Source organism: Benincasa hispida, chromosome 2, assembly GCF_027475165.1.
Source record: "Benincasa hispida cultivar pf3 chromosome 2, pf3_genome.v1.1, whole genome shotgun sequence".
NCBI classification, from domain to species: Eukaryota; Viridiplantae; Streptophyta; class Magnoliopsida; order Cucurbitales; family Cucurbitaceae; genus Benincasa; species Benincasa hispida.
In genome coordinates, this window is record NC_143479.1 from 65,172,563 (window position 1) to 65,237,408 (window position 64,846).

Sequence of the window (64,846 nt, forward strand, 5' to 3'; positions counted from 1 at the left end):
GACCTCTAAGCGCATTATTGGAGGCGAACCGGCCCTATGTTTTTAACGAAGACTACACTGACGCGTTCAAAACCTTGAAGTATGCGTTGATAACAGCCCCAATGTTAATAGCACCAGGCTGGACGCAACGTTTCATTCTTATGTGTGACGCGAGTAATGTCGCAGTGGGAACTATGTTAGTGTAGAAGAGGGGAAACTTGATACATCCAATCTCCTACGCGTCCAAAACATTAAACGACTCTCAGGAACACTATACAACTACTGAGAAAGAGATGTTGGCTGTAGTATTCGGTATTGAAAAATTTTGCTCTTACTTAGTTGGTGCATCAACCACCATATACACCGAGAACTCAGCCATCAAGTTCCTGGTGAGCAAGAAGGAAGCAAAGCCGAGACTGATAAGATGGGTTCTACTACTATAGGAATTTGACATTGACATCCAAGACAGAAAGGGAACAGAAAATCAGGTGGCTGACCACCTGTCCAGGCTTGAAAATCAAGAAATGCAAGTCCAGGAAAACGACATCAAGGACGCATTCCCTGATGAGAATCTGTTTAGAATTGAAGGTAGGGAACCTTGGTATGCTGATATAGTTAATTACTTGACCACCAAGCAGTTCCCTAAAAACTTCAATTCCCAGCAGAAGAAACGGCTAGTCCATGACAGTAAGTTTTATTTCTGGGACGAACCGTTTCTATACAAACAAGGCCCAGACTCTATACTACATCGATGCATCTCAAGGGAGGAGACACAACACATCCTGGCCGAGTGTCATAATTCTCCTTATGGTGGGCATTTTGGTGGGCAAAGGACCACGGCGAAAGTCCTTCAATGCGGTTACTTTTGGCCCACCCTTTTTAAGGACGTACGAGAGTTTGTTCAAAATTGTGACCTCTGCCAACGCACAGGGAATTTTTCTTCAAGGAACGCAATGCTCTTGAATAATATTCTTGAGTGGAGTTGTTTGATGTCTGGGGCATAGATTTTATGGGCCCGTTCCCTTTGTCTTGTGGTCAGCAATATATCCTATTGGCTGTAGACTATGTATCTAAGTGGGTAGAGGCAGTTGCCTGTTCCAGAAATGACGCGTCTACTGTATCTAAATTTCTTATCAAGAATATTTTCACATGCTATGGAATGCCGAAAACTCTAATAAGTGATGAAGGTACGCATTTTATCAATCGCATCGTCTCAAAATTTCTTGCAAAATATAATGTCAGGCACAAGATTGCTACCGCTTACCACCCTCAGACAAACGGTCAGGTAGAAATTTCAAATCGAGAAATCAAATCAATTCTGGAAAAAGTCGTCAGCACAACACGGAAAGATTGGACGCAGAGGCTGGATGAAGCACTCTGGGCCTACAGGACTGCATACAAAACACCTATAGGTATGTCTCCTTACTCACTTGTATTTCGTAAAGCATGTCATCTTCCTGTAGAGTTGGAGCATAAGGCATTTTGGGCAGTAAAGAAGTTGAATATGAATCCGGATGCGGCGGGCGTTCAACGCAAGCTTCAGCTCAACGAGCTCGAAGAATGGCGAATGAACGCATATGAAAACAAGAAGATCTACAAGGAAAAGACAAAGCGTTGGCACGACCAACGCATCAGCAAGAAGGTACTTGTTGTTGGTCAGAAAGTTTTATTGTTCAACTCACGCTTGCGTCTGTTTCCAGAAAAATTGAAATCCAGATGGTCTGGGCCCTTCATAATTAAAACGATCTTTCCCTACGGTACCGTGGAATTAATGCAAGAAGATGGCACTGATGCACTCAAGGTAAACGGCCAAAGGGTTAAGCTGTACTTTGAAGATGAAGTGGAACACCAAAAGTCATCTCTTGCACTACGCGAGACAAGTTGAAGCCCGCGTCGAGGCATCTCTACAGTTGTAATGCCACACCTTCCAGGGACGCCTCTCTCAACCTTATTCTTTTGCATTTTGTATTTTAAGTTATGTTTGAATTTGTTAGTTTAGTTATTTGAAGGTTTTAAGTTAATTGTTTTGCCTTTACAAAATTTGGAAATTTGATTGTTTTTCTTTTAGAAAAGTTGTGTATAAATTAAAACTGAAACATTGGTCGCGTTAGACACAAGTCCAATGCAGGGGGCAGTTGAAGGCATGCGTCTCGAAAACACAAAACACTCGAGTGTTTTGGCTAAACAAGGCGCCACCTGACGTCAGCCACAATCATCCTCTCCCCCTACAAAAACCTCACTTGAACCAAACCATTTCTTCTTCTCCTTCACCGCGCCTACGAACCTCCATTTCTTCAGAAATCCTAGAACCTCAGATCCACCAAACCTCCATTTTTCCTCTCTCACTCAACATCTTTGGTGAACAGTGTCTTCCGGCTCAGATTCTCAGAACCAAAGCTACAGCCTAGGCAATGATTCGCTGATAAGTTCCTTCTCTTCCTCTTCATTTTCGAGTTCACCACCACCTAGCCCTAGGAAATCAACCTCTGGCCCTTCCCAATTGAAAGCCTCTTACGGCAGAGCTACCTCTGCTCAGCGTCTGGCCACCTCTACACCTCCTTCCACCTTCATGAAAGCTTTGGCCAAGAGCTCCAAGAAACCTGTAAACCCTCCGGCCAAAACTTCTTTTCCTAGGGCTAAAACCCTACAAAAACCCAAGTCTGCCCCTAAACCAAGGGTAAAGACACCAGCCAAGACTAAGACGCATCTGTCATTTATGGCCACGTCCAAACCTTATACCAAGCTTGCCCCACCACCATTTATCCTGAACATAACCTTGGTGGTTGCAACGCATGAACCCCTTCCTTCCTATGCCCATGCCGCACCATCTTCAGTGGTGTGTCCACCTCCCCCTCTATCCATTGAACCCTTAGCCACAATTTACCTGATTGATTCAGACACGTCTAACCAGCCATCACCTTCACCCATCCTAATATCCTCTCCGGGGACGCCTCACACCCTTGTGGGCACCCCGCTATTCACTCCACCTATCCCAGCCTCTGACAGTCCTGCGTCAGAGCATAACCTTGAAGACTTGGCAAAGTTAGCAAGAAGTGATGAAGAGGAAGTATTTGGAGCTATTCTAGCATCGCTCAACCAAGAGCAAGAAGCAACTCAAGTGTTGCGTTCAGATCCACCAAATGCATCACTCGAGTTGGATGAAACAGAAAGATATGCAGTGATGCTAGAAGAAGAGATGGAAAATGAAGAAAGGGAAGAGAATGAAAGAAGAGAAGAAGAAAGTAGAGAAAGGAGAGTTGGCCCCGACGCGTCGCAACTACGCCCATCTGATGCGAATGAAGGGACTATAAAATCAAAGAGAGTATCAAGGAAGAGAAGGTTGATACTGGAGGAAGAAGAAGAAGAAGAAGAAGAAGAAGTTGCACCCGGACCTGAGGATGCAACGCGTAAAAAAGGGCACAACGCGTTGGAAAATGAATTGGAAGATTATGCGCCCGCGAGACAAGGGCGAAGGAAAACCAATCTCCAAAAGGAGTTGGAGAATGAGTTAAGAGAGTTGGCTAAAGAGGCAAGAGAACACACGGCAGAGAAACGTGAGGTAACAAAGGCGTTACCTAAGAGAACCATGGGAAGGAAGCGACAGTTTAGTGACATATTAGTAGGGAAAGGCTTCTTCCCTGAATGCCACCCATTGCCAGTCTATATCACGGAAACCATCAATGCACTAGGGTGGAATCAATTCTGCATTGGGCACGATCGCATCTGGACCAACCTTGTCCACTCGTTCTATAACAGCGAATTCGACATGGAAAAGAACACCGCCTTCGTGGAAGGGGTGTTAGTGCGCTTCTCAGCAGACAAGATAAATGAAGTGTTCAACTTGAGTAGTAATCCTGATACAGAAGGAAACCACATCTTAGAGCAACCGACGCCTGATCAATTGGAAGATGCGTTGAAGACAATGGCCAAACCTGGAAGTAAATGGCAGACACGAAGGAATGGATCAAAGATGCTTGCTTCCAGGAATCTGAACCCAGACACTAACATGTGGTATTATTTAATCAAACACAGCATCATGCCTACAACGCATGATGAAACGTTATCCAGAGAATGCATCCTGGCCACTTACTGCATAATGCGATGCATCCCGTTGGATATTGGGAGGATTATATGGGACCAGATCAAGGCCATCAAGAACAAGCCTCGAGGGCAACTATATTTTCCGTGGCTGATTTGCGCGGTTATGCGAACACTGGGGCATCCCTCTGGGGGATGAATATGAAGAAGTCAATGGTCTAATAGACATAAAGGCAGTAAGGCGTCTCCTTCGAGGATCACAGCATCAACCAGCCTTACCTGCCAAAGAAGTGGCATGTAGACGTCGACCAACAAAACACACCCCCAAGAAAAGACGTGTCATGACAGTTGAACACAACGATGAAGCTTCAGAGAATGAAGAATGTGAAGATGAGCCAGAAGCTTTGGCTGAAGAAGTGCAACTTGCACTTGAACTTTTCCATGACTCACCAATAGCCCAGCCAAAAGGGGGTCCTGAGTAGACGCATCAAGAACCCATATTCATAGATCAGGACCTCCCTCACTCCATTCTTTCGCCCCAACAAAGTCCAATCCAAAATTTTGTGCCACCTCCAGTGATCTTTGAGCTAACTGGGTTAGGGTCCAGTAACGCAGTCTCATTTGAAGACCCAGTTGGACGAAAAGAACCAGTACCCCAATGCAGTATAGACTTGGAGGAGTTGAAAACATTCATCAGTGATCAACTCCGACCGTTGGCCGCATCAATTGAAGATCTTCAACAACAAAACCGGGTATTAAGGGATTACTTGAGGCAACAGACAAGATGCATGCAAGACTAATTTGTCTACACAATGCAGTATATTAATCAGGTCTTGGTAGGTATGTTTGCCTTGCCTTCGTTACCAGCCCATCTCAGAAATCCCTTGCACTTCATGGACGAGAACCCCGAAGAAGAATGCAGAGATGATGTGCCAGCACCGTAGAACCTTGGGGTGTTGGGTTAAAATTATTTTGTAATTTTGGTTTAATTGACCTTTTGCATCTTTTTGCTGTGTTTATGCAATCTATGTTAAAATATGGAAAAAAAAATGAATGAGAAGTTATTATCACTTTGATCCTTGCATTTGTCCTTAGGATACTTTATTTTTGTTCTTTGATTGTTTTCAAGTCTTGTGCTTAACCTCACCTCAATGATATCAACTATATGAACTCATAAGCATAAGATAGGCATTAGGAAAATAGACAAGGCTTGAACTTCTCTTAAAAAGATTAAGTTTACTTTCTAACGCATGCAAGCTTGAAGTCTTACACTTCTTTCAATTTATCAAAGCCTTTTAAAACTGTTTCTCTTTTAGCAATAACGATATAGCTCATCTCCAAATTTAGGGATGAAGGAAATCCGAGCGTAGACGCGTCAATCTATACATCATAAAGAAAAAGGGAAACAAAATAAGAAGAATTTTGAACGCAGCTCCTCTGTCATTACTTCAAAAGAAAGAAATTTCAAATGACATGAGCTTAATTGGAACAGGCACTTAGCCGTAGTTGGATGCCCGCATGACACCCGTGGGGGTAAGCCAAAACGAAGTTAAGTATCCTAGACCAACGCATCCCATAAAACTCCTCTATCTAGTCTTAAAAAAAAAAAAAACTGTACTTTGAAAAAGGAATGAATATTAGATATGAGTTTAGTTGTAAAGGGTTCTCACCCGTAGTTGGATGCTTGCATGACACCCGTGGGGGCAAGCCAAAACGAAAGTGAGATACCTGGAGCAACGCATGGGTAAACAAGTACACAATCGTTTTCTTTTTATCCAGCATCTATTTTTTTTCAAAAGAAATAGCACCTAACGCATTGCTGGTTTAGAAAAGATTGAAATGTTTTGAGAAATGAAAGGAGTTACGATGAGAAGCCTATCACATCGGAAACTAGATATTAGTCCTTTTAAGAAAAGCATCAATCTATGTTATATTTTCTCAACTCTTATTTCAGCTTTGAGACTAATATGATGAGAGGTGAAATTTTCACATCTAAGGCAGAGGAGATAGCAAAGAATTATTTTAGAATGCTTGAGGACAAGCATTGTTCAAATTTGGGGATGGTTGATAACTTGTAAAAATACAGCTTATCTTTGCTCTTAAGTTAGAACAATTAGGATTTTTAATAATAAACTCTCCTCATTTTTAATAGAAACGCATGGATTTACTTAAACATTAGCAATTTCATGTTAAAGAAGTTTATCACTAAAAATCGCGGTGCTAACGCACTACTTTGCAGGATTTCAACGCAAGAACTGACAATAACGCATTAGACAAATGCCGCAGGAAATGTGCTAAAGGCATGCGTCGGAGGAAATTCAACGCATGGAAGATTCATTGCTCCAGGCTGATTGTGTCACATCACCACTTGCAAGCATGGGCTCCTGCAATAGGCGGCATCTGAAAAGCTTCCAACAGCAGGCGCCGTCTGAAAAGATTCCAGAGGTTAGGTAGCCAACCAGGACATGGAGTTTAATGTTGACCAGGGCATGGACTTAAATGCAGCCCATCCTTCAAGTGGACGAGACCAACACCTATAAATACTTGAAGACCCTTCAGAATTAGGAGTTTGGAGAATGAGAAGCTCCATACTTTCTGTAAATTTGTAGACTTAGTTTTAGTTTGTACAAGCCGTGCCGAGGTGTAAGACGATCGAAGGAGCTGAGAACCACCACCACCATCGGCCAGGGAGTGGAGAAAGTTATTCTTGAGAAAGATACTTTGTCCTCGACTCTTTAAAGTGATTGCACACAACAAGATTGAGCCAAAGAACTACAAGAGATTGTATTCTTTGGCTTGACTCAGTTTCTCTCTTAATATCATTTCCATTTCATTTTGATTGAATATAGTTCTTTGTAAAGACTCGTTGATCCTTTATAAAATTCATATATTTGATCATCACTTTTGCTATTGTTTATCTTCTGTTTATGTTGAAAGCATTAGTACTTCATGCATAATTCTGTACCAACGCCTAAACCAACTTGACAACTTGGTGAAAGCTTCTTTACTTAGTTGATCGAAAGAATAGCTAAGCCGCATTAAGTAGAACGCCTAGTACAGCTAGAGATAGACTTACTAGTGTTTCTTGCATTCTAAGTTAGACGCATGCACCCTAGAGATAGGCTTGTATGTTAGTCGCATTGAAAAGTGATAAATGATGTCTAACGCATGAACAGAAAGATAAGCAACCCATCCCATTTCATCCACATTACATCAATTGTGTGCAATTATCTTTAACCGGCGCGTCCACCTACTTAAATTCCATTTTCACATGATCCTTCATTTTCCACTCAACTCTTTTGTATTATCTTGCACAGGCATAGCATGTTAGTGTAAATAATTCATCTCTCACATTCATTTAGGAAAAACCTCCTACTGCAAGTACAACGCATGATCTGTGTTAGTGAAATTGAATCCCTGTGATCGACCTTGGACTTGCCAGGAACCTAGATTAGATTTATACTTGGGTTTAATCTAGGAAAACTTGAACGTTATTATAAGGGGTTGTGTGCCTTCTATGCATAATACTAACGCCCCAACGCGTTGCATTCATTTAAATGCATCAAGGCAGAACACAACACTTAGACTTTATTCTTCCAACCTTTTTCACTTTATACAGTTCGAAAGCATTGATAGAAAGCGAACAAGTTTTTGGCACCGTTGCCGGGGAATCAGCAACGAGAACTAACTAGAAATTTTGTTTGTATTTGTTGTAGGGACACTTCAATTAAGGGAAGTATTATAAGCTACGTCTAGGCTTGTGAACATGTATGAACAGGGAGAACACTCTTGAGTTCAGATATGACCCCGTGATTGAACGGACCTTCTGGCGTAGGAATCGATCCAACCGTCGTTGAAGGTTGAGGCAACAGTTACTCAGACAACAAGAAAGGGAAAGAGCAATGGCGGAAGAACAACAAAATCAGCAATTAGCTCAGCAATTGGCTCACGCTGCACAGAACCCAATCTTGATGGCAAACAACAACACGCGTCCTATGTGAGAATACGTGTCCCCTATGCTATATGATTTCTCTCCATGAATCATATATCCGACGCTTGATGGAACTAGGTTTGAAATGAAATATGTTATGCTTCAAAATGCTCCAGAGTGCTAGGCAATTTGGGGGTAGTCGTGGCAAAGATCCTCATGCCCATATGAAGCATTTCCTAGAAACATGCAATTCCTTTGTGATTCCTGGAATCACACCAGAGGCAATCAGACTCTCCTTGTTTCCCTATTCTTTGTGAGATGACGCGAAACAATGGGTGAGTTCATTAGAGCCTGGGGAAATCACCACATGGGAAAAGTTGGTGGAAAAGTTTATGCGAAAATACTTCCCACCTACCACCAACGCGAAGAGGCGTCGGAAAATCTTGAACTTTGAACAGGAAGACACCGAGACCTTGAGCGCTGCATGGGAGCGTTTCAAGGGCTTGGTCAAGATCTGCCCGAACCACAAACTACCATTGACTATTCATATGGAGACGTTTTATGGCGAACTAAATAGGGCGTCACAGATGGCAGTAGACGCAGCAGCAGTCGGAGGACTGATGGACAAATCCTATACTGAAGCTAAAGAAATATTAGACCGCATTGCCAAACATAACATGGAGTGGGTAGATGACACCTATGATGGAAGAAATGACTGGAGAAGAAGATCTCAGAACACTAACTCTGTTGATGCCAACGCTATAGCCATGCTCTCCGCTTAAGTGGCTACCATGACCAGCCTTCTATAGAACATAACGCTAAGTAACCCAACAAACCAACAGAAGGTGAATCAAGTGGATGCGTTTGGGCAACCCATAATAACCTGTGTAGGATGCGGAGATTTTGCAATCATCAATTAAAATACATTTAGTTGAATTTGTAGAAGATTCTTAAGAAAATCTAGTTGATGCTATCTTCTTGCTGTCAAAACAGTTTTCTTGTGTGTTAAAGAAGTTTGATAGGAAATAAGGATCCTACTCCCCAAGAATTGCTAAGACTGGCAACAACTTAGGATAAAATATTAAAAGAACTCAACGATCAGAGAAGGACTCTAACAAATTGGGAGGTAACAACATAAATAAAGGTTAACAGTTTCAGTGTTGAGAGTGTGAAAGATTTAGCCACTATTAGTCAAAATGTCCAACATTTATGAAGCGACAAAATAAGAGCAATGTTATGACATTTCAGAAGTTTGATGATAGTAGTGATCCAGAAAAAGATGTCAAGACCTTTATCAGTTGCATTTCATTTGATAGTTTGGAAAATAAAATGCCTATAGATGAACTTGATGTTGTAAGTGGAGATGATGACTCTCATGACTCATCTATTGCAACTTCCTATCGTGATCTTTACAAGCAGATGTGGGAGGATGCTAAGGCTCTTGATGTTCAAAAGGTAACGATAAAGACCCTTTATGTTGACAATGCCCGACTTATGACTATTATTTATGACTTGAAGTGTGAACTCAACAAAGTTAAAGCTGAGAAAGAATCCATGTGCAAATCGGTAGGATGTTAAATTTGGAAACTGATTGTCTAGAACGAATTCTTTCTGAAGGTAAACCTTCCAGAGATGTTCATAGCATTGGATTCTCTAGTTCTAGTTCTGATAGTTAAGGACAAAGTTTAGATAAAGGAAATAGAAATTTGTGTTTGTCGAAGAGCAAGTGTAAACCCCGAACACTATTTTCCCAACTTAAGTATGTTCACTAATATGTTAGGTATGTTAAGAGGAATTAATGTTATGTTTGTAGAGAAAGGCATGAAGATGATTAAAGAAGAAAGGAAAAATCTTGAGTATTGAGAAATGACGTTTTAGGTGGTAAGGTGTTCGCTTTAGCAAGTAGAAATTTGGCTAACTGTAGAAGCCAAGTGTAGTCTTGCGATGAAGATTGTAAAACATGGGCGCATGAAGCATGTGGTGTGCGACAGCCAAGGTTGTGGAAGTTGAGGGTGCTGGGATTGGTGTCCTAATTCTCCCGGTGGTCTCGTAGTTTGTAAATTTTTTGTATACATTATTATTATTAAAATAAATGTTATTTTATTTAGCATTTAGCGACAACAATCCCCGTGTTCGACCTCGGATCATTCTGAGAAACTTGCGTTGGAATTATACTTGGTTTCAGCACAAGGAAACTTGTGACACGCACTACTTCATCACATACTACGAGCATATCACTATCAATGCATACACTTAGAACATAGTATCGCATATTATCTTTATCACAAAGCACTTGAGCGCATATAGAGCACTTTTATTCATTCATTAGCGCAATAGTTGGGGACATGAACTTGCATTACATTCATATTCATCATTGTCCATAAAGATAAAGATTAATAATTTTTTTATTCGTTACAAGTTTATGGCAACATGAGCTTGTATGATTCATCCATCAGTAGTGTGCATAAGCGATACAAAACATACACAGCATAACAAAAACATACATATTCATATCCGCACAATGATCTAGGACTGCCGGAAGAAATCTCCATAGGTTAAAATTAATATGAACATGATTCATATTAAAACTATAGGTTAAAATTAATATTCGAAAATAAATCCCAGGGAGTTAATTTCACGATGGTGGAGATAATTCCCTAACATTTCTCTCATATGACCATCAAATAAAGTTTTTTTAGGACGAGTTCAATACGTGAAAAAGTTTGAAAAATCTCTTCGATCTTAATTTTCCTCCTTTAACAATTCTCCTAAAAAGAAAAATTATCCCTTCATTAAAATTATCAAAGCAATCCCACATACACTTCTTTGATTCTCACCTAGAGAATAGCAAGGAAGACTTCATTGGTGGTGTCCAAGTTTCACTATTAATCGTTGTTGTGTTCATGGGAGAAATACTTTGTTCGTGATTTCATCGAAAGAGGAATTCATGAAGACTATTTTGGCTTCAAGGGTAAGTTTTCTCCTACCCTTTTTCCTCTTTGTAATTCGTTGAAAGCATGCTTAGTTTTCTAAATGTTTATCATTGTCTGTAAATTCTTTGTTTCAAGTTTTTCCAAAATAAAATTCTTAGACAGAAGACGATCACTCGTTTTCGCTGCGGGAGTTCCATTCCTTCAAGGAGATCAAAAGATATTTTGCTTGAGATAAGTAGTACCCATTAAATAGAGACGAGACCTCAAGTTCAAGAAAATAACTGAATGGTCCCAAGTCTTTCATTTCAAAGTGTTTGCTAAGATAATGTTATGGATCAAATATAGCTTGAGGATCACCACCTATAATATTCAAGTCATCGACATATGAAAGAAGAAGAACAATACTCGAGAAGCTTGTTTTAATCCATATAGGGCACGATGAATGAGCCATACTTTCTGATGTGGAGGGGAAATGTCGGGTGGAGGATTCATATCGACCTCCTCAGATGAAGTGTCATTCAGAAAAATATTTTTGACATCCATCTGCAAAAGTGGCATTGTTTGACAGCTGCTACAGCAAGAAGACTATGAGAACAGATGTCATTTAAGCAACTAGAGCAAACGTCTTCCCACAGTCAACCCCATATTTCTAAGAATAACCCTTTGCCACAAGACATGCTTTATAATGCTCAATAGATCCATCAACGCGAGTTTTGATTTTATAAATTCACTTACAGCCTATAGGTCTTTTTTCATGAGGCAGATCAACATAATCCTAAGTATGGGTCTTTTCTAAAATCTGGAGCTCTTCATCCATTGTTTACTGCCAAAAGAGGGTCAGTATGGCTTCATGATAAGACGAAGGTTCAACTAGAGACATAATAGTGGAAAAGCAATGGAAGTATTTTAGATGATAGGGAGGTTCTCTTACCCCGGATGAATAGGGTTAGATTCAGGATCAATGATGGAGGCAGGTGATGGATTAAGGAGTGCAAAGATAGGAGAAAATTGAGTAAGCTCAAAAGGCAGGTAGTGGGTGAAGCTCAAAAATAGGTATAGGATCACACGTAGGAAATAAACCAATGATGACGGGTAGAAATGCACGTTATTACAACGCAAATAAGTAAAACAATGAGGGAATGCGACGGTAAAAATATATAAAATCATGTCCAAAAGCGTTAAACTGAGAAAATTGTGATCGCATGCGCCCATTGCATAAAAGTAGCTAATTTACTTATTTTGTGCAGGAAAAATGCGTTGACGCAAGTAAAATTGTGATCCAAGGAATTAGGCGTCCGCGCGTATTCAAAGATTGCGATCACAAAGTCATGCGATCGTATCCGATCGCGAGAAGTTGCTCAAGAAGGTGGCCACATAAGGACGGCGCATCAAGGTGAAAGCATAATAAATCATATGGGACGGAAAGTTGATGACTGGTGCGTTATTTTATGTGATGAATTTATGGAATGAGATGCGGTGATGGAAATGCATTGAGCAACAAGTTTTCTCAATGGAATCCAAGTATAAACCCCACTGAGTTTCCTGGTAAGTCCAGGGTCAAACTCAGGGACTTGGAAAAACGATATGCGGTGGTAATTTCTCAGAAAACTTTGCGGTAACCAAGAAATCAAATAAGTGTTTTGGTTTGTTATTTGTGGTAATAAAATAAACAAATGCGACGGATTTGAGAAAAGGTTGATTATGCGGTAGATACACTGAGTATGCGGAGGAACGGGTTGAGAAGGTGTTTAGCTAGTGTTTCCTGGGAATGCGTCAGACTATGCGATCATGCTACTCTCATGCAATAGCAAATCATTTTCCAATGCAAACACAGTGCTCCTAAGTCTAGGACGCATGTGTTAAGTGCAACAACGTGCATAGAGCTTATTCCTAAGTCTCTCCTCTTTTCCTATGCGATGATGCAAGATGCATACAAGGACAAGTTGACTGCACCCAATCATATCCTATCTCTAGGATGCATGTGATGCGTTAATAGCAAACAGTGCTTATTCCTAAGATCCTATCTCCTGATTATGTGTTCTAATCTGACTCTCCCGAGCCTAGATTCTAACCTGACTTTTCTGAGCCTAGATCCTGTTGAGTACCCTCCCATGTATCTCTAATGGACGAATGAAGCATACATAATACAAGATAATCGCATAGAGTGAATATCCCCAGTTAAGCTAGCTAAGTACTTCTCAACCCATTCAACAGATTTAGCTACTCATGCATGATAAACAGAGAGTGAATAGATATAAAGAAGTAAATTCCATTTCTATAGATAAGTTTGAGTACAAAATGACAATGGAAGTTAAGGATAGAGAGCATGGTAGCAATCCCTTGCTTCCCAAGGCCTTTACACTGTCAACTCTATTCTATTCAAAAGATATTCCTGCTTCCACAGAAGTTGGCCCTCTCTTTGATCTTGAAGCTTTTGGCACTCTCCCAAGTTCACCGGAACGATCTATCGGCACAATCTTGCTTCTCTCGCTTCTGCCTTAAAATAAAAGAAAATCTAAGAACAAGGCTAAACTATCTAAGGGAAAATTCTCTAACTCTCCGAACTCGCTGAACTAGCTGAACCCCTTTTCTGAAGGTTTCCTTCGGTATTTATAGAGCTTCGAGGTGAAAGGCGGCTTCTCTTTTATGATTGCACAGATGGGATGGCTTTAATTCTTTGATTGATGCGCCGAATATTTGTCACCAAAAAACTGAGTGTACTTGTTATCGTTAGCGACTTGTCAACTTAATTCAGATTTGACCGTCATCAGCTTTATGTCCCATTGTGATTAATTATGCTTTTCATCCAGATGTGCCCACCAAGTTGCGTCGGCTCTATGAGGCAATCCTTCTTGAGCATATGTTTTCGAGCACAAATCACCGCAAAGCCCTACGGTAACGCTGCGCTCGACCGTTGATTTCTTGTGATCGCACTTTCCTCCTTGCGTCAACGCATATTCTACATAAAAATACAAAAGTTAACTGATTCTATGCGATGGACACATGCGACCGCACTGTCATGAACTTAATGCTTTTTGGATGCAATCTAACATATTTCATCAATGCAAACCTTCATTGTTTAATAACTTAGCACAGTAATAACGTGCATTTCTGCCCGTTATCAATGATGGTCAAATCCAAATTTGTTGACAAGCTGTTAAAGACACACTGTAGCAAGTACACTCAACTTTCGGTGACCATTAATCGGCGCATCAGAGCAGGAGATTTAATGACCGCCCATCATTGCAATCATTAGAAAGAAAAGTTTCTTCACCTTGAGCTCTATAACTATCGAAGGCCACCATAGTTAACAAGGGATTGTCATATACAAAATAGAGATCATATACAAGATAGAGAGTCGTTAGTCTGTTCATAGTCATACTTACACTTAGAAGACGAAGACGAGCCAAGAGAAGAAGACGCCGAGAGATCATTCTTGGACAACTCAAAAGACTGTCGGGAAGCACTACAAAAGGAGAGAGGGCCAACACTTGCGAAATTAAGGATATTCATCTGGGTAGAGTGGAGTGAAAAGATAGTGTAAAAGGCCACAGGAAGCAAGACATTGCTACTGGGCTTCTTATCTCTACATTCTATTGCTATTCTGTATTCTGCATTTAATTTATAGACAATGGAAATCTCATTTCAACTTACGTTCAATCTCTCCATACTTCACATGAGTAGCTAAATTTCCGAATGGGTTGAGAAGTACTTAGCTAGCATTACCTAAGATTTACACTTTATGCGATCATCTTGTCTTATGTATGCGTCATTCACCCTTTAGAGATACTTGAGAGAGTAGTCTAAAGAAAGAATCTAGACTTGAGAGAGTCAGATTAGAATCTAGGCTTGAGAGAGTCAGATTAGAACCGCATAAGCAAGAGATAGAAACTTAGACATATGTTTTGTTTGTTATCACGCATCGCATGCACCCTAGAAATAGGATATGATAGTATGCGATCACCTTGTGTATGTGTGCATCATTCATCATCGCATAGACAAGAATAGAGGCTTAGACATAAGTCCTATTGACATTTTTCGTATACATCGCATGCGTCCTAGAAATAGGAATTATGGTATTTGCATTGAGAGATGACATGTTGTTGTTTGTGTGTAGCATGATCACATAACTTGAACGTAATCTTAGGAAGTGTTAGCTAAACCCCTTCTCAACCCGTTCATCACATACTCATTGAAATTCTCGATTTCATCAACTCTTTATTTAGACTCTGTCACATAGGAAATATACTTAAACAAAACACCATCCAACTTATTTGTTTTCGCTACCACAAGAGAATAAAAAATTAGCTGTCGCATATTAACTCAGTAGTCCTTGTGTTCGACCTTGGACTTACCAGAAAACCTATGAGGCATATACATGGGTCTTATTAGGAAAACTTGCATGTGCAACACATAACACATCACCAAAACTCCACATCATAATCGCATCACATTTAAAACGTATCAAGTTTCTGGCACCGTTGCCGGGGACTGCGGCAGTACATATTGCGCTAACAGTAAGCCTTTTGATTTTCTTTGCAACTTTCGACCTCTGTTCACTGTCAATCCTTCAGTAAAGGAAGAAGCAGGTGTCGCATGAGTGAAGGACACGTTCCTGAGCCCAACTATGACCCAGAGATCGAAAGAACATTTCGAAGAAGACAGAGATAACCGCCGACAACAACAAGAGAGAAATCCTAGAATGGCGGAACAACCGGAAGAAAGGGTCGCAAACGCGAACAACATCATGGAAAACCCCATTCTCCTAGCAAACAACCACAATAGACCCATCTAGGACTATGCCTCGCCTAACCTCTACGATTTCTCCCCAAGAATCATGAGGTCAGCTTTGGAAGGATCGAGGTTTGAGATGAAGCTAGTTATGTTACAGACGATTAAGACAGCCAGACAGTTTGGTGGAAGGCATGGCGAGGACTGATAACGGGCAGAAATGCACGTTATTACAGTGCTAAGTTATAAAACAATGCAGGATTACGATGATAAAAATATACAATATTGCATCTAAAAGCACTAAGTTCACAACATTGCAATTGCATGCACCCACCGCATTAAAATGGCTAACTTATGTATTTTATGCAGGAAAATGCGTTGACGCAAGGCAGAAATGCGATCTGAAGAAATTAACATCCGAACGCATAAGAGATTGCGACCGCAAGGCTATGCAATCGTTTGTGTTCGCGAAAATCTGCTCAAGAAGGTGGCCGCATAGAGCTGGCGCATCAAGGTGGGCGCATTTGGGTGAAAGTTTAATAAATCACGATGGGACAGAAAGCTGATGACGGTATTCCAAATTAAGTTGATAAGTCGTTAATGACCTAATAATAACTTGTAGAAATACAAGTTATTTATACTATTTTATTTAGATATTGCACCAAAAGAAAGGAAAGTGTGTCAATTGTATAGAAATTAGCTAAAAATGCGAGAATTATAAATTGTCATCAATACACCTACTGACACCATTGCGATGGTAGAAAAGAATATTTCAGTTTTTTTTTCCAGGAAATCAAGTCACCGCATGCGTTCATGGCTCAAAGATAAAACGACAATGCATCTACGTCGCATTGTGCCCATCAGTCAGGAATGAATAGACGATCAACGCAATGACGGTGCATGCGACAATCAATCAAGAGCTAAGCGATCAATGCAATCTCAATCGCATGCGGTAATAAAAAATAACATTGCATGCGGGCAAACGATCGAAGATGTGAAGAGCAACGCAATTGCGGAGGATTCTGACGCGTGTACAGCTGACCGTTGTGCATTTCTAACGGGATTGATTGTATAACAGAAGGAATATTCACTCCACCATTTTAGGAACTACCTTAACAATAAAGTGAGGACCACAAGTCAGAGAGTCAAAGCTTAGCCTATAAATAGCTCCGGCCATTCCACTAAAAAATGATGCTTGAATATAGAGAAAAGTGTATATACTGATATGAGGGAGAGACTGGTTGAGCGACTAATCAGAGTAGATCTGGGAAGAATTAAGAGACAAGGCCGAGAGGTGAGTCTCCAGGCAAAGAATCCTTTCGATCCTCGCCGTCGAAGCTCACCTCTATCAGACGAGTAAGCCTGAGAGGGAAGCTCTTCTATTCATCCATTCCACATGTCGGCAAGCAAAACCATCGTCCAGATCTGTCTCAAGACGTTGACACTCTTCTGTATTTGTTTCTATCTCTTTTCATCACTTTTACTCATCTTCTTAATCTCTATCATTCACACCATGTATCAGACGCTTAATCGTAGTATTAAATGTTACAATTAATAAGATTATGTATCAGACGCTTTATCAGACGCAACTTTAGTTTATCTGCAAAATTTTGATTTACCGCAATTTACTTTCCTGTATAAACACATAATCTTATTAATTGTAAAAAACCGATCGCATATATCAAGAATGTGACACATTAACGACAACAATCCCTGTGTTCGACCTTGGATTACTCTAAGAAACTCGCGTTGGAATTATACTTGGTTTCAACACAAGGAAACTTGTGACAGCGCATTATTCCATAGCATACTACAAGCATATAGTTAACAACGCATATATCTAGAAGTAGTATAGCATAAAATGTGCATGAGCAACAACACAGCATAAGATTACATTTTGCGTTACAAGTTTATGGCAACATGAGCTTGTAGCACATCATCATGCATGCACATTACACACGCACCAAATCCCAAGTCATCATCTACTATAGCAAGTACACTCAACTTTTCGGTGACAATTATTCGGTGCATCAGACAGAGAATTATTTCCATCCCATCAGTGCAATCTAAGAGAGAAAAATCTTTTCACCCTGAAGCTCTATAAATATCGAAGGCCACCATCAATGAAGGAGTTCGTTCAGTTTTACAGAATTCACCCTATAGATAGAAGTTAGCCTTGTTCATAGTTTTTCGTTTACTTAGAAGGCGGAAGTGAGTAAAGTGAGATTACACTGAGAGATCATCCCAGTGAACTCGAAAGAGTGCCAGGAGCATCGAAATCAGAGAGAGGGCCAACTCTTCCGGAAGCCAGAACATCTTTTGGAGCAAAATAGAGATAACACAGTGTAAAAGCCTTGGGAAGCAAGGAATTGCTACCAGGCTCTCTACCCTTATTTTCCATTGTCATTTTGTACTCTGAACCTATTTATAAAATGGAAATTGCATCTTTATATATGTCCACTCTTTTTACATTACGCATGAGTAGCTAAATCTTTCGAATGGGTTGAGAAGCACTTAGCTAGCATAACCTGGGATCTTCATTCTATGCAATCATCTTGTATTATGTATGCGTCATTCGTCCATTAGAGATACTCGGGAGGGTAGTTTAAGGAAAGAATCTAGGCTTGGAAATGTCATATTAGAATCTAGGTTCGGGAGAGTTAGATTAGAACCGCATAATCAAGAGATAGAAGCTTAGGAATAAGTTTTGTTTGCTATTAACGCATCGCATGCATCCTAGAGATAGGACATGATTGTATGTGGTCGCCTTGTCCTTGTATGCATCGTCATCGCATAGGCAAGAAGTAGAGACTTAGGAATAAGTTCTATAGTCATTATCGCATTCATCGCATGCGTCCTAAAATTAGGAGCTAACGCATTTGCATTGGAAAATGATTTGATATCGCATGAGTGTAGCATGATCGCATAGCTTGAACGCATTCTCGGGAAACGCTAGCTAAAGACCTTCTCAACCTGTTCCTCTGCATACTTAGTGCATCTGTCACATAATTACTCTTTTCTCAAATCCGCCGCATACTTTTTATAACTTAAACAACAAACCAACCAAACCATTGATTTAATTGTTACCGCAAAGTGATCTAAAATTACCATCGCATATTGTCTTCCTTAGTCCCTATGTTCGACCCTAGGCTTACCAAGAAACTTAGTAGGATTTCTACTTGGGTCTTACTAAGAAAACTTGCATGCTCAACGCATATTCCACCATCGCATACCACTCCATTATTTCATCGCATAAAATAACGCATCAAGTTTGTGGCGCTGTTGTCGGGGACTTCGGCAATACATTGTGCTAACGGTAATTTTTTTTATTTCTTTACAGCTTTCAATCTCTAGCGAATTACAACCCATAGATTGAAAGAACGTTCCGAGGAAAATTGAGAGACAGCTGCCAACAACAACAAGAAGAGAAAAATAACATGGCGGAATAACCAAGAAATGGAGCACCAAATGAAAATAATGTCATGCCGAATCCCATCCTATTGGCAAACGACCGCAATAGGCCCATTCGGGACTATGCGTCATCCAACCTCTATGATTTCTCCCCAAGAATCATGAGGAGCGCTCTTGACGGATCAAGATTCGAAATAAAACCGGTGATGCTGCAGATGATCCAAACTGCCGGACAGTTTGGTGGTAGGCGTGGCAAAGATCCTCACGCCCACCTCCGGAGTTTCATCAAGATCTGCAACACTTTTGTGTTCCCTAACATCTCCTTTAATGGCCCCGGCATTCCCCTACGTCCCCTGCGACCTGGCTATGTCATCCTCCCTTCCCTATGCATCCTAGGAAAATTCCCAAGAGGTCACCCAACATAAGATTGTTCCAAGCTAAACACGCTTAACTTCTGAGTTCTTATGATTGAGCCACCAAAAAGGAAGGTGCACCTTGTTGGTATAGGTAGTAACTTTCAATTCTTATGGCCCCGGCATTCCTCTAAATCCCCTGCGCCCTAGCTATGTCATCCTCCCTTCTTCCTCCCTTGCCTTGAATGCTTTAGAAGTGAAAGTTGTCCCCATAAACCAACACGGGTCCTTTCAGCATGCTTTTTCCTCACTCACATGCATCCTAGGAAAATTCCCAGGAGGTCACCCAACATAGGATTGTTCCAAGCTAAGCACGTTTAACTTTAGAGTTCTTATGATTGAGCCATCAAAAAGAAAGGTGCATCTTGTTGGTATAGATAGTAACTTTCAATTCTTTTAAGCCTTTCTTAGCCATACTTTCATGTCCTTACGAATCGCTCAGCGACGCTTGGGCGAGGTTTAAAAGCCTTAAGAGATTGACCGCATAACGGCTTACCAGAATTCTTACAAATAGAGATTTTCTACCACGGATTAAACCCTGCATCGCAGATGGCTGCCAATGCGGCAGCAGCTGGAGGTCTACTAAATAAAACTTATGATGAGGCCAAGAATATCCTTGATCACATTTCTAAAAATCATGAAGACTGGGGAGAAAGTGATCAAAGATTGAGAATCAAGGACAGCGACGCGAGTAACGGGGCCATCACATCTCTTCATAGTCAAATGACTGCCATGATGAACTTGATACAGGGAATCGCAATCAATATCCCAGCTATGCATAGTGGGCAAGTGAATGCAATCAACCAAATGACTGCAAGTTGTGCTACTTGTGGTGAAGGACATCCAATGGTGGAATGCCCGCGAAACCCACAGTCAGTCTATTTTGTGAAGAATAATCCATTTTCTAACACGTACAACCCTGGGTGGAGAAACCACCCCAACTTCGCGTGGAAAATCAACAGCATCGGTGGTGCAAAAAGAAGGGCCACTAGGATTTTTCCCTTGAACCAACGGTCAAACGCATAATCAAGCCAACAATTCACAGGCAGCACAATCTTCCTCTTTGGAGAGTTTGTTGAAGCAATATATTGAAAAGAACGAAATAGTGCTTCAAAACCAAGCGACGTCTATCCGCAACATGGAAATTCAGATAGGCCAGATTGCAGGCAAACTCAAGAATAGACCGCAAGGGGTCCTGCCAAGTTCAAAGGAACTCCCACGCAACCTAGGGGGTACGGGTAAAGAGCAATTTCAAGTTGTGACGTTGCAGAGCGGAAAGACTGTGGCAGGGGAGAAGAAGAAGCTTAGTCGGACTGCTCCAATTGCACTGGAACCAGAGAATTTGTTGACTCAAGGAGAAACAGAAGAAAAAAAGGTGATGGAACCAAAAATTGCGTCCACCTTGGAGCCGAAAGAACAGCGGACCGTAAGAATACACCTGCCACTATTCCCCCTCAGAGACTCAAAAAGAAGAAAAACGATGAGGTACAGTATCAACGCTTCATGAATATGTTAAAATAGTTGAATATTAATATTCCGTTCACTGAAGCAATTGAGGAGATGCTTGCATATGCGAAGTTTCTAAAGGATATGGTGACAAAGAAGAGAGGCACTTGTAAGTTTGCAATGGTGGCTTTGACGTAGAGTTCAAAATATATAATCCCACCGAAAATGTGCGACCTTCGGAGTTTCACCATACCTTGCTCTATTGGAGGATTATACATCGCTCAAGCGCTATGCGATCTCGGGCCAGCATCAACTTAATGCCCCTATCAATTTTCAAGCAGCTGAATGTGGGGCAACTTGCGCCCACGACGGTGACTCTCCAATTAGTGGATAGATTTCTTGTGCATCCAGAAAGGAAGGTGAAGGATGTTCTAGTTACAATCGACAAATTTATATTATCAGCAGACTTCATCATCCTGGACTACGAAGCAGACAAGGATATGCCCATCATTCTGAGGCGACCATGTTTATCCACCGGTCGTGCCTAGATTGATGTGTACAAAGGAGAGATCACGCTGAGCTTGAATGGATAGAAGCTTAGGTTTGACATTATTCGAGCCATGAAATATCCTGATGAAGAAGACAATGAATCCGACAATGAACCAAGTCTGAGTGAAGAAGAAAAGTCTGAAGATGAAAATGAAGATGAGGATGCGATCGCATCCAATATAGCATGCAATGCAATCACAGAAAAGACAACCAAAGAAGATGAGATGATCGCATCCCAAGAAGACAAGTCGGCGGTGAATGAAGAAAGAAAAACAACAAAAACATCCTTGGAACAACCACCAACAATAGAGCTAAAGACCCTTTCTAACCAGCTGAAATATGTGTTTCTGGGGCAGAATGAAAAGCTACCTATAATCATTTCCTCTGCACTTAATGAAGACCAAGAAAATGCACTGCTGAGCATTCTGAGAAAGCATGTAAAAGCAATTGGCTGGACGCTCGCAGACATTAGAGGAATCAGCCCCGCATACTGCATGCATAGGATTCGTCTTGAAGAGAATCACAAAGGATCGATCGAACATCAGCACAGACTCAATCATGCGATGAAGGAGGTCGTAAAGAAGAAGATAATCTAGTGGTTAGATGCGGGTATCATCTATCCAATAGCCGACAGCACGTGGGTCAGCCCCGTGTAATGTGTACCGAAGAAAGGTGGGATGACGGTAGTCCCTAATGCAAATAACAAACTGATACTACAAATGACAATCACGGGATGGCGGATTTGCATGGACTACCATAAATTAAATGCGACAACAAAGAAGGATCATTTCCCTTTACCTTTTATCGACCAAATGCTAGATCGTCTAGCTGGAAATGATTTCTACTGCTTCTTGGATGGATATGCTAGCTATAACCAGATTATGATTGCTCCTGAAGATCAAGAAAAAACCACATTCACCTGTCGGTATGGAACATTTGCGTTTTGACGCATGCCATTCTTCCTCTACAATGCGCCGAGCACTTTCCAAATGTGTATGATGGCCATCTTTTTTTAATATCTCAAAGACTCAGTAGAAATATTCATGGACGACTTCTCTATGTATGGGCAAACATACGAAGTCTGTCTTAACAACCTAGAGAAGATATTGAAAAGATGTGAAGAGACGAACCTCATGCTTAATTGGGAAAAATGTTATTTCATGGTGAAGGAAGGCATTGTGCTTGGGCACAAGGTCTCCAAGGATGGGTTGGAGGTGGAAAAGGCAAAAATTGAGGCGATTGAAAAGCTCCCACCTCCAGCGAGTGCAAAGGCTGTCAGGAGCTTCTTGGGACATGCTGGATTTTATAGACGTTTTGTCAAAGACTTTTCAAAGATTGCACAACCACTGAGTGCGTTGATGGAGGCAGATTGAAAGTTTAACTTCGATGACTAATGCCTCAACGCATTCATGATTTTGAAGAACACGTTAACAACCACACCTGTGTTGATCGCACCAGACTGGACACAGCCCTTTGAATTAATGTGTGACACAAGCGGTTATGCAATGGGAGTAATGCTGGCACAAAAGAGAAAAACAATACTACATCCCATCGCATATGCGAGAAAAACCTTGAATCCTGCTCAAACAAACTACGACACCACAGAAAAAGAATTGATTATGGTGATATTTGCGTTGGAGAAATTCAGAGCTTATTTGCTAAGAACTAAAGCACTCATCCACACAGACCACTCGACAATAAAATATTTGATGACAGAAAGATGCGAAGCCGATGATTAGATGGGTTCTCCTCCTCCAGGAATTCAATATGGAAATCATTGATCGCAAGGGGATGGAGAACTAGGTTGCGGACCACGGGTAATATTTCATGGAAACATGTGATGCCCATGTCTGGGTATTGACTTCATGGGACCATTTCCACCATCGAATGGTCACAAATATATTCTGTTAGCCGTTGACTACGTTTCTAAGTGGGTAGAAGCGGTAGCATGTGTCGCAAGCGATGCGGCGGTAGTCTCCAAATTCCTAAAGAAAAATATTTTCACTCGTTTTGGAACTCCACGTGCCATAATAAGTGATGAAGGCTCCCACTTCGTCAATCACATAGCCAACAACTTGCTGCTCAAATATAATATCCTCCATAAAGTGGCCACCGCATACCATCCACATACAAATGATCAGGCTGAAGTGTCCAACCGAGAAATCAAGCTGATATTGGAGAAGGTGGTAAAGCCTTCACGAAAAGATTGGGCATCAAAGTTGGACGATGCACTATGGGCATACAGAACCGCCTATAAGACACCTATAGGCATGTCTCTGCATGCGTTGGTGTTTGGTAAAGTATGTCATTTACCACTTGAGCTGGATCACAAAGCGCTATGGGTGGTGAAAAAGCTTAACTTCGACTTAAAGGCAGCAAGGGAAGCAAGGAAACTCCAATTGGTCGAGCTTGATGAGTGGAGAACGCAAGCTTATGAGAATGCCAAAATTTATAAAGAACGAGCAAAACGTTGGCATGACAAACAGCTATGCGGAAAGAATCTTCACATCGGACAAAAAGTCTTACTTTTCAATTCGCGACTACGTCTCTTTCCCGGAAAATTAAAGTCACGCTGGTCTGGACCCTTTATAATCAAAGAAATATTCTCGCATGGTGTGGTTGAACTGATTAATGAGGAAGGGACCCGCACATTCAAGGTTAATGGGCAAAGAGTCAAGACATATTGCGGGAGTGATTTTCATAGAGAAAAGACCTCTATAGACCTGAGAAATCTGGAATGAAGAAAAATCGAGTGGCCCCTACATTGGCATGCAACAGAAAATCATCAGGGGCACAAATCTTTTGGAATATCCTTTTCTTACCAATGATTAATGAACTCTCACTACTCATCTTTCTTTTATCGTATTTTTATCTTTATATAAAAAAAAATCGGCACCGCAATCGTGTTGAACGATTGTGGTAAACGATTTTGCTAACTCTATCTGTTATTTGACCCTCTCATTGTTTTCTTTGCAAACGATCAAGGTGAACGATTGCGAAGGCGCTACACGAAAGACGCAACTAGCTCATTCCACCACTGCAATCAAAAGAGAGCAGTTCGCCGCAAAGAAGGATGCGTTCACAAATAATGCGGGCGATCGCGCAAATTTGGGGGTTGTATCTTTCCTTGACTTTATTTATGCCAACTTTTTCACTATCGCATCGCATTTTAAATTTGATCATTTTCACATCGCATCCTCTTTGGTCGGCACAATCATTTAACATTGATTAACTTAGTAAGCCACCGCATTATTTCTCTTTGTTAGTAAGTCACCGCATTATTTCTCTTTGCCAATTATGATTTCAATGATGAAACGCATGCCTCTATTTTTTCATATATGCTAGAGTCCACTTAATTTTAGGACAGTCATCTCATGAAATATTTCTAGAAGTTAGTGGTCTGCTAGCTTTCTTTCAAACTGACTTTTTATGAAACTTCCTAAGAGCATCGCATGACTTCTTTCAATCTTTCCGCAATGGGGACATTGCTACGTTTTAAATTTGAGGGTGCGGTATTCATTTTCAACTTTTCTATTTTTAGATTAAAAAAAAAAATCATAATGTTGCGATTGGATCCTACTTGTAGTTGGATGTCCGCATGACACACGTGGGGGCAAGCCAAAACGAAGGCTAAGCACTTGGATCAGCGCAAGGTCAAAGAAAGAAAATATATGTGTGTGTGTGTGTGTGTGTGTGTCTGTATGTGTGTGTGTCTAAAATACGCAAGGATAAAAATCATTTGAAAACACTCAAGTTGGAAATGTTTTTATGAAATAAATCATGCGATGCCCTGGAATCTAGTAAAGTCTTTTTGAAGTTTAAACTTGCGGTCCCTAAATTTTAGAAATATTTTAAGAAGCCTGGATAAAAATTAAGAAGATTTTGGTACATGGATTTGAATAAGGCATCCTTGAGAAATCTAGGAAAGAGAAGGCGGTCGACTTTCTAAAGGAAATCTTTAGCTTATGCTTGAGGACAAGCATTGTTTAAATTTTGGGGTGTCATAACGGACAGAAATGCACGTTATTATAGCGCTAAGTTATAAAACAACGCAGGATGGCGATGGTAAAAATATACAATATTGCGTCCAAAAGCACTAAGTTCACAACATTGCGATCACATGTGTCCATCACATTAAAATAGCTAACTTATGTATTTTATGCAGGAAACTGCGTTGACGCAAGGAGGAAATGCGATCCGAAGAAATTAATGTCCGAACGCATAAGAGATTGCGACCGCAAGGCTATGCGATCGTTTGCGTTCGCGAAAATCTACTAAAAAAAGGTGGCCACATAGAGCCGGCGCATCAAGGTGGGCGCATCTGGATGAAAGCTTAATAAATCGCGATGGGACAGAAAGTTGATGACGGTTGATTCCGAATTAAGTTGACAAGCCATTAATGAGCTACTGTACCAAGTGCACTCAACTTTTCAGTCACAATTATTCGACGCATCAGACAGAGAATTAATGTCATCCCATCAGTGCAATCATAAAAAAGAAGAAGCTTTTCACCTTGAAGCTCTATAAATACCGAAGGCCACCTTTAGTGAAGGAGTTCGTTCAGTTTTACAGAATTCACCCTATAGATAGAAGTTAGCCTAGTTCATAGTTCTTCATTTACTTATAAGGCGGAAGCGAGTAAAGGGAGATTACACCGAGAGATCGTCCCGGTGAACTCAGAAGAGTGTCAGGAGCGTTGAAATCAGAGATAAGGCCAACTCTTCCGGAAGCAAGAACATCTTTTAGGGAAAAATAGAGATAACACAGTGTAAAAGCCTTGGGAAGCAAGGAATTGCTACCAGGCTCTCTACCCTTATTTTCCATTGTCATTTTGTACTCTGAACCTATTTATAAAATGGAAATTGCATCTTTATATCTGTCCACTCTTTTTACATTACGCATGAGTAGCTAAATCTTTCGAATGGGTTGAGAAGCACTTAGCTAGCATAACCTGGGATCTTCATTCTATGCAAACATCTTGTATTATGTATGCGTCATTCGTCCATTAGAGATACTCGGGAGGGTAGTCTAAGGATAGAATCTAGGCTTGGAAATTTCATATTAGAATCTAGGCTCGGGAAAGTCAGATTAGAACCGCATAATCAAGAGATAGAAGCTTAGGAATAAGTTCTGTTTGCTATTAACGCATCGCATGCATCCTAGAGATAGGACATGATTGTATGTGGTCGCCTTGTCCTTGTATGCATCGTCATCGCATAGGCAAGAAGTAGAGACTTAGGAATAAGTTCTATAGACATTATCGCATTCATCGCATGCGTCCTAAAATTAAGAGCTTAATAACTTGTAGAAATACAAGTTATTTATACTCTTTTATTTAGATATTGCGAAAAAAAAGAGAGGAAAGTTACTCGATGGTATAGAAATTGGCTAAGAATGCGAGAATTATAAATCGTCATCAATACACCCACTAACACCATTGTAATGCTAGAATAGAGTGTTTCAATTTCTGTTTTGCAGGAAATCAGTCACCGCATGCGTTAATGGCTCAAAGATAAAAGAAACAATGCATCTACATCGCATTTCGCCCATCAGTCAAGAATGAAGAGATGATCAATGCAATGACGGCGCATGCGACAATCGATCAAGAGCTTAGCGATCAACGCAAATTCAACCGTATACGATAATAAAAAATAACACCGTATGCAGTGATCGATAGAAGATGTAAAGAGAAACGCATTTGTGGAGGATTCGGACAAATGTACAGCATTCAGTAGTGCATTTCTGACGGATGATTGCGTAACAGAAGGAATATTCACTCCACCATTTCAAGAACTACCTTAACCATAGAGTGGGGACCACAATGCAAAGAGTCAAGCTTCGTCTATAAATAGCTTCTGCAATTTCATTGAAAGATATACTTGAATACATAGAGACGTGTATATACTGATCTGAGAGAGAGACTGGTCTGAAGCGATTTCCATAGTAGATCCGGGATAATCAAGAGACAAGGTTGAGAGGTGAGTCTCCGGGCAAGGAATCCTTCCAATCTCCGCTGTTGAAGCTCTATACGAAGGTCACTTCTATCAGAAGAGCAAGCCTGAGAGGGAAGCTCTCTTCTCCATTACTTCCACATGCCGGTAAGAAAAACCTCCGTCCAGGATCTGTGTAAAGACGTTGACACTTTTCTGTATTTGTTTCTAATCTCTTTTTCATCATCTGTATTCATCTTCTTAATCTTTCATTCACACCATGTATCGAATGCTTAATTTTAGTATTAAATGTTATGGTCATTTCCATTGTCATCTCTCTATCTATTTCCATTCATCCATAATCCATTTTCTCCATGATGTTTTCCTAATTCCCTAGGTAAATAGCAAGAATTAAGCAAGTAAATTAATTTGTGTTAAGGAAATGATTAAGTTTAGCTAAAGCATGCTCGATGGCATCTTCACCTTAGAGAGCAGAAGTGAAGATGTTATTCCGCCTATTGAGAGAGGGTTGGAAGAATGCGTTAACTAAAGTGAGAAGTACTTCCAGAGATGGAAGCAACCTTGTGTTCATCACGTTCATCCCTGTTTCACCATAGAGATATGGGAACGCGGCCGATCACTGAGAGGTGTACGCCAAGGGAAAGCGGAACCTTAGTTGCATCTTTAATGCAATTAACAAACTTGCGTTGTTTTTACTATTTATTCTTTCTCTTTCTGATTCATCCATAAAGACTTGCCATTGCATACAACGATCCTTTATATAACTTCACAGTCAGTCTCGAACTCAGTATCATGTATCATGTATCTTATATCTTGTATCATATTAGTTAGGATTTTACTTTCAACGCAACTTTATCTTATCAACGCAACTTTATTTTCATCGCACTTTAGATTCCTGTATAAACCAATTCTTTATTAATTGTAAAAACCAGTCACATGTATCACAAAAGTAACGCATTAACGAAAACAATCCCTGTGTTCGACCTCGAATTATCCTGAGAAACTTGCGTTGGAATTATACTTGGTTTCAAAGCAAGGAAACTTGTGACACACATTACTCTATCACATACTACAAGCCTATCATTAACAACGCATATTTAGAAGTAGTGTGCATAAGCGATAACACAGCATGACATTCCATTCCTATGTCATCGAGTTTATGGCAACATGAGCTTGCATGATTCATTCATTCACATTCACATTTGTTCACATGCTGTAAGACGATAAATCCCCGTGTCAAGTTTATGGCACCGTTTTCGGGGATTGGTAATGGTTAGTGTTGAGTACTTTTGTGGTATTTTGCAAGACAGATCTCTTTGTACTGTCTGTTTCACGCGAAGAGCAGACTGACGGTTTATGAGTACTGGAACTGATCTAGAATTCGAAGCTGACCCAGAGATCGAGCGTACATTTCGCACAAGGGCATGCCAGAACAGAGCGAGGTGAAAGAGAGCCAACATGGCAGAAAACAATAATAACAATGAGGCACCCGAAGTAAATCTAGGGGTAAACCGGCCAGCGCAAGATCCCATTTTTCTTGCTGCTGACCGCAATATCCGAATGAGGAACTACGCGGCACCTAATCTGTATGAATTCTCACCTGGAATTTCACGTTTGATAGTTGAGGAGAATGCACGTTTCAAAATTAAACCGGTCATGCTCCAAATGATTCAAAATACGAGGCAGTTCGGTGGTCTACAAAATGAGAACCCACATGCCCATCTGACCAGTTTTTTCGAGATGTGCAGTAACTTCTCCATTCCTGGTGTTACCCCAGAATGTATCAAACTTTACCTCTTCTCATACACCTTGAGGGATGAGGCTAAGAGGTAGGCTCATTCATTGGAGCCAAAAGAAATAACTTCCTAGGATCAGTTGGTAGAACGGTTTATGAAGAAGTTCTTCCCTCCAGCAGTCAACGCAAGAAGACGAAAGAATGTGTTGAACTTTGATCAGATGGATAACGAGACCCTAAGCACTGCCTGGGTGTGATTCAGAAGGCTGGTGAAGAATTGTCATCGAGATACCGATTGCATTCTAATGGAAACGATTTATAACGGCTTGAACAGATCAACACAAGCTGTTGCTGATGCCTCCGCTGCAGAAGGATTTATGGATAAAACATACACTAAAGCCAAGTTCATCCTTGACCGCATCTCGCGGAATATGGATGACTGGGTAGACGACGGGTACGGAGGAAGAGGCTCTGAGAGAAGAATAAATGATAATGCCATTGTACCAGCGGACACAATGACAACTTTGGCCGTACAGATGGCCACGGTGACCTCTCTTCTACAATCCAATACGCCGGCACAAGTGGCCACAATAAGTTGCGTCCAATGTGGAGGGGACCATGCGGTGGAAATGTGCCCATCAAACCTGCAACAAGTTTGTGCTATCCAGAATAATTCGTACAACAATACTTATAATCCTGGTTGGAGGAATCATCCTAACTTCGGTTGGGGAGGAAATCATAACCAAGGTGGGTCGAGTAACCATCAGAACAGTAACTACGGGAATCGAGGAAACCCTCCACCTTTTCACCAAAACTAGAATCAAGGTCATCAGAGACTACCACAACACTAACCATCCTCCTCAAACACCTCTGGAAATTCATTGGAGTCCCTGCTCAAGCAATATATTGAGAAAAACGATGTTGTAATGCAGTCGCAGGCATCTTCAATCAGAAAGTTGGAGGTCAAAGTTGGGCAACTGGCAGCCGAACTACGCAATAGAACACCTAGAACGCTGCCAAGAAATTTCGAAGCCCCAGGATCTCACAGGAAGGAGCAATGTCCTTGACGACATTGTGCAGGTAAGCTTGACCGCCTGTGGAGGTGTGGATTGCGTTTTTCATGGGAAAGTGTCTTCTGGTCCATATCTCTAAATTCTAAGTTTAAATGCTTTCTTAATTACCTCCTTTATTGCTTTATGAATCTTGTTATTTAATGCTTCCTTAGATTTTCTTTTATGAAATTATCTCTCATTTAATTCACTTGCATTAATTTCTGTGCTCTCTTTAATTTCATTACTTTTCTGTATTAAATGTGCTATTCTTCAATTTTGGTGAATAATTGTTTAATAAGAAGAGAATTATTACCGCAAAGTCCTTTGTGGCTTGCATTGATGAAAAAAATAAATAAATAATAATAACAATCAACATCCGATATGCATTGCGATGATGGGTGCATCTTGTGCTAACAAGAAACACTTTGCATTCATCCTACCCAAATACATTGCGTTGAGGGGTGTGTTGTGTTCGTATGTATTTTTTGCCCGTCCTTAGCAAAAACGCACTATGTTGAGGTAGTGTTGCGTCAGTAGAAATACAATGCGCCCGTCCTTCAAAAATGCGTTGAGCCGGGGGTGTGTTGCGTTGATACATGCATTCTTGCCCCTCCTCTGCAAAGATGCATTTGTGTTAATGGAAGCGTGGTGTTAATTTTTAATCATGCACCCGTTTGAATCAAATACAAAAGATAATTTAATTCATTATTTTTCTATGTATAGAAGCTAATTCTTTATTCTTTGTACATGCTACAATTTTGTATTGCGTTATTTGTAATTCTTTGTATACTTGGTTAATTTTTAATACAATTGAGTAACAATTCTTTCCGTATTCATTAGCCTCTCCTTTCTCATCTTTTTTCAATGCGATATTCGTTATCTTTTATTTTGCGTTATTTATTGCGCTGCCATGATGACTTATATGCATACACTTAGTAACATTTCCCACACTTCGTATTTTCTGACTAACACTCAGTTAATTCGTAGTAATAGCACTGCTTTACCTTTTATCCTTCTAAATTCTGCTCAAACCTTCTTGTTAACATTTTGACTAAGTGTTTGTCTATTCTGTCCAAATAACGTAATGAGAACCTTGCACATCTCTAAATTTGGGGGTGGGGAGAGTCTGAGCAGATGCGATCAAATGGATGCAGTCATTAGAAAAAATGCATTCATTATCATTAAAAAAAAATTTGAAAATAAAAGAAAATAAAAAATTTTCATACAAAATTCCAATGTCAACACAAGGAAATTTCAAAACAATCCCAACCTGATAAGAGTTAGTTGTGAAAGGAACCTGCTCGTAGTTGGATGTTCGAATGACACCCATGGGAGCAAGCCAAAACGAAGGTGGGTTTCCAAGAACGACGCAATATGAAAAGAAAAAAAATGAGAGAAAAAATAAAAGAATATAAGAGACAACTCCTCTAACCTGCAAAAGTTATACTTAGATGAAAATCAAGAGTTGAAGTTGAAATTGGCACACAACCGTAGTTGGATGTTTGCATGACACCCGTGGGAACAAGCCAAAACGAAGGGTGTAACCATAATCAACAGTCTCTAATAAAATAATGCAACCTGACCATTGCATTCAAGACGCATCAAGTTGTTTTTGCAAGAAGAGGTAAACAATCTTTTTAAAACTAGAAGGGAATTTTTTAGTAGAGATTTGTTGTATAGAAGAATAAAGTAGGGTTATGTTATTAATTGTCAAGGATAGAAAGAAATTGCGTTGTTAAGTAATGTTGCCTAAGTAGAGCATTCGGAGCAACCAATCGACACAAAATTTAGGACAAGAATTGAACAATATTTCCTTAGTAGAAAATATGCTTGAGGACAAGCATATATCTAAATTTGGAGGTGTGATAACTTGTAGAAATACAAGTTATTTATACTATTTTATTTAGATATTGCAGCAAAAAGAGAGGAAAGTTACGTCGTAAGAAATGCGAGAATTATAAATTGTCATCAATACACCCACTAACACCATTGCAGTGGTAGAATAGAGTGTTTCAATTTCTATTTTGCAGGAAATCAGTCACCCATGCGTTAATGGCTCAAAGATAAAAGAAACAACGCATCTATGTCGCATTGCGCCCATCAGTCAGGAATGAAGAGATGATCAACGCACTGATGGCGCATACGATAATCGATCAAGAACTTAGCGATCAATGCAAATTCAACCGCATACGGTAATAAAAAATAACACCGCATGCGGCGATCGATCGAAGATGTAAAGAGCAACACATTTGCAAAGGATTCAGACAAATGTACAGCTTTCAGTTATGCATTTTTTATGGATGATTGCATAATAGAAGAAATATTCACTCCACCATTTCAGGAACTACCTTAACCATAGAATGGGGACCACAATGAAAAAAGTCAAGCTTCGCCTATAAATAGCTTTTACAATTTCATTGAAAGATATACTTGAATACATAGAGACGTGTATATACTGATCTAAGAGAGAGACTGGTCTGAAGCAATTTCCATAGTAGATCCAGGATAATCAAGTGACAAGGTCGAGAGGTGAGTCTCCGGGCAAGGAATCCTTCCAATCCCCACCGTTGAAGCTCTATACGAAGGTCACTTCTATCAGAAGAGTAAGCCTGAGAGGGAAGCTCTCTTCTCCATTACTTCCACACACCGGCAAGCAAAACCTCCGTCCAGGATCTGTGTAAAGACGTTGACACTTTTCTGTATTTGTTTCTAATCTCTTTTTCATCATCTGTATTCATCTTCTTAATCTTTCATTCACACCATGTATCGAATGCTTAATTTTAGTATTAAATGTTATGATCACTTCCATTATCATCTCTCTGTCTATTTCCGTTCATCCATAATCCATTTTCTCCATGATGTTTTCCCAATTCCCTAGGTAAATAGCAAGAATTAAGTAAGTATATTAATTTGTGTTAAGGAAATGATTAAGTTTAGCTAAAGCATGCTCAACGGCATCTTCACTTGTGAGAGCAGATGTGAAGATGTTATTCCACCTATCGAGAGATGGTTGGAAGAATGCGTTAACTAAAGTGAGAAGTACTTCCAGAGATGGAAGCAACCTTGCATTCATCACGTTCATCCCTGTTTCACCATAGAGATATGGGAACGTGGCCGATCACTGAGAGGTGTACGCCAAGGGAAAGCAGAACCTTGGTTGCATCTTTAACGCAATTAACAAACTTGCGTTGTTTTTACTATTTATTCTTTCTCTTTCAGATTCATCCATAAAGACTTGCCATCACATACCACAATCCTTTGTATAACTTCACAGTTAGTCTCGAACTCAGTATCGAGTATCATGTATCTTGTATCTTGTATCATATTAGTTAGGATTTTATTTTCAACGCAACTTTATCTTATCAACGCATATTTTCATCGCACTTTAGATTCCTGTATAAAACAATTCTTTATTAATTGTAAAAACCGATCGCATGTATCACAAAAGTAACGCATTAACGAAAACAATCCCTATGTTCGACCTCGGATTATTCTGAGAAACTTGCATTGGAATTATACTTGGTTTCAGCGCAAGGAAACTTGTGACACGCATTACTTTATCACATACTACAACCCTATCATTAACAACGAATATTTAGAAGTAGTGTGCATAAGCGATAACACAACATGACATTCCATCTATATTCCATTCCTATGTCATCAAGTTTATGGCAACATGAGCTTGCATGATTCATTCATTCACTTTCACATTTGTTCACATGCTGCAAGACGATAAATCCCCGTGTCAGAGCTATCGTATTTGCATTGGAAAATGATTTGCTATCGCATGAGTGTAGCATGATTGCATAGCTTGAACGCATTCTCGGGAAATTCTAGCTAAAGACCTTCTCAACCTATTCCTCCACATACTCAGTGCATCTGTCGCATAATTACTCCTTTATGAAATCCACCGCATACTTTTTATTCCTTAAACAACAAACGAACCAACCAATTGAATTGATTGTTACCGCAAAGTGATCTAAAATTACTATCGCATATTGTCTTCCTTAATCCTTGTGTTCAACCCTGGGCTTACCAGCTAACTCAGTAGGATTTATACTTGGGTCTTACTGAGAAAACTTGCATGCTCAATGCATATTCCACCATCACATACCACTCCATTATTTCATCGCTGATGATGGGAAATTAGAAGTCAATTTTACTCGACAACCAACTTCCCTTGGACGCGGTATGTGATGCATGTTCCTAAGATATGCGTTGATAGTCATGCGTCGATGGTCATGCGTTGGAATGAAAATGTGTTAATCGAATGTATGCGATGACCATGCGTCCTGCCACAAGTTTTCTTACATTCACACAAAGTATAACATGAACGCAAGTTTCTTGGGTAATCTGAGGTCGAACACAGGGACTTGTAACTATATGTTTGCGGTGATGTGCATGCGGAGGTTTAAATAAAAGAATGGAGGGGATATTGCTACGTTAATCCTACTCCTACTCCTATCTAACAGACAGCGCAATGAGAATATGCATGAAAGGTAGAGATGCGACAAATCTTGACATGAAATAAATGAATGGGAAAATGGATAAAATGTGGAGATGTTTCCATTGCAACCCTTAAGAGTGACCGTAAGGTTACTCAGCGTCAGACTGTGCGATCATGTTACAACCACACACAGTAAGTCATTTTCCAATGGAAATGCAGTGCCCCTAATTCTAGGACGCATGTGTTGAATTCAAAGTGTCCATAAAGCTTATTCCTAAGTCTCTAATCTTGTCCTATGTGATGATGCAGAATGCATGAAAGAAAGGTGACTGCATTCAATTGTATCCTATCTCTAGAATGCATACGATGCGTTAATAACAAATAGTGCTCACTCCTAAGCATCTATCTCTTGTATTATGTGTTCTAATCTGGCTCTCTCAAGCCTAGATTCTGACCTGACCTTCCCAAGCCTAGATCTTGTCCTTAGACTACCCTCCCGAGTATCCCTAATGGACGAATGAAGAATACATAATGCAAGACAATCGCATAAACTTCGTTGACCTACGGTTGTTACTATCCCTAGTGAACAACGCATACCTTGCTTAATGCGTCCAACCACTTACCCTCCCGGGCAGTTGATTGTTGCTGACTTCACTCATAGACAAGTAATGTGTTAGCCTATAGACAGGTGTTGCAGTAGCTTTATACTAAGCAAATAAGATTACTCACATACTCGCGCAACGCATACCTCTCGGTAGTTTGCTACATGCTTCATATCCCTAATCCACATGACTAAGTATGCAATACCCAAGCAATCCCACTAAGTGTTGCAATGAAAGTAAGATGCTAAGTAAGAAGATGGAAATGGAGTCGAGGAATAGAGAAATGCATTGAAAACAGATTGTATTGATTTCTTAATTCCAAAATGTTATACAATACAATATGAGAAAAGAAAGGAAAAGCGATGACCGGCTGGAAGAAAAGATTTGCTTCCAGTGGATGTGCGTCAAGGCTGCCGGTGCTGCCATGGATGGGCAGAGGAGCTGACTCTCTCGAGATCTAACTCCGGCCGAAGGCTCCGGTCGTCACTCGGAATGGATGAAGGAGGTGAAGAACTCTCAACTGTCTTCTCACGCGTTTGTCTGGATCGCAAGGATTCGCCATAGGCGAACCTTAGACGAAAACCCTAGATGAAATGAATTTCAGCTCATCGGCTTCTATTTATAGAGCTTGGATCGCTGACAACATTAATTGGGCTGCTCTGAGTCTGACGTTTGGCGTGTTAGTCCTTTTCTGAACCTCTGCCACTAATGGCGTGGTAGGTGAAATGTCAACATCAGCTTTGGATTTTCTCGAGGTAGATGCTTTGATGCGTTCATTCCACCTACCTTGCATCGATCCCAATAGAATGCGTTGTCCCGTAGCTGCAATCATTCAATGGCCGCATTCACTTAACACCGCAATTCTACATGATGACCGCAATCGCTTGACGAGCGTAACTCCCATGCGATGGACGCATATGGCCGATTACCGCAACATCCATCATTGATCGATGCGTTTGCCTTGTGATGGAGTGTTTCTCCACATGCGGTCATCTATGCGATGGTCCGGTTTCCGCGTTTGAGTTCATTTCCTGCATTGGCTACAAAAATAGAACATTGAACGCATAATTAACGCAAAATAATGAGTTAGCTCATATTCGACATGCTGATCAACGCAAGCTCATATTCTTGTGTATTGCTATGATGATCGACGCATATTCTACCTAACAACCTTCATAATTCTTAGTAAAAGGCCTAAGATGTCATGCATTTCTGCATGTCATCAATCGCATAAAATAAAGCATAAAGTTTTTGGCGTTGTTGTCAGGGACTTCGACAATACATTGTGCTAACGGTAATTTTTTTTATTTTCTTTGCAGCTTTCAATCTCTGGCGAATTACAACCCAGATATTGAAAGAACGTTCTAACGAAGATTGAGAGATAGCCGCCAACAACAACAACAAGAGAAAGATAACATGGCGAAAACACCAGGAAATGGAGCATCAAATGAAAATAATGTCATTGCGAATCCCATCCTATTGGCAAACAACCGTAATAGGACCATTTGGGACTATGCATCACCCAACCTCTATGATTTCTCCCCAGTAATCATGAGGTCCGCTCTTGACAGATCAAGATTCGAAATGAAACCAGTGATGCTGCAGATGATCCAAACTATCGAACAGTTTGGTGGTAGGCATGGCGAGGATCTGCATGCCCACCTCCGGAGTTTCATCGAGATCTGCAACATTTTTGTGTTCCCTAACATCTCCACTGAGGAGGTTTTACTAACTTTGTTTCCATTTTCGTTGTGTGACCAGGCACGAAAATGGGCTTATTCTCTCAAGCCAGAGGAGATTACCTCATGGGAGCAAGTAGTAGAGAAGTTTACGAAGAAGTACTTCCCTCCAACGGAGAATGCCAGGAGAAGGAAGTTGATCACCAATTTCGAACAGGATATTGACAAATCACTTAGCGATGCTTGGGCGAGGTTTAAGAGGCTGGTAAGAGATTGCCCACATAACGGCTTACCAGAATGCTTACAAATGGAGATTTTCTACCACGGATTAAATCTTGCATCGCAGATGACTGCCAATGCGGCAGCAGCTGGAGGTCTGCTAAATAAAACTTATGATGAGGCCAAGAATATCCTTGATCGCATTTCTAAAAATCATGAAGACTGAAGAGAAAGCGATCAAAGATTGAGAATCAAGGACAATGATGCGAATAACGGGGCCATCGCATCTCTTCATAGTCAAATGACTGCGATGATGAACTTGATACAGGGAATCGAAATCAATAACCCAGCAATGCATAATGGGCAAGTGAATGCAATCAACCAGATGATTGCAAGTTGTGCTACTTACGGTAAAGGACATCCAATGGAGGAATGCCCGCAAAACCCACAGTCAGTCTATTTTGTGAAGAATAATCCATTTTCTAACACGTACAACCCTGGGTGGAGAAACCACCCCAACTTCGCGTGGAAAAATCAACAACATCAGTGGCGCAAAAAGAAGGGCCACTTGGATTTTTCCCTTGAACCAACGGTCAAACGCATAATCAAGCCAGTAGTTCGCGGCACCACAATCTTTCTCTTTGGAGAGTTTGTTGAAGAAATATATTGCTCTTTTCCCGCTCTCTACATTGCTCTTCTTTCTTGCTCTCAGCGAGCTCTTTGCCCTTGCTCTTATATAAGCGCTTCTTGTTGGCTTCGCGCTTCTTCCTTTTCTCCTCCAACAACAATCTGTCCTCTTCTTCCTTCTTCCTTCTCTCTTCTTCTTCGTCTTCTCTTTCTTCTCTCACAAACTCTTCTTCAAATTGCTCAAAGGCCAGTAACAGGCGTTGTTCCTCCTCGCGCTTCCAGATCCCTTCAAGTCTGGCAAGCTCATTGTTGTGTCGCATTTCTTCAAACTCCAATCTTCTTCTTTTATCCCCCTCTGCGATGATGAGCTTGCCCCTTTCCATCTTTTTTTGCTTCTCCTCCTCTTCTTTTCTTTTTCTCTCTTTCTCTTCCAATGCCAAAATTAATCTTTGAAGGTCAATTGTGGACCCTTGAGGCGCACACACCCCTTAACCAATGCATTTTTTTAGGATACCTCAACATAGTGCATTTGGCTAAGGACGAGCAAAAGATATATGTGAGCGCAACACACCCCTCAACTCAATACAGTTGAGTTAGGTGAACGCAAAGCATTCCTGATTGGTTTGATATGCGTCCATTGCCACCTTGCATATTTGTTGTTATTTTCCTTTATTACTCAATCATTTACCAATTAAAGCACAACGCATTGATTACAAAATAAAGTCAAAGAATTAAAGACGAGACAGAATTAAATGCAGAGAAGTGAATGAGAAGATAAATCCATAAAGTCAAAATTGAATTAAATGAAGAATTGAAGACATAATTCAAAATTTAAAGAGACAGAAATTCAATAAAGCATTAAACATAGTATTGAGATATGGACCGAAAATTGCGTTGTCCTGGATGATCGCAATCCACATCTCCGCAGGTGGTCAGGCTTGCCTGCTCAATGTCTTAAGGACATTGCTCCTTCCCTGTAGATCCTGGCGCTTTTAAATTGCTGGGCAATGTTCCTGGTGTTCTACTTCTTAGCTCAAAGTTCAGCTGGCCCACTTGGATCTCCAGATTCCTTATAGAGGACGCTTGTGCTTGCATCACTACATCTTTTTTATCCATATACTGCTTCAATAGCGTCTCTAACGAGCCTCCCGAGGTGTTAGACGATGATGGTTGCTGGTTATGCAGTCTTGATTGCCCTTGGTTGTGGTGAAAAGGGGGATTTCCTCTACTGCCCTTTTAATGGTTCACTGGCCCCCCTAGGTTGGGATTGCCTCCCCAACCGAAGTTAGGATGGCTCCTCTAGCCCAGATTATAGGTGTTACTGAAAGGGTTGTTCTGGATAGCACACACTTGCTGAAGGTTCAATGGACACACATCTACTCCGTGAGCCCCTCCATAATTGATGCAACTGATTGTAGCCAACGTGGTCATTGTCTCGCAGGGACAATGGTTGTTTCAGTTTTCCTTCTATCGACATCTCGGCCTCCATAACCATCATCGATCCAATCATCCATATTCCGCGAGATGCAGTCGAAGATGACTTTGGCCTCCGTGTATGTCTTATCCATAAAACCTCCTGCCGCAGAGGCATCAGCAACAGCCTGTGTTGCTCTGTTCAAGCCATTGTAAAACGTTTCTATCAAGACGCAATCAGGAATCCCGATATGCAGGCAGTTTTTCACCAGTCAACTGAATCGCACCCAGACGGTGCTCAGGGTCTCACTCTCCTTATGTTCAAAGTTCAACATATCCTTTTGTCGCCTTGCGTTGACGGCAGGTGGGAAGAACTTCTTCATGAACCGCTCCACCAATTGCTCCCATGAAGTGATCTCATTTGGCTCCAGTGAATAAGCCCACCTCTTAACCTCATCCCTCAATGTGTAAGGGAAAAGATACAATCTTACATTTTCTGGGGTCACGCCAGGTAAGGAAAAATTTCCGCACATCTCGACAAAGCTGGTCAAATGGGCATGTGGGTCTTCACCTTGCAGACCTCCGAACTGTCCGGCATTTTGAATAATTTGCAACATGACCGAATTAATCTCAAAACGCATGTTCTCCTCTACAGTCGATCTCGAGATTCCAAGCGAAAAATCATAAAAATTGGGTGCCGCATAATTACGCATCGGGATGTTGCGATCAACCACCAAGAAGACAGGATCCTGAGCCAATCGAACAGCCTCTTGGTTCACAGCCGGTACCACATTATTGTTATTGTCCACCATGTTGGCTGCCTTCTTTCGCATAATTCGGTTCTGACGTACCCTTGCGCGGAAAGTTCGCTCGATCTCAGGGTCAATTACAAATTCCAGTTCAGCACCAGGACTCATAGACCGTCAGGCTGCTCTCCACGTTGAACAGCCAGTACAATGAGGTATGTCCTACAAAATACCAAAAACACACTCAAAAAATAAACTGTTAACCAAGTCCCCAGCAACGACGCCATAAACTTGTAACGCAGATTTTGATAGGTATGATTGATGATGTTCTATGCTCGAAATAATACGATACTACCGCTAGATATGCGTTAATGATGGATGTTCACGTAGTACGCCATGTGTTGTCACAAGTTTCCTTACGATAGAACCAAGTGTAATTCCACCACAAGTTTCTTGGTGTGATCCGAGGTCGAACACGGGGACTGATTTAGGTTATTGTGGTATATTCACGATATATGCGACCAGGTTTTCAATCTTTAAAAATGTGTTTGTACAGATATATAAATTGCAATAAAATAAAGTAAAGTAGTAAAGATGCGATAATAAAATGAAATACAATAAACGTAAGCTAGATGATACAAGATACAGGCTTCATGTTACAAGATGCTGAAGTCAAAACTAGCTGTGAAAGTTGTGCAAAGACGTGGAATGCGGCGGCAAGTCTTGTGAACATAACGGAAAGACAAAGACAAAGAATATAACAATGCAAGTTCTCGATTGCATTGAAGCTACAAATGTTGTCCCGCTCTTTTCTTGGCATATACCTTTTAGTGATCGGCTGCTCTCCCACATGTTTGTGGTGAAACAGAGACTAACGTAATGAACGCAAGGTTGCTTCCATGTCTTGAAGTACTACTTGCTTTAGTTAACGCATTTATTCTGACCTTCTCTCGATTGGTCGGAATGGCATCTTCACTTCTGCTCTCATAGGTGAAGATGTCGTCTAGCATGCCTTAACTAAACGCATTTTATATCTTTAGCACTTGATATCAAATTAAGTACTTGGTTAATTCATATTGCTTATCAGGGAATTAAGAAGACATCATGAAGAAAGTGATTGACGGAGGAATGGAAATAGACAAAAAATGGTAAATGAAAGCTATCGAAACATTTAATGTGTCTATTAAGCACTTGATACATGGTGTGTGAATGAAAAGAGAATGAGAAAGTGAAATACAACGATGAAAGAGATATAACAAATACAAACAAGTGCCAATGTCTTGGCACTGATTCGATGGAGATCTGCTTGCCGGATAGGATGGATTTCATGGTAGGAAAAGCTTCCCTCTCAGGCTTGCTCCACCGGTAGCAGGGATCTTTACACAGAGCTTTCAATCGGGTGTTTGGCAGATTAGTTCTGAGATTCACCTCTCAGCCTTATCTCGTCTTCTTCCCGGATTTCTTTACTTAAGAACTCAGCTCAACCTTTTCTCTCAATATTTTTGCAGCACTTACCCCATATCCCGTAGCATTCTTTTCTCTAAAATCTATGGGGCATTTATAAGTGCAGGTCTTTGACTCCGGCCTTGTGGTCCCCACTGATGGTTATGGTAATTCCAAAGATGGAGGGATATTATTCCTTCTGTTATGCAATCAGACCATCAATTCTGCACAATCGTTAGTTGTACGCGTGTCTCAATCCTTCGCTTTTGCGTTGCTCAGCTGCATCTTTCGATCATGAATTCGCGTGCGGTGTTGTTTTTATTACCACGTGCGGTTGCACACAGCTCTGGATCAACTTTCGCATTGTGCCATCATTGCAGTAATCGTCTCTTCATTGTTGACTGACGGGCGTAATGTGACAGAGATACGTTGAATAGTTTCTCGTGAGCCTTGAGCGCAAGCGGTGACTTGGTCTCCTATGAAACAGAGTAAAATTTGGCTTGTCTTCCATCTTTATGGTGTTAGTGGGTGTAATTGCAAACATTTATAATTATTATAATACTAGGCTAATTTTCATACAATCGGCACATATTTACAAAATTTTGGCCGCAATATCTAGATAAGGTGGCATAAATAACTTGTATTTCTACAAGTTATCAAATGCATACCGAAGAAAGGTGGGACGACGGTAGTCCCTAATGCAAATAACGAACTGATACCGCAAAGAACCGTCACGGGATGGCGGATTTGCATAGACTATCGCAAATTAAATGCAGCAACAAAGAAGGATCATTTCCCTTTACCTTTTATCGACCAAATGCTAGATCGCCTAGCTGGAAATGATTTCTTTTGCTTCTTGGATGGATATACCAGCTATAACCAAATTATGATCGCTCCTAAAGATCAAGAAAAAACCACATTCACCTGCCCGTATGGAACATTTGCGTTTCGACGCATGTTGTTCGGCCTCTGCAATGCGCCGAGCACTTTCCAAAGGTGTATGATGGCCATTTTTTCTGAATATCTCGAAGACTCGGTAGAAATATTCATGGACGACTTCTCTATGTATGGGAAAACATACGAAGTCTGTCTTAACATCCTGGGGAAGATATTGAAAAGATGTGAAGAGACGAACCTCGTGCTTAATTGGGAAAAATGCCATTTCATGGTGAAGGAAGGCATTGTGCTTGGGCACAAGGTCTCCAAGGATGGGTTGGAGGTGGACAAGGCAAAAATTGAGGTGATTGAAAAGCTCCCACCTCCAGCGAGTGTAAAGGCCGTCAGGAGCTTCTTGGGACATGTTGGACGTTTTGTCAAAGACTTTTCAAAGATTGCACGACCACTGAGTACGTTCGATGACCAATGCCTCAACGCATTCATGATTTTGAAGAATGCATTAACAACCGCACCTGTGTTGATCGCACCAGACTGAACACAGCCCTTTGAATTAATGTGTGACGCAAGCGGTTATGCGAGGGGAGCAGTGCTGGCGCATAAGAGAAAAACAATACTACATCCTATCACATATGCTAGCAAAACCTTGAATCCTGCTTAAACAAACTATACCACCATAGAAAAAGAATTTCTTACGGTGATATTTTTTGGCTTTTTGGCCCTTAATCTCAAATTAATTAATTAATCAATGTTTTGATGATAACAAACTCAATTTTTTTTATTGAAAATCTTAGTGTTTTACTATGTCTATAGCGTAGAGCTCGAAACAACGATTCCAACACCTCTTGAATCATTCAATTGGAGCTAAAACGAAGACGATATGACCGAAACAAGTCTATAGAGATAGTACCGTGGTGGATGACGTGGCATAACCAGACCATTTGCATGTAGACATGTGGCAGTATATTGGTTGAATGGTGGATCATTAAGAGATTAACATATGATGGACTTTTGATTTTTGGATTGATTTAAAATAAAAAATAAATTGAAATTAAAAATAAATTTAAAAGGAAAATAAATTTAATATTATTTTATGTTTGTGTCTAACGGCTAGTTTTTTACACATGGTATGTTTTTTATTTTTGGATTGACTTTAAAGAGAATGAATTTAAAAAGAAAATGAATTAAAAGGAAAATGAATTTAATATTATTTTATGTTTGTGTCTAACGGCTAGTTTTTTACACATGGTATGTTTTTTATTTTTGGATTGACTTTAAAGAGAATGAATTTAAAAAGAAAATGAATTAAAAGGAAAATGAATTTAATATTAGTTTATGTTTATGTCTAACATCAAGTCTTTGACACATGGTATATTTTTTTTTTATTTTTTGGATTAATTTAAAAAAAAATGAATTTCAAAAGAAAAGAAATTTAATATTATATTTTGTTTGTATCTAACAACTAATTTAGTTTTAAATCTCCATCATTGATTTTTCTTTTCCAAAATCCAATGGTCCAAATTAATTGTGGTTTCTAAAAATTTTTCCATCTCTATATAAACCATCTTCCTCTCCAAATTTTAAACCAACAAATTTTACATTTCATAATCCTCCAAAACTCAAAAGTTTCATTGTTGCTCTCTCTAAGTTCCCAATTTTTTTCTTTTCATCTTATTCTTAAAAGAGTGTTATTGTATTGTGAGGATAAACTTGTTGAGTGCTTAAACTTATAAATCCACTCTAGTGAGAGTCGTATTGTGTTCTTCAAAAATTCCAACATTTGTAACGGTTTGATCATAAACTGTGGAAAGGATCGGGTTTGCTCTTGAACCTGTAAAAGGAGCGTTGGTGTAAATGTTGGGCTCTAATCCGTGGAACGAGTCGGAAAGATTTTATTCAAATTCCCAAGAGGCGCTTGAGTAGTGAAGTAGGTCGAGTTTGATCGAACCACTATAAAAATTACGGTGCTTCTTCTCTAACTCTTTTCTTTTTATGTTTGCAATAAATTTAAGCAATTTATTGTATGTTTTAGTTTGTTCTTATTTATTTGCTAAATTTTGATAGAATTAAATTATCACATTTTTTGTCATCTTATTTGTTGCATAATTTGAATTTTTCTTATTATTTATAAAAAGTGTATTAATTATTTTAATTGGGTTAATTTAGAAAAAAAAAATTAATTAAACCCTATTCACCCCCCTCTAGGGTTGCCATATCGATCCAACAATATTTTCGTTGGAGAAATTTAGAGCTTATTTGCTGGGAACTAAAGCACTCATCCACACTAACCACTCGGCGATAAAATATTTGATGAAAGAAAGATGCGAAGCTGAGATTGATTAGATGGGTTCTCCTCCTCCAGGAATTCAATATGGAAATCATTAATCGTAAGGGGATGGAGAACCAGGTTAAGGACCATTTATCCATATTAGAAAATCCAGAAGTTGACCACAACCAGTCAGAAGTGAGCGCAATGTTCCCAGATGAACAGCTATTTAAGATTGAAGAATTGCCATGGTACGCATACATGGTAAATTTTCTAGTTTGCGAGAAATTTCCCAAAGATTATACCGACCACCAAAAGAGGCGGCTCAGACATGAATGCAGATCATATTATTGGGATGAGCCAAATCTTTATAAGAGGGGGTCAGACCAGATTCTGCGACTGTATGTACCGAATGCTGCTCACCAACGCATATTATCACAATGTCATGACTCGCCTTATAGAGGGCACTTTGAAGGCCAACGTACAGCAGTGAAAGTATTACAAAGTGGGTATTATTGGCCAACACTATTCAAGGATGCAAGAGACTACGCGATAAAGTGTGACTGGTGCCAACGCATGGGTAATATTTCATGGAAACATGCGATGCCCATAAACATCATTTTAGAACTGGAATTGTTCGACGTCTGGGGTATTGACTTCATGGGACCATTTCCACCACCGAATGATCACAAATATATTCTGTTAGCCATCGACTACGTTTCCAAGTGGGTAGAAGTGGTAGCATGCGCTGCAAGTGATATGGCAGTAGTTGATAACGGGCAAAAATGCACGTTATCATAGTGTTAAGTGATGCTCGATTTTATGAAGTGGAAATGTGGATGATATGTGATGGTGAAATTGCATCGTGCACTCAAGTTTCCTCAGCGGAATCCAAGTGTAAATTCCACTGAGTTTCCTAGTAAGTCCAGGGTCGAACTCAGGGACTTATGAAAACAGGTTGTGTTGGTAATTTTTAGGAAGAATTTACGGTAACCAAATAAATAAATTGTTAGTTTGTTGTTGATTGCGTTAATGAGAGAATAAACAAATGCGGCAGATTTGAGAAAATTCAGTTGTGTGATAGATGTACTGAGTATGAGATGAACAGGTTGAGAAGATCTTTAGTTAGCGTTACTTGGGAATGCGTCAGACTATGCGATCATGCTACCACCATGCACAGCAAGTCATTTTCGAATGCAAATGCAATGCTCCTAAGTCTAGGACGCATGTGTTGAATGCAAAAGTGTCCATAGAGCTTATCCTTAAGTCTCTACTCTTGACCTATGTGATGATGCAAAATTCATAAAAGCAAGGTGACCGCATACAATCATATCCTATCTCTAGGATGCATGCGATGCGTTGATAACAAATAGTGTTTATTCCTAAGCTCCTATCTCTTATTTATGCATTTTAATCTGATTCTCCCGAGCCTGGATTCTAACCTGACCTTCCCAAGCCTAGATCTTGTCCTTAGACTACCCTCCCGAGTATCTCTAATGAACGAATGAAGCATACATAATACAAGATAATCGCATAGAGTGAAGATTCCCTAGTTGTGCTAGCTAAATGCTTCTCAACCCATTTAACTAATTTAGCAACTCATGCATAAATAACAGAGAGTGAACAGATATAGAGAAATAGATTCCATTTCGATAAATGAGTGGAGTACAAAATAACAATGGAATTTAAATGTAGAGAGCCTGGTAGCAATTTCTTGCTGATCGAGGCTTTTACACTGTAATCTCTATTCGGTTCTAAAGATGTTTCCACTTTCGCAAGCATCGGCCCTCTCTCTGTCCTTAAAGCTTCTGGCGCTCTCCCAAGCTTATCGGAACGATCTGCTGGCACAACCTCCTCTCTCTCACGTTCGCCTTAAAACGAAAGAAAATTATGAACAAAGACGTATGAAACTTTGACTAAAGAATGGTGAACCCCTTTTCTGAAGGATGCCCCTGGTATTTATAGAATATCCAAGGTGAACGGCAGCTTCTCTCTCATGATTGTATAGATGGGATGGCTTTAATTTCTGACTGATGCGCCGAATATTTTTCACCGAAAAGCTGAATGTACTTGTGATCGTTATCGACTGTCAACTTAATTCGGATTCAAATGTCATCAGCTTTCTGTCCCAAAGCGGACTCGAAAGAAGAAGGTTGTGCTGATAGATTGTTCCAGTAAGCTTGGGAGAGCATCGGAAGCTTCAAGGATAAAGAGAGGGTCGACACCTGCGGAAGCAGGAACATCTTTGGAACCGAATAGAGATTGACAGTGTAAAAGCCTCGGTCGGCAAGGAATTGCTACCAGACTCTCTACCTTTATCTTCCATTGTTATTTTGTACTCAAACTAATTTATAAAAATGGAATTTCCTTCTCTATATCTGTTTACTCTCTGTTATTTACGCATGAGTAGCTAAATCAGTTGCATGGGTTGAGAAGCATTTAGCTAGCACAACTAGGGAATCCAGAACTAAGCGTCTCCTAACCTCTATGATTTCTCTCTAGGAATCATGAGGTCGGCATTAGATGGATCGAGGTTTGAAATGAATCCGATAATGTTGCAGATGATCCAGGCTGCTAGGCATTTAGAGGAAGGCGTGGCAAAAACCCGCACGCCCACCTCTAGAGTTTCATAGAAATTTGCAACACTTTGGTGTTCCCAAATATCTCCACCGAGGAAGTTCGACTCACTCTGTTCTCATTTTTCTTATGCGATCAAGCAAGAAAATAGGCATATTCTCTTGAACTGGGGGAGATAACTTCATGGGAATAGGTGGTGGAAAAGTTTATGAAGAAGTATTTCCCACCAACCGAGAATGCTAAGAGAAGGAAATTAATAACAAATTTTGAACAAAAAGATGACGAATCGCTCAGTGATGCCTGGGCGAGGTTCAAGTGACTGGTAAGAGACTGTCCACATAATGGCTTACCAGACTACCTGCAAATGGAGATCTTTTACCAAGGATTGAATCCCTCTTCGCAGACCGCTGCCAATGCGGCAGCCGCTGGTGGTCTGCTCGATAACACATATAAGAAGGCAAAGAGTATACTTGATCGCATTTCCAAAAATCACGAAGATTGGCGGGAAAGCGATCAAAGATTAAGAATAAAAGATAATGACGCAAACAACGGGGCCATCGCATCCCTGCTAAATAAAATGGTTGCGATGATGAATTTGATACAAGGCATCACAATTAATAATACGGGAGCGAAGAAAGGGCAGGTCAGCACAATTACTCAAACGACTGCAAGTTATGTCATTTGCGGAGATGCTCACCCGATGGAAGAATGCCCAACAAACCCGCAGTCGATATGTTTCATGAGAAATAATCCCTATTTTGATACATATAACCCCCAGTGGTGAAACCACCCAAATTTTGCGTGGAAAAATCAACAACAAAGCTTTTAACCTGTGGCACAAAAAGGAAGGCCACATGGATTTTTCCCGCAAAACAACGGTCCAACGCACAGCCAAGCTAGCAACTCACAACCACCGCAATCTTTGTCCTTAAAGAGCTTGTTGAAGTAATACATTGAGAAAAACGAATCAGTGCTTCAGAATCATGCTACATCCATTAGAAATCTCAAAATTCAAATGGAACAAATTACAGGCGAGCTAAAAAATAGACCGCAAGGAGTGTTGCCGAGCTCAACTGAGCTCCCTCGCAATGTTGGAGGTAACAGGAAGGAACAATGCTTAGCAGTCTCCTTGCTAAGTGACAACATGACTGCGGAAATAAGGGAGAAACCCATTGCGACCAACTTGAATGCGGTGAAATCCAAAGACCCGTTGACCTATAGTTTGGAGAAGCCCAAGAAAATAGACCCTGAAGTTGCATCCACCCTTAAGCCTCTAGATCTTGAGACAGAAGAAGTCCAACCACCAATAACTCTGCAAAGATTGAAAAAGGAACAAAATGAGGAAGAAAAGATCGCAATAGTGGCTGCAGCGCAAAATGCTATGATCCCACCTAAAATGGGCAACCCAGGAATCTTCACTATACCATACTCTATCAGAGGGACCTACAGTGGCCAAGCATGACGATCTTGGGGCAAGTATAAACATAATGTCGCTATCAATCTTTAAACAATTGAATGTCGGCACACTTATGCCCACAAAGGAAACTCTCCTGCTCGCAAACAGATCTCGAATACATCCTGAAGGAGGGTTGAAAAATGGCACAATTTCAATCGATAAATTCATCCTACCGGCAGACTTCCTCATTTTGGATTATAAAGCAGACGAAGATGCACCCATCATATTGGGACGACCATTCCTTTCAACCGGTCGCGCTCAAATTGATGTGCGCAAGGGGAAATTGTAATGAGCATTCATGGGGGAAAACTCTGAATTAAGGCAGTAAAAATCCCAAAGGACAAAGAAAAGAGAGAAAAGCCACCATAGAGGTGAACAAACCAGCCTGGAATAAGTGGTCCCTAAGTATTATATGATTCAACCTCATCAGGGACGCAATCCTTTTGAATATCCTTTTCCTGCATCAAATACTTCATGAACTTTTATCATCTCGTTACTTATTATCGCAATTACCTTTTTGTTACTAGCATCGTTCTTACTTCTCTACAAAAAAAAAAAAATCGGTGGGAAATTGTGATAATGAATTTTGCTTGGTTTAAAATAATTTGACCCTCTCTCTATTTTTCTTACAACGATTAAGGCACAAGATTACGAAGATGTTACATGAATCAGCAAATTATCTCACTCTGTCACCGCAATCCAAAGAAGATAGATCGCCGCAAAGATGGATGCGTCAATACACAATGCAGGCGACAGCACAAATTTGGGGGTGTATTCTTCCTTATCTTTATTTCAAATTTTGTGTTATCGCATCGCATGTTAGTTTTAACAGTTTTATCACCGCATCCTCTTTGATTACCGCAATCATTTGACATAGATAAATTTAGTAAGATCCGCATGCTGTTTCTTTGCCAATTATGATTTCAATGATGAAAAAATATACTTCTATTTCTTTCGTATATACTAGAGTCATCTTAACTTTAAGATAGTCACCTCATGAAATATTTCTAGAAGTTAGGGGTTTGCTAGCTTTCTTTCAAACTCTCTTTACGAAACTTTCTGAGAACATCGCATGACTTATTTCAATCTTTTGGCAATGAGGACATTGCCGCATTTTAAATTTGGGGGTGAGGTATTTATTTTCGACTTTGCTATTTTGAAGAGAAAAAAAGAAGGAAAAAACTTGAGAATAACAACTCCACTGTCAACGCAATGGGAAACCCATGTTGATATGAGTTAAGTTGTGAAGGCACTTACCCGTAGTTGGATGTCCGCATGACACACGTGGGGGCAAGCCAAAGTAAGTCACCAGAATCAACGCATAAATAAATGACTGCAACTCCACTGCCAAGTAGGCATGAGTTTAGTCTGAGAAAGAGCGCATTGCTCGTAGTTGGATGTCCGCATGACACACGTGGAGGCAACCCAAAATGAAGGCAAGGCACTTGGATCAGCGCAAGGTTAGAAAAAATAACATTGACAAGAAATATGCAAGGATAAAATCATTTAACACCCCGGTGAAAAAAATTTATTTTTGAAATAAATCATGTGATGTTCCGAAAATTAGTAAAGTCCTTTTGAAGGTTAAGCTTGCAATCCCTAGATCTTAGAAATATTTCAAGAAGAGACTTGAATAAGGCTTAAGAAAACTTTGGTATATAGGATTTGAACGAAGTATCCTTGAGAAATCTAGGAAAACGACATTGCGGTTGACTTGCTAAAGGAAGTCTTTAGCTTATACTTGAGGACAAACATTGTTTAAATTGGGGGTGTGATAACGGGCAGAAATGCACGTTATCATAGTGCTAAGTTCTTAAATAATGTTGGCTTGCATTGATAAAACTTGTTAAATTGCGTCCAAGAAGCATCAAATTCATAATATTACGGTCGCATGCATTTATCACATTAGAACAGTTGATTTTTGTATTTTTGTGTAGAATATGCAATGGTGCAAGGCAGAAATTGCGATAATAGGAAATCATTGGTCGAGCACAGCATTACCGCAAGCCTTTGCGGTAATCGTGTTCACAAATATTCTCCCGAGAAGGATTGCCGCAACTTGGTCAACGCAACATGGTGGGCACATCTGGGTGAAAGGCTAATAATCGCGATGGGACATAAAGCTGATGAAAGTCGAATCCGAATTAAATTGACAGCCGATAACGATCACAAGTACATTCACCTTTTCGGTGACAAATATTCGGCGCATCAGTCAGGAATTAAAGTAGTCCCATCTGTACAATCATGAGAGAGAAGACGACTTTCACCCTGGATGTTCTATTAATACCAAGGGCATCCTTCATAAAAGGGCCATCTTACGAGTTTAGCCTGGTTCTTAGATTTTCTTTACTTCAAGGCCGACGCGAGAGAAGAAGGTTGTGCTGACAGATCATTTCAGTAAGCTTGGGAGAGCGCTGAAAGCTTCAAGGATAGAGAAAGGGCAGACGCCTGCAGAAGCAGGAACATCTTTGGAATCGAATAGACATTGACAGTGTAAAAGCCTCGGTCAGCAAGGAATTGCTACCAGGCTCTCTACCTTTATCTTCCATTGTTATTTTATACTCAAACTCATTTATGAAAATGGAATTTCCTTCTCTATTGTTCACTGTGAAACCCGAATTTCCATTTTTCCTACTTTAGCAGCTAGTGAAGGAAATTAACTAAGTGAGAGTTAAATCCTATGTTGAAATGAAGAAAATTTCTAAGTGTTGAATAGATTTTCCTTTAGTAGCTTTGAGTTAAGCTTAAATTGATGAAAATTGACTAACTGTTGGACTAGGCATTGCCATGCATTGGCCATAAGATCTTAGAGAGATTACTTGGGCCAAGGGAGAAGTTGAAGTGGGAGTGACGCATGCCTTGGAGGTTAGACCAACGCATTAGGCTCAATGGATGCGTTGCAGGGTGGTATGCGGTTGAAGGAAGGCAGCTGAGGGTGATGCATAGGGGTGGCACGCGGGCATGCGAGGATGCATGGGGTAAGCTAGGACGCGAGGTAAGGCAGGCACTAGAGGATGGCATGCGCCGATGCACAGCGCCCATGTCAAGCGCCCATGCGTCGGAGACAAGTGCCCATGTCAAGCGCCTATATGTCGACGCCAGCGGCCGTGCCAAGTGCCTATGCGTCGATGCGGCCGAGCGAGCCATGGTAAGTCGATGCGGCCAAGCGCCTATGCGTCGATGCAGCCAAGCACTTATGCGTCGATGCGGCTGAGTGAGGCCATACATTGGTGTCGTGCGACCTTGCTATGCGTTGGAGGTTGACGATGGCTTGCATGATGGATACGTTGGATATAGGCCATGCGATGAGCTGGGTTGGACGCATGGTGGTTGGCTCTTGCAATGGTTAAGGCTTGCGGTGACAAAGTAAGTGAGTTGGGTTGCGTTGTAAAAGATGCGATGGTGTTGAGTTGAAAACCAAGTGGTGATGATAAACCATGTATTGGTGATACACTATGCATTGATGACCCACTATGCGTTGAAGATTACACTATGCATTGATTATAAACTATGCGTTGATGGCCAACTATGCGCTGATGGCATACTATGCGTTGAACATCCAAGGGTTTGTGGACGCATATGAAGGATGAGCTCATATCAAGGACGTCATCCGGACTTGTGGCTTCTTAGGAGGAATTCTTAAGCCTTAAGTAAAAGTGGTGGATGCATAAGAAGACATGTAAAAGTTGAGGGCTATGCGTTGGTGAAAGGAGAAGAAGACACTTTGGCTTGCGTTGATGGTGTGAAGAAAAGACACTTGGACATGCATCCAAGTAGGAGATGTTGGTCGTAGAGCAATCTTGGATGCATATAAATAGGACCAAGGACTTCAGATGAGAACTCAAATTCTCTTCAAAGGACATAAAGAAGAGTGTATTGGGAGGAGGCTATGCGTTGATGGTAAGACCATGTGTTGGTCAAGATGTTCCAAGAAAGGGGACGCAGTGGACAGTGAAGTATGGAAAACAGCATTATCTTAGAAAGAGAAGTTCTCCCAGAATACTCGTGCATTTGGAGTGATTCAAAAGCCACCTGAAAGCTATGAAAGTTTAGTTTTCAGGGTAGGGCTGCCTGAGAAGAAACTTCAAGGGATCGGGCTGGAAGCTGAGAAAAAGACAGAAGGGTTGGGCTGTCGGGTAAGCTGAGCCAGTCTTGATGTTTTAATGATTCCGGCCAAACCACGAGAAGTTATGACCTAAGAGTTTATGGTAAGCTTCCTGAGAAATTTTAGAACATGTTTGCAGAAGGAAGTATCTTAAAATAAGATCTGGAACTATGAGTAATATAGGCTGATAATTGAATCTGGAATTTAGGGTTCAAAAGGAAATCAAGGAAACTGAAGGAACTTCGGAAAGAAAAGTTCCTAACCAACCAAAGTGAGTGGTTATTGTGTGTTGTATTGTTGATGTATTTTCGATATATAGGTAAATATATATAGGGGATAATGTTAAATTGGCATAATCAGGGATATATGTTTATTTGATTACTACGCTTGTTAAGATATTGCTTGTATGTTTGTTTTGGAGACTAAAATTGTACCCGGGATATATAGTTAGCATGCTTGAAAAGGGTACTTGGTGTAAAAATAGAGTCGACTTCGATCGGCAGGATATGATAGTCGGTGACGACCGGCGGGAAATATAGTCAAGTTACCTAAGCATAGCTAGCGGGAAAATAGTCGATGTGCACATTGGCGGGATAATAGGGTACAGGGAAAGTTTCCACAGGAATTGTTATTGTCTTAGTATACGTGTGAAAGTACTGGGGATGTTTTTATTATGTGATAACCAACGGTCAAGCTGGGATTGATTGTTTTAACCAACGGTCGAGTTGGGGATTGTCCAGCGGTTTGGCTGGAAAATAATATCGAACTTGTGGTAATGTTCTTGTTGACTATGCATTGCTTTCCAAAAGTATATTTCTGTTGACAAAGTTATTTGTTTAGCTAAAGGCACCACTCACTGGGCTTTATAGCTCATGTTTTCCATGTTTTATGTCCCCCCCCCCCCCCCCCCCAGGTAGTGAAAGGTAAGGAGTTCCAGGGTGCTGCTAAGGTCAAGGTCTGCCACGTGCCATAGTTACACTCCCGAAGGGTTTTACAATTGTTGTAAACTTGTAATTAAGTCTTAGAGTTATATAAATGCTACATTGTTGTAATAAAATGGGCCTACTCAATAAGTTGATTGTTCAATTTGTACATTGGTATCAGAGTTATTTCCGCAAGAGTTATCAGGCAGTAAGTGTCAACGAAAGGGTTGATAACTGCTGCGGTCACGCCCTTTCCCAGGCTCGGAGGGTACTCTAGGGCGGGGTGTGACAACTTGGTATCAGAGCATAAGTTTCTGGGACAATTGAGGAATTAGTTTATATTGGCTTTTTATCAAAGCATAAGTTTCTGGGAAAGTTGAAGGGTGAGTTGATACTAGTTTGGTATCAAAGTATATGTTCTTCAAAACCTGAGGGTTGAATTTAGTAAAACCAGAGGGAAGTGTGGTAGAGTAAAGGTTTAGAAGGAAACATAAGAAATTAGTCAAGGTAGACCAAGAGGAATGGCAGAAGTGGCATGACCTAGCAGGCAACCGGAGCTGGAACTCACAACGCTACCTGAAGATCTACCGAGGAAGGTAAGTATGAATTTAAGTTATTCTCATTTAGTATTTGAGATAGAAAAGTTATATTGTAGATAGTTTGATTCAACATCTAGCTTAGAGATGGCTGGGTAAGGTATTATTGGACAAACTAACAAAAGTTGATATCAGAGTAGCATAGTGGAAGTGTGGTAATGGACGAGGTTATAAGAGATTACAACAGCAGTTGTTGTGGAACCTTAAATCGGAGTTAGTTCGAGTAACTTTCAAGGACGAAATTTTCTTAAGGGGGAAGTAAATATGAAACTCGGATTTCCATTTTTCCTACTTAAGCAGCTGGTTAAGGAAATTAACTAAGTGAGAGTTAAATCCTATGTTGAAGTGAAGGAAATTTCTAAGTGTTAAATAGATTTTCCTTGAGTAGCTTTGAGTTAAGCTTAAATTGATGAAAATTGACTAAGTGTTGGACTAGGCATTGCCATGCATTGGCCATAAGATCCTGGAGAGATTAATTGGGCCAAGGGAGAAGTTGAAATGGGAGTGACGCATGCCTTGGAGGTTAGACCAATGCATTAGGCTCAATGGATGCATTGAAGGGTGGTATGTGGTTGAAGGAAGGTAGCCGAGGGTGATGCATAGAGGTGGAACGCGGGCATGCAAGGATGCATGGGGTAAGTTAGGATGTGGGGCAAGGCAGGCACTGGAAGATGGCATGCATCGATGCACAGCGCCCATGTCAAGCGCCCATGCCAAACGCCTATGCATCGACGCCAGCGGTCGAGCCAAGCACCTATGCGTCGATACGGACGAGCGAGGCCATACGTTGGTGTCGTGCGACCTTGCTATGCGTTGGAGGTTGAAGATGGCTTGCATGATGGATACATTGAACATAGGCCATGTGATGATATGGGTTGGATGCATAGTGGTTGGCTCTTGCGATGGTTAAGGCTTGCACTGACAAAATAAGTGAGTTTGGGTTGCGTTGTAGAAGATGTGATGGTGTTGAGTTGAAAACCAAGTGGTGATGATAAACCATGTGTTGGTGATACACTATGCGTTGATGGCATACTATGCATTGTTGACCCACTATGCGTTGATTATAGACTATGCGTTGATGGCCAACTATGCGCTGATGGCATACTATGCATTGAACATCCAAGGGTTTGTGGACGCATATGAAGGATGAGCTCATATCGAGGATGTCATCCAGACTTGTGGCTTCTTAGGAGGAATTCTTAAGCCTTAAGTAAAAGAGGTGGATACATAAAAAGACATGTAAAAGTTGAGGGCTATGCGTTGGTGAAAGGAGAAGAAGACACTTTGGCTTGCATTGATGTAAGAATGCATTGATGGTGTGAAGAAAAGACACTTGGACATGCAGCCAAGTAGGAGGTGTCAACCGTGGAGCAATCTTGGACGCATATAAATAGGGCCACAGACTTCATATTAGAACTCAAATACTCTTCAAAGGACATAAAGAAGATTGTATTGGGAGGAGGCTATGCATTGATGGTAAGACCATGCATTGGTTAAGATATTCCAAGAAGGGGGACACAGTGGACAATGAAGTTTGGAAAACAGCATCAACTTGTGAAGAGGAGTTCTCCAAGAATACTCGTGCGTTTAGAGTGATTCTAAAGCCACCTAAAAGCTCTGAAAGTCTAGTCTTCAGGGTCGGGCTGCCGAAGAATAAGCTCCAAGGGATAAGGCTAGAAGCTGAGAAAAATGCAGAAGGGTCAGGCTATCGGGTAAGCTGAGCCAATCTTGATTGTTTGATGATTCCGGCCAAACCACGAAGATTTATGAGCTAAAATTTTATGATAAGCTTCCTGAGACATTTTAGAACATGTTTACAGAAGGAAGTACCTTAAAATAAGGTCTGTAACTATGAGTAATATAGGCTGATAATTGAATTTGGAATTTAGGATTCAAAAGGGAACCAAGGAAACCGAAGGAACTTCGAAAAGAAAACTTCCTAACCAACCAAGGTGAGTGGTTATTGTGTGTTGTATTGTTGATGTATTTTCGATATATAGGTAAATATATATAGGGGATAATGTTAAATTGGCATAATCAGGGATATATGTTTATTTGATTACTACGCTTGTTAAGATATTGCTTGTATGTTTGTTTTGGAGACTGAAATTGTACCCGGGATATATAGCTAGCATGCTTGAAAAGGGTACTTGGTGGAAAAATATAGTCAACTTCGATCGGCAGGATATGATAGTCGGTGACGACCGGCGGGAAATATAGTCAAGTTACCTAAGCATAGCTAGCGGGAAAATAGTCGATGTGCACATTGGCGGGATAATAGGGTACAGGGAAAGTTTCCACATGAATTGTTGTTGTCTTAGTATACGTGTGAAAGTACTGGGGATGTTTTTATTATGTGATAACCAATGGTCAAGTTGGGATTGATTGTTTTAACCAGCGGTCGAGTTGGGGATTGTCCAGCGGTTTGGTTGGAAAATAATATCGAACTTGTGGTAATGTTCTTGTTGACTATGCATTGCTTTCCAAAAGTATATTTCTGTTGACAAAATTATTTGTTTAGCTAAAGGCACCACTCACTGGGCTTTATAGCTCATGTTTTCCATGTTTTAAGTCCCCCCCCCCCAGGTAGCGAAAGGTGAGGAGTTCCAGGGTGCTGCTAAGGTCAAGGTCTGCCACGTGCCACAGTTACAATCCCAAAGGGCTTTACAGTTGTTGTAAACTTGTAATTAAGTCTTGGAGTTATATAAATGCTACATTGTTGTAATAAAATGGACCTACTCAATCAGTTGATTGTTTAATTTGTACATTGGTATCAGAGTTATCAGGCAGTAAGTGTCAACGAAAGGGTTGATAACTGCTGCGGTCACGCCCTTTCCCATGCTCGGAGGGTAGTCTGAGGTGGGGTGTGACATTCACTCTCTGTTATTTACGCATGAGTAGCTAAATCAGTTGAATGGGTTGGGAAGCATTTAGCTAGCACCACTAGGGAGTCTTCATTCTATGCGATTATCTTGTATTATGTATGCTTCATTTGTCCATTAGAGATACTCGGAAGGGTAGTCTAAGGACAGGATCTAGGCTTGGGAAGGTCAGGTTAGAATCTAGGCTCGGGAGAGATAGATTAGAACGCATAATCAACAGATAGAAGCTTAGGAATAAGCACTATTTGTTATCAACACATCGCATGCATCCTAGAGAGAGGATATGATTGTATGTGGTCACCTTGCCTTTATGCATTTTGCATCATCGCATAGGAAAAGAGTAGAGACTTAGGGATGAGCTCTATAGACACTTTTGCATTCAACACATGCGTCCTAGACCTAAGAGCATCACATGACTTCTTTCAATCTTTCAGCAATGGGGACATTGCTGCGTTTTAAATTTGGGGGTGCGGTATTCATTTTCAACCTTGCTATTTTTAGGTTAAAAAAATCATAACGTTGCGATCGGATCGTACTCGTAGTTGGATGTCCGCATGACACACGAGGGAGCAAGCCAAAACGAAGGTAGGAATCGTGATCAACGCACAAATAAATGATCGCAACTCCGCTGCCAAATGGGCATGAGTTTAGACTGAGAAAGAGCGCCTTAATCGTAGTTGGATGTCCGCATGACACACGTGGGGGCAAGCCCAAACGAAGGCTAGGCACTTGGATCAGCACAAGGTCAAAGAAAGAAAGAAGATATATATATATAAATATGTATGTCTAAAATACGCAAGGATAAAAATCATTTGATTACACCCAAGTTGGAAATGTTTTTATGAAATAAATCATGCGATGCCCTGGAATCTAGTAAAGTCTTTTTGAAGGTTAAACTTGCGGTCCCTAAATTTTAGAAATATTTTAAGAAGCCTGGATAAAAATTAAGAAGATTTTGGTACATGGATTTGAATAAGGCATCCTTGAGAAATCTAGGAAAGAGAAGGCGGTCGACTTTCTAAAGGAAATCTTTAACTTATGCTTGAGGACAAGCATTGTTAAAATTTGGAGGTATCATAACGGGCAGAAATGCACATTATTACAGTGCTAAGTTATAAAACAATGCAGGATTGCGATGGTAAAAATATACAATATTGCGTTTAAAAGCACTAAGTTCACAACATTGCGATCGCATGCGTCCATCGCATTAAAACAGCTAACTTATGTATTTTATGCAGGAAATGCGTTGCCGCAAGGTGGAAATGCGATCTGAAGAAATTAACGTCCGAACGCATAAGAGATTGCGACCGCAAGGCTATGCGATCGTTTGCGTTCGCGAAAATCTGCTCAAGAAGGTGGTAGCATAGAGCCGGCGCATCAAGGTGGGCGCATCTGCGTGAAAGCTTAATAAATTGCGATGGGACAGAAAGCTGATGACGATCGATTCCGAATTAAGTTGACAAGTCGTTAATGACCTAATGTAGCAAGTACACTCAACTTTTCGGTCACAATTATTTGGCACATCAGACAGAGAATTAATGTCATCCCATCAGTGCAATCATAAGAGAGAAGAAGCTTTTCACCCTGAAGCTCTATAAATACCGAAGGCCACCTTCAGTGAAGGAGATCGTTTAGTTTTACAGAATTCACCCTATAGATAGAAGTTAGCCTTGTTCATAGTTTTTCATTTACTTAGAAGGCGGAAGCGAGTAAAGGGAGATTACACCGAGAGATCGTCCCAATGAACTCGAAAGAGTGCCAGGAGCGTCGAAATTAGAGAGAGGGCCAACTCTTGTGGAAGCAAGAACATCTTTTGGGGCGGAATAGAGAAAACACAGTGTAAAAGCCTTGTGAAGCAAGGAATTGCTACCAGGCTCTTTACCCTTATTTTCCATTGTCATTTTGTACTCTGAACCTATTTATAAAATGGAAATTGCATCTTTATATCTATCCACTCTTTTTACATTACGTATGAGTAGCTAAATTTGTCGAATGGGTTGAGAAGCACTTAGCTAGCATAACCTGGGATCTTCATTCTATGCAATCATCTTGTATTATGTATGCATTATTCATCCATTAGAGATACTCGGGAGGGTAGTCTAAGGATAGAATCCAGGCTTGGAAAAGTCATATTAGAATCTAGGTTCGAGAGAGTCAGATTAGAACCGCATAATCTAGAGATAGAAGCTTAAGAATAAGTTCTGTTTGCTATTAACGCATCACATGCACCCTAGAGATAAGACATGATTGTATGCGGTCACCTTGTCCTAGTATGCATCGTCATTGCATAGGCAAGAAGTAGAGACTTAGGAATAAGTTCTATAGACATTATCGCATTCATCGCATGCGTTCTAAAATTAGGAGCTATCGCATTTGCATTGGAAAATGATTTGCTATCGCATGAGTGTAGCATGATCGCATAGCTTGAACGCATTCTCGGGAAATACTAATTCAAGACCTTCTCAAACCGTTCCTCCGCATACTCAGTGCATCTGTCGCATAATTACTCTTTTCTCAAATCCGCCGCATACTTTTTATAATAAACAACAAACCAACCAAACCATTGATTTAATTGTTACCTCAAAGTGATCTAAAATTACTATCGCATATTGTCTTCCTTACTCCCTGTGTTCGACCCTGGGCTTACCAGGCAACTCAGTGGGTCTTACTGAGAAAACTTGCATGCTCAATGCATGTTCCATCCTCGCATACCACTCCATTATTTCATCGCATAAAATAATGCATCAAGGACCCACACGCCTATCTCCGGAGTTTCATGAAAATCTCTTATACTTTTGTGTTCCTAAACATCTCAGCTGAAGAAGTTCGACTAACATTGTTCCCATTTTCGTTATGCAACCAAGCAAGGAAATGGGAATATTCTCTCGAACTACGGGAGATAACCTCGTGGGAACAAGTTGTAGAGAAGTTCATGAAGAAATACTTCCTTCCTACTGAGAATGCAAGAAGGAGGAAGTTGATTACAAATTTTGAATAGGAAATTGATGAATCGTTCAGCGATGCCTGGGCGAGGTTTAAGAGGTTGGTGCGAGATTGTCTACACAACGGTTTACCAGACTTTCTCCAGATGGAGATATTTTATCACGGTTTGAACCCTGCATCGTAGATAGCTGCCAATGCGGCAGCAGCTGGTGGTTTGCTTGACAAAACTTATGATGAGACGAAGAATATCCTTGATTTCATATAAAAGAATCACAAAGATTGGCGAGAAAGCGAACAACGACTAAAAATTTGAGAAGGTGACATAAACAATAGGGCCATCGCATCTCTACAGAACCAAATGAATACGATGATCAATCTGTTACAAGCCATCACAATCAACAGTCCTGGAATGCAAAGAGGGCAGGTCAACGCAATTGAACAAACGAGCACGAGTTATGCTACTTTTGGAGATTCACATTTGATTAAAGAATGTCCAAGGAACCCGCAGTCAGTATACTTCGTAAAGAATAATCCTTTCTCTAACACATACAACCCCAGGTGGAGAACCCATCCCAACTTCGCGTGGAATAATAATCAACAACAATATTATCAACCTATGGTAGAAAAAGAAGGACCGCCAGGATTTTTCCAGCGAACGAATGGTCAACCGCAACATCAAGCCAGCAACTCGCAAGCACTGCCATCTTCTTCTCTAGAGAGTCTATTAAAGCAGTATATTGAGAAGAATGAAATGGTCCTCCAGAACAAGGCGACTTCTATTCACAATCTGGAGATCCAAATAGGACAGATTGCGGGAGATCTTAAATGTAGACCACAAGAGACGTTGTCGAGCTCAACTGAGCTCCCTCGCAACCCGAGGAACATAGGAAAGGAGCATTCTCAAGTCGTGACATTGCGAATTGGAAAGACAATAGCGAAAGAAAAGAAGGAGCCAAGTAGGACTAATCCAATTGCAATGGAATCCAAGAACCTATTGACACAGAATGAACCAGAAAAGCCTGAGACGATGGAACCAGAAGTTGCGTCCACTTCTAAGCCTATAGAACAAAGAACCGTGAAGGTACAACTGCCACCATTCCCACAAAGACGTAAAAAGAAGCAAAATGATGAAGTGCAGTATCATCACTTCATGGAAATGTTAAAACAGTTACACATCAACATCCCTTTTACAAAAGCGATAGAACAAATGCCAAAATATGCTAAGTTTTTTTAGGACATGGTGACAAAGAAAAGAAGCACAGGAAAGTTCGCAACAGTGGCATTAACATAAGAGTCAAACACTATAATCCCACCAAAGATGCACGACCTAGGAAGTTTCATGATACCGTGCTCAATTGGCGGGATCCATATCGGTCTAGCGCTATGGGACATTTAGGCCAGTATAAATTCAATGCCCCTTTCAATCTTCAGACAGTTGAATGTGAGGCAGCTGACGCCCACAAGGTGACTCTCCAGCTTACGGATAGGTCCTTAGTTCATCCAGAGGGAAAGTTGAAGGATGTCATAGTTACAATTGATAAATTCATTCTACCAGCAAACAAAGAAGAAAATTAAACTTTGAATGAAGAGAGAAAAACACAAAAACCTTCCTTGGAACAACCACCTACCGTGGAATTAAAAACTCTGCCAAGTCATCTGAAGTGTGTTTTCCTAGGGCAAAATGAAACTTTGCTGTGATAATTTACTCTATGCTACAAGAAGAACAAAAAAATGCGCTACTTAGCATCATGAAGAAGTACATAAAAGCAATCGGGTGGACGCTAGCAGATATAAGAGGAATCAGCCCAACATACTGCATGTACATGATACATCTCGAAGAAAACCAAAAAGGGTCTATCGAACCTCAATGCAGACTGAACCCTGTGATGAAGAAGGTTATGAAAAAGGAGATAATTAAATGGTTGGATGCAGACATCATATACCCAATCGCCGATAGCACGTGGGTCAGCCCCATGCAATGTGTGCCCAAGAAGGTAAGAATTACGGTAGTCCCAAATGCAAACAATGAATTAATACCAATGAAGACCGTCACTGATTGGTAGATTTGCATGGACTACTGCAAGCTTAATGCGGCGACGAAGAATAACCATTTCCCCTTGCCTTTTATTGACCAGATGCTAGACCGCCTAGCAGAAAATGATTACTTTTGGTTTCTGGACGGGTATGCGGGCTACAACCAAATAATGATCGCTCCTGAAGACCAAGAGAAACCACATTCACCTGCCTATACGGAACATTTGCTTTTCGTCCTATGCCCTTCGGATTATGAAATGCGTCGAGCACGTTTCAGAGGTTCATGATGGTTATCTTCTTCGAATATCTAAAGGATTCAATGGAAATTTTAATGGACGACTTCTCGGTTTGTGGGCAAACGTATGAAGTCTGTCTGAACAACATGGAGAAGATATTAAGAAGATGCGAAGAGACAAATCTTATGCTGAATTGGGAGAAGTACCACTTCATGGTGAAAGAAGGTATTGTACTCGGGCACAAGGTTTCCAAGGAAGGGCTGGAGGTGGATAAAGTGAAAATCGAGGCCATTAAAAAGCTTCCACCTCCAGCAAATGTGAAGGTTGTCAAAAGTTTCCTAGGACATGCAAGATTTTACCGTCGTTTTGTGAAGGACTTTTCGAAGATAGCTCGACCATTGAGTGCATTGCTAGAGGCTGATAGAACTTTTGACTTTGATAAATAGTGCCTCAACGCATTCAAAATACTAAAGAATACATTAATTACTGCACCTGTGTTGATCGCACCGGACTGGATAAAGCCATTTGAGCTACTAGGCGATGCTAGCAGTTATGCAATGAGGCAGTGTTAGCACAAAAGAAAAAGACAATGCTATACCCCATCGCATATGTGAGTAGAACATTGAACCCTGCCCAAGTAAATTACACTACTACTGAGAAGGAGCTACTTGTGGTGATCTTTGCGCTAGAAAAATTTAGAGCTTACTTGTTGAGATCCAAAGTGATAGTTCACACCGACCATTCGACAATCAAATATTTAATGACTAAGAAAGATGCAAATCCGAGATTAATCTGATGGGTTTTCCTCCTCCAAGAATTCAAAACGGAAATAATTGACTGCAAGGGGACGGAGAACCAGGTTGCGGACCACCTATCAAGATCAGAGAATCCAGAAGTAGACCGCAATAAGTTGGAGGTGAACACAACCTTTCCAGATGAGTAGCTGTTCAAACTTGAAGAATCACCATGGAACGCAGATGTTGTCAATTACCTAGTCTGTGAGCAATATTCGGAAAATTACACAGCCCACCAAAAGAGGCAACTTATGCATGAATGTAAATCCTACTATTGGAACGAGCCGAATCTTTATAACAGAGGGTCAGACCAAATCTTGCGACTATGTGTACCGGAGATTGCTTATCAGTGCATACTTTCCCAATGCCATGACTCACCTTATGGTGGACATTTTGGAGGCCAACGCACAGTAGCAAAAGTGTTACAAAGCGGGTATTTTTGGCCAACTCTATTCAAGGATGCGCGAGACTATTCTATGAGATGTGACAAGTGCCAACGCACGGGAAAAATTTCATGGAAGAATGCGATGCCAATGAATATTATATTAGAATTGGAACTCTTTGACGTGTGGGGCATAGACTTCATGGGACCATTTCCACCATCAAATGGTCACAAGTACATTCTGTTGATCGTCGATTATGTCTTCAAGTGGGTTGAAGCGGTATCATGCGATGATAGTCTCCAGATTCTTGTGAAGAAACATCTTCACTCATTTTGGCACCCCACGTGCCATAATAAGTGATGAAGGCTCCCACTTTGTCAATGGCGTCATCAACAAACTGCTACTCAAGTACAATATCCACCATAAGGTCGCCACCACATATCATCCACAGACAAACGCCAAGCCAAGGTGTCTAATAGGGAAATCAAACTGATCCTAGAGAAGGTGGTGAATCCTTCACGCAAATAATGGGGCATGAAGCTGGACGATGCCTTGTGAGCATACAGGACCGCCTATAAAACACCTATAGGAATGTCCCCATATGTGTTGGTGTTTGGAAAGGCATGTCACTTACCGCTGGAATTAGAGCACAAGGCACTGTGGGCAGTGAAGAAGCTCAATTTTGATTTGAAGACTGAAGGGGAGGAAAGAAAACTTTAGTTGCTTGAGCTAGACAAATGGAGAACTCAAGCATATGAAAATGCCAAGATCTACAAGGAATGCGCAAAACGTTGGCATGACAAACGACTATGCGAAAAGAATCTCCAGGATGGACAGAAGGTCTTGTTATACAACTCTAGGCAATGACTTTTTCCCGAAAAATTAAAGTCATGCTGGTTCGGACCATTTGTAATCAAAGAAGAATTCTCGCACGGTGCGGTCGAATTAACCAATGAAGAAGGGACCAGTGCATTTAAGGTCAACGGGCAAAAAGACAAGATGTATCACGAAGGAGACTTGCATTGCGAGAAAACCTCCGTGGACCTAAGGAATTCCTGACTAAAGAAGAAATGAGTAGTCCCTGTGCTAATATACGATACAAACTCATCAGGACGCAATTTTTTGAAGTATCCTTTTGATATCTTTATTTCATGAACTTACTTTACCTTTTTGTACAAACACTACTCTTTAAAATTATCAACTCTGTCTTTCATACTTTTTTACCCTCTTGATTTTTAGCAACGATCGTAGTGAACGATTGCAGTGGAGCTACGCGATAAATTAAAAACACGCGACCAGTTCGATCAAACCATCGCAATCGAGAAATCAACCCGCCGCAAAGAAGGATGCGATCACAGAAGATGCGGGCAACAAAGTAAATTTGGGGGTTGTATCTTTCTTCAACTCTTTTA

General features: G+C 40.6%; 1 protein-coding gene and 1 non-coding gene across 2 annotated transcripts in view; one reads left to right on the forward strand and one right to left on the reverse strand.

Annotated features, from left to right (window-relative positions):
• Positions 1-983, forward strand: part of LOC120072192 (uncharacterized) — a 4,304-nt gene extending 3,321 nt beyond the window's left edge. Inside the window, 1 exon segment of the mRNA XM_039024599.2 lies at positions 423-983. Coding sequence (XP_038880527.2) covers positions 423-983 — 561 coding nt within the window.
• Positions 984-47,323: 46,340 nt separating this feature from the next.
• On the reverse strand, positions 47,324-47,430 carry LOC120072430 (small nucleolar RNA R71). Its single transcript, XR_005480489.1, has one exon. It is a non-coding gene; the product is annotated as a small nucleolar RNA R71 (small nucleolar RNA).
• Between the last annotated feature and the right edge of the window lie 17,416 nt (positions 47,431-64,846).